Source organism: Musca autumnalis, unplaced genomic scaffold, assembly GCF_047663935.1.
Source record: "Musca autumnalis isolate F117 unplaced genomic scaffold, ASM4766393v1 scaffold_5, whole genome shotgun sequence".
Lineage (NCBI taxonomy): Eukaryota > Metazoa > Arthropoda > Insecta > Diptera > Muscidae > Musca > Musca autumnalis.
Window position 1 is genome coordinate 94,016,968 of NW_027412088.1, and position 68,793 is coordinate 94,085,760.

At 36.7% G+C, this 68,793-nt stretch overlaps 3 protein-coding genes and 1 long non-coding RNA gene across 5 annotated transcripts; 1 reads left to right on the top strand and 3 right to left on the bottom strand.

The window, feature by feature from the left end:
- Nucleotides 1-3,443: 3,443 nt before the first annotated feature.
- LOC141386539 (spermine oxidase) lies at nt 3,444-51,585 on the bottom strand. Of its 2 annotated transcripts, none has more exons than XM_073955194.1 (2): nt 51,286-51,585; nt 3,444-11,436 (listed from the first exon to the last, which is right to left on the bottom strand). In XM_073955194.1, exon 2 carries the CDS (start codon nt 11,292-11,294, stop codon nt 9,771-9,773), a length of 1,524 nt encoding a protein of 507 aa, XP_073811295.1. In that variant the 5' UTR covers nt 11,295-11,436; nt 51,286-51,585; the 3' UTR covers nt 3,444-9,770. The 2 variants fall into 2 exon arrangements, with proteins under 2 accessions (XP_073811295.1, XP_073811296.1); XM_073955195.1 differs by having other exon boundaries at nt 51,399-51,569.
- On the top strand, nt 48,908-49,295 carry LOC141386499 (uncharacterized). The gene is made up of 2 exons (XR_012408389.1): nt 48,908-49,041; nt 49,105-49,295. It is a non-coding gene; the product is annotated as an uncharacterized lncRNA (long non-coding RNA).
- A 10,476-nt stretch (nt 51,586-62,061) lies between the features above and the next one.
- On the bottom strand, nt 62,062-64,799 carry LOC141405709 (exocyst complex component 3-like). The gene is made up of 2 exons (XM_073990364.1): nt 63,507-64,799; nt 62,062-63,390 (listed from the first exon to the last, which is right to left on the bottom strand). Exons 1-2 carry the CDS (start codon nt 64,476-64,478, stop codon nt 62,161-62,163), a joined length of 2,202 nt encoding a protein of 733 aa, XP_073846465.1. The 5' UTR covers nt 64,479-64,799; the 3' UTR covers nt 62,062-62,160.
- A 315-nt stretch (nt 64,800-65,114) lies between these two features.
- On the bottom strand, nt 65,115-67,974 carry LOC141405708 (exocyst complex component 3-like). Its single transcript, XM_073990363.1, has 2 exons — nt 66,706-67,974; nt 65,115-66,644 (listed from the first exon to the last, which is right to left on the bottom strand). The coding sequence occupies exons 1-2, from the start codon at nt 67,675-67,677 to the stop codon at nt 65,403-65,405; spliced, it is 2,214 nt and encodes a 737-aa protein (XP_073846464.1). The 5' UTR covers nt 67,678-67,974; the 3' UTR covers nt 65,115-65,402.
- Nucleotides 67,975-68,793: the final 819 nt, after the last annotated feature.

Consider the following 68,793-nt stretch of genomic DNA (forward strand, 5'->3'; position numbering starts at 1 on the left):
AATCGAGATGTACAGGAGCCAGAATGAAGTCCGAAAATTCTACCAAAGAGTCAAACATCAAACTGATGGCTTTGGTACAGGCACATCCTCCTGTAGAGACCAGCAAGGTAATTTGGTTACTGATACAGATAGTGAACTCAGTATATGGAAAGAACATTTTTCAAATCTGTTGGTATCCAATAGCAGCGAAGACGACGAAGATACCACAGTCCCAATCCCAGAAGATGGTATTGAATGTATACCGCCCAGACAAGATGAGGTAAAGACAGCAATAAATCGGCTGAAGAATAATAAGGCAGCAGGGGCCGATGGCTTACCAGCCGAGCTGTTCAAAACCGGAGGCGACAAGCTGATAAGGTGTATTCATCAGCTAGTTAGCATCATCTGGCAGGAAGAACGAGAACCCGACGATTGGAACCTGAGTATCCTGTGCCCCGTCCACAAGAAGGGAGATAAGACTGTATGCTCTAACTATAGGGGCATAAGTCTATTCCCTATTGCCTGCAAGATCGTGTCAGGGATATTGTACGAACGACTAAAGCCTATGGTCAACGAGATAATTGGACCATACCAATGCGGCTTTAGACCTGGCAAGTCCACCATTGACCAGATATTTACCCTGCGGCAAATCCTGGAGAAGACCCAAGAGATGCAGATCGACACCTACCACTTTTTTGTCGATTATAAAGCAGCCTTCGACAGCCCGCTGTGTTCAAAAGTATTCCAAGCCATGTCTGAATTTGGTATCCCCGCAAAGCTCATCCGGCTTTGTAAAATGACTTCAAACTGAAACGAGGTCCTCAGTTAAAATAAGAAAGAACCTCTCCGAATAGTTTGGTACCAAAAGAGGTTTCAGACAAGGAGACAGCCTTTCGTGTGACCTCTTCAACATCCTGCTAGAAAAGGTTATACGAGAGGCAAACGTCAAAAGAAGTGGCACAATCTACACCAATAGTCACATGTTACTTGCTTATGCTGATGATATAGACATCATGGGCCGATCAGTAAAAGAAGTAACTGATACCTCTATAAAGGTCGAAGGAGAATCTACTAAAGTGGGTCTGGCGGTAAACGGTGAGAAGACCAAGTTGATGGTGTCGACGCGCAATGCATCCATAGAGCTCGGACCAACTGTGGAAGTTGGTACTTACAATTTTGAGGTAGTTAAAGACTTCGTCTACCTCGGCACTGCCATAAACACAACGAACAGCATCAGTTGTAAAATAAGAAGAAGAATGGTATTGGCCAACAGCTGCTACTATGGTTTAAGTAAGCAATTTACAAAACAAAGCCACATCTCGTCAAACAAAAATAACACTATACAAAACGCTGATACTACCCGTGCTAATGTATGGCTCCGAAGCATGGGTACTTGCGCAAGCAGATAAGGCAGTGCTTGGTGTGTTTGAGAGGAAAATTCTTCGAAAGATCTACGGGCCGATTTGCGTTGACGGTGAATATCGACGTCGTATGAACCACGAGCTCTATCAGCTATACAAAGACATGAATATAGTTAAACGTATCGAGATGCAACGATTGCGTTGGTTAGACCATATCATGAGAATGAGCGATGATGAACCGGCTAAAAAGACGTATGAATACATGCCACATGGCGGTGCAGAATCGGCAGGACTAAGCTTCGATGGAGCATACAAATGGATGAAGAAATGAAAACGCGTGGTATTCCAAAAAGTCAAAACAGAGAGGAATGGAGATCTTTTCTTAGTTCGGTCTATAGAACAAATGTTCTGTAATGGGCCAACTAAGTAAGTAAGTAGTTTTGTGACTGCTGTGAATCTCAAATGTCAAATTACGGATAGTTCAGTCAAAAAATTTAGCTAAAACCCTCAAAATACTGAAAATAGAGAGTTACCGTAATATGTGGAATATACCATAACATGGACCTATATTAAAAATGTTTGGTGGAGAAGTGTTGCGAATACTTAAAGGCCTGCGTACATAAGCTGCCTTGCTTTCCTGCTTCACTTCTGACATAATAAAAATAAAAGAATAAAGAAGGCCGAGGAAATTTCGAACTGGGTTGCCCTTTTAAGGCCTGCGTACATAAACTGCCTTGCCTGCTTACCTTGCTTTCTTCTGATAAAAGAATAAAAAAGAAAAGGGCAACCCAGTACGAAATTTGCTCGGCCTTCTTTATTCTTTTATTTTTAAGGCATGCGTTCATAAGCTGCTTCGCCTGTTTACCTTGCTTGCTTCTGATAAAAGAATAAAAAAGAAAAGGGCAACCCAGTCTGAAATTTGCATGGCCTTCTTTATTCTTTTATTTTTATTATGTCAGAAATGAAGTAGGAAAGCAAGGCAACCAGGCGAGGCAGCTTATGTACGCAGGCCTTTATTATGTCAGAAATGAAGCAGGAAAGCAAGGCGATCAGGCAAGGCAGCTTATGTACGCAGGCCTTTAGAACCTCAAATGTAAAATTACAGATGATTCGATAAAAAATTGGGACAATATTCCTCAAAATTCGGAAAATCGGGAGGTACAGTTATATGGGTGCTATACCAAAACGTGGGCCGATATAGCACATCTTCGAACTTGACTTGCCTATTGAAAAAATACACTCGGGTGGAAACTTAGAGCGTTCTAATACCCCGTTTATATATAACCGGATTTAACAAACCGACTGGGTTTTAAATGTCAATTCCATTGCTTATATTTCAAACAAATCCTTATAAAGAAGGTTAACCCCCCAAAAAGCTCTAATATAAACAGCATATAACTTAATTATTGCTGACGATAGAGAGAGACCACATGTATAACAAGCACCCCAAATACAATAGTATAGACTGAACTGCACATCAGGAAAAACCTTAATAATCTAGAGAGATCTCCAATGGTAGAAAATTAGTCCTAATCATGGTATAATAAGAAAGGTTATCTAAAGCTTTCTGTCAGTTTAATTTTTTTCTTTCGAGTGTACCTAAAACGTCAAAACAATACACACAATCTGTGTTTGTGTGTGTGCAGTTTGAATAATATGCCAAACAATTTTAAAAACAATCGAATTTAATGATTTTTAAAATTGTTTTTTGAACATTTGTAGGGAAGAAATTCCTAAGTTTTGCATTGAAACAATCATTTTATCATATCCACAATTCGATTATGTGGAGAAACTTTGACACTTCATTCATTTTTCGCGTTTTTTATAAAATGCTCAAAAATGCTATTGTAAAAAAACCACTTGTTGCTTTTGTGTTTACTAATTTTGAAGTTTTAGGAATTCAGGAAAAACAAGGGTTCTATAGATTGTTTTCATTTAAATGTACCTCTTTACTTATACCATGGTCCTAATTAGTTTTAGCTTATTAGGATCTTTCCTTGGTATCTATACTTACCATTATTCGAAACTTACAAAAATACACTTATAACTCTTATTTAAATCATTATGCATAGTCATTTATTTGAAAATATTTGTGCATTTTTTATTAATTTGTTATTTCAATTTTATATATTTACAAGAGTAATTTTATTAATAAATAGCAATTTTTTTATATTATATTCTTGAGTTTATTTAAACTTTTTATAAAACGTTTCAAAACCGCTAAGACAAAGAAACATGTGTAGGCGTGTGTGTTTTTTATTGCATTTATCATATTTGGAGATGATTGTTAAACCAATCTATATTTTGTTTCATTCATATGATTGGAAGTTAAGCGCATTTTTCATTTAACATCATTGATGTTGTCAATTCCATACAATATCTGTCAAATAAATGACGTAAACTCCCAAAACACTTGCAAGTGCAAGTGTAAAATTCATTTTACAACGACTGCACTTTGCTTTGAAATACTTCGTTGCGTCCTATACTATTGCCTTTTAATTTTAACCGATTTTTGTAGGTAAGAAAAAAATTGTAACAGAATCGAACTATTGATCGAACGAACGAAAATATATGATTTTATGTACCGGAATTCAACTTCCATACAATTCAGTTTTGAGCAAATATGTAAGCTCTGGCAATCAAGGACATCTATATATGTATGTATGTATTTCAAAAATGTTCCAATCATTCTTCAACGAACATTTTCTTCCGACTTTTCCAATAGTTATTGCTAACCTTTAAAGTATGTTAAGCATTATCTCCATTTGCTGCAAATTTGTTTTTTTATGATTATTATTATTATTGTTTTCTAAACTGTATAAGGTATACTATATCTTGAATGATATTTTGTGTATTATAACATTTTGCAAAAAGTAATTTCATTTTATGTATGTATATATGTAAATATATAGTATTTCACAATTGCATAGCAACGATTTGTATTTGGTTTTTATTTTTTTTTATAATTTGTATTTCAATACAATTGTCTTTATATTGATAGGCAGATGGTTCAAAAATTTAATTAGTTTTATTTAATTGTAAAGCAAAAAATAACTAAAAATTACAATAAATAGGGAAGAATATTACAAAGTCAAGAAACTATGATAAATAGTCTTAAAATGGTTATGGGAAAATTATTAGTTAATGTTCGTCAATAATATTTGATAGATTTTCATTAAATATTCAATATCTATAAAATTAAGTCAAGTATTTCATCCTTGAGTTTTCTATGATCATTTTCATTTACAAAATCTTTAACATAGTATTCAATGAGTTTAATGTTGACATACAAATAAAAAAGAATAACAAAAAATAAATAAAAACAAAACAAATTATTTAAAGCACCAGAAATAAAACGAAAAAAATAATAAATCAAAATGTGCGGATTCAAATGAAATGATAAACAAAAAATTTAACGGCTACAAAACAATTTGGGATAGGCGATTGATGTTAGGGGGACTGAACAGTGGTTTCAAGAATATGGGTACGTTTAGGAAGTCACTTCTTCAAGAATATGGGTACGTTAAGGAAATGACTTTTTGAGGTAAGCAACGTTATTTATCTTCTTTTGTGTTTCTCGTTCGCAAATAAGTGTGTCCTCGTACGAAATATTATTGCATGTTGTCTTTATTGATCGGCCTTTGCGGCAAACGATTATTTGTCTGATAAAGATGAATACTTGTACATACTTTTAGGCACCAAAACACTATAATATAACTGAATATTGTCTTTTTACTCAATTTTTGTCGTATTGAACGACCTTGGTGCAGACGGTTAATTGGCTTAAAAATGTGAATACATGCATGCTTTTAGGCGCACACAAAACTACAAAATGTAAGAAAAAATAAGAAAAAGTAAGTAATAAAGTATCAGTCGTCTTTGCCTGGACTTTGGCGGTTACATGAAGGAATTGCCCGACATAGTACATTTTGGGAGTCATTCCTTGTCTATAGTTATCGTACCGATTAGCCATTTTGATTGACAGTAATAGGATTTTTAAAGCTCTTGGGTCGTTATTTCAAGAAGTGTGTTCATACTGCCACGAAAAACAGTTTATCATTATAATCGGAAACATGAAAGATTAATACGCGTGCATACTTTTAGGCGCCAAAAACTATAAAATGTTTAAATGTAACACAAAACACGTGAAAGAAAGTAAAAATAATCAGTCGCCTTTGCCGACAGAGATATACCCTACGACTGGGTGAATTGAGACTTTCATCCACGGACAGATCGAATGTCGACTACAAAACCGAAATCGTTTTACCAATAAACAATTTTTGCAGCGTTCAAAATTTTTTGGCTTTTTTGAAGTATGAATTTCCCAACAAAAATAGCAATTTTTGTGGTATTTATCTTAACGAATATGACTTCCCGAATAAATGCAGACATTTTGCTAATAAACTTAATTTGGATTGAAACGCAAAGCAGTTGAACTTTGCTAGAGGAGGTACCTGAAGGAATTGACCGATATATGTATGTAGTCAATTTTGCAGTCATTCATTCCTATTCTATAGTTATCTCACCGACTAGCCGCTTTAGTTGTTGATAAGAGGATTTTTAGGACTATTGAGTCATTGTGTGAAGAAGCTTGGACTTGTACACGAAAAAATATACATACATCAGTGATGCCAACCATAGTTTTCTGTTGCATTATCTAGGAGGTGTCATTGTGTGAGTGCATGTTTTTTCAATTAGTTGAAATGTTTGTGTAGAGAGAGAAACGTTCACTGAGAGTCCAAGGGGCTTTCTTGGGCATCGCTGACATACATATGTATCAACCACATCTCCGAAGAGACAAGAAAGACTTCTCACACATCAAAGTGTGCACGCCGATTCATATTAGCTCAACGATATGGTATCTACTTTTTATCGCCGAGTCCAAACGACGTGTCTTACGACACAATTTTTAGAGAAGTTTTTCATGGCTGAAACACTCAGGAAATGTAAGCCAACATCAAACTGATGGGATTTGCCAATGCCGAAAGTTTTGATGTTCTAGTCAGGGATCAAGGCGGAGGAGTATACGAATGCACTACGGTGGCTCCCACGAAAAAAATATTTCGCTGTAATCAAAAATACATGGACTCACTTCGATGAACATTTCAAAACAACCTTCGAACAATCCTAAAATTGCACTTCTGAAATTTGTTTGAATTTTTCAGAGGGTGGTACAGGAAGGAGTTGTCGGATTCGATGTACAAAAGACGAACCAATATTAAAAAAAACCAAACCAATATTAAAAAGTGGCGAGTAGAGTCCATAGGACCACAAAGAGTACATTCGGTAAAAATTTCAAAACGATCGCCGAACTGGCCTTAAACTGGACATAAGTGACAAATTTGAACTTTTGTTGATTAGGTACCCGAAGGTGTTGTTATCCCAGGAAGTATGTATGGACTTGCCACCCCACAAATTCAAAATTGTAACGTCGGAATAGGGTCCGAAAGGACAATTTGTTGAAAAATAATCAAAACGAAGCGAGTGCTTCAAATTTTGTGTGGGAGGTAGCCAAAGGCGTGGCCGGTAGAATCCATAGAACGACAAGGAGAAGCTTCCGTAAAAATTTCAAAATGATCCACGAACAGGCCTTAAACTGCACTTAAGTGAAAATTTTGAACTTTTGATAGTTAGGTACCCGAAGGTGTTGTTATCTCAGGAAGTATGTATGGACTTGCCACCCTACAAATTCAAAATTGTAACGTCGGAATAAGGTCCGCAAGGACAATTTGTCAAAAATTTCAAAAGGATCCACGAACAGGCCTTAAACTACACTTAAATGAAAATGTTGAACTTTTGTTCATTAGGTACCCGACGGTGTTGTTATCTCAGGATGTATGTATGGACTTGCCATCCCACAAATAAAAAAATGGTACCGTGAGAATAGGGTCTGCAGGGACAATTTGTTAAAAAAAAAAAAAAAAACGAAGCCAGTGCTTGAAATTTTGTGTGGAATGTACCTAAAGAGTGACGGGTAGAGTTCATAGTACCACAAGGAGTACCTTCGGTATAAATTTCAAAACGATCCTCGAACAGCCTCAAACTGCACTTAAGTGATCATTTTGAAGTTTTTTTTATAGGGAGGTACGCGAAGATTGTGTTCGATATAGATCTTCTGGGAACTTGATGTATGTACGCTTGGAACAAATTTTAAGTTGTGCAAAAATTCAGCCAACATACCAAAACGAGGAGGAGAAGTTTTTTACTACTTTCGAACCCTAACTCTCAAATTATACTCTTCTCTCCTTTAAGTTGCAACAACAGAGACACACAACTAGGGGGGAGTTTACTTTCATGATAGGACTGAAATTTAAAAAAAAATCGATAAAATAGTGGGCACGATAACATTCGGAGACAGTAATCGATTTTTTCCCGAAATATTTCAGGTTCGAATATCGACTCTACCGGTGGAGGGTATAGAAATCACAAGGTTGGGATAAATTTTCTTAAAGTGGAATTTTGGGAAAATTTTTGAAATTCACTGTGGATGGTACCTGAAGACATGGCGGGTAGAGTCCATCCGTCTGTCTGGCTGGTTGGAGCGCACGATAGCTCCCGAACGGATCAACCGATTAGCCCAAAATTTGGCCTTCGTAATATTTCGTCCAAACTTAGTTTAAGTAAGAATATGGGTTGACTCTTTCGGGTACCTCCCACACAAAAAGTCCGGATTTTTACGCTAAAACTGTGGGCGCGATAGCTCTCTAAGGCAGTAACCGTGCTGGTTCATACTTTGCACATCGCAAAATTTCTATCAAGCATAGATGAGGTTCCAATATATAATTTATCGGCCCATACCTTCGGGTACTTCCCATAGAAAATTTCTAAATTTTTGACACAAGTGTAGTTTAGGAACACTTCTCGGATCGTCATGAAGTTCTTCTTCGGATCAACCGATTGAGTCTAAAATTTGGCCTTCATAATATTTTGTCCAAACTCAGTTTTAGTACGGCCGACTTATGGGCCGACTTCTTCAGGTACCTCCCTCACAGAAATTCAGCATTTTTCGCTAAAATTGTGGGCGCGATAGCTCCCGAAGGCAGTAACCGTGTTGGTCCATACTTTGCACAACGTAAAATTTCTACCAGGCTTAGGTGAGTTTCCATTATGAACTCTACAGGTAAACTCATTCTGGTACCTCCCAAAAAATTTTAAAATTTTTGACACAAGTACAGTTTAGGAACACTTCTCGAATCGTCATGAATTTTTTGCAGCATCTTGTGCTTGCGGTCAATTTTACAACGGTACAATTCTTTTCGAGGGCAAGTCCATACTTCCTGAGATAATGTTCCCAAAATGTCTGTGGGCATCAACTCAAATCAATGATGAGCACGAAAACTTGCGAATTTAATATCCGATTTGACCGAAACTTTGCACATTAAATTGGGAAAAATCTTCGGGTACCTGCCTGACAAAAGTTCAACATGTTTGCTTAAGTGACATTTAAGAGCTGTTCGAGGGTTGTTTCCAAATTTTTACGAAAGTACTTCATGTGGTCCGATATAATGTTATTCGTGGGTAATTCCATACTTCCTGATATAAAGGTCCAAAAGCTCTGGTCACGATAACTATCGAAAGGGGTGATTTACATTGGTCCAACCTTTGCTCGTCCTAATACTTCTTTCACACTTAAATCAAGTTCGAATACGGATTATATCCTTCCAGTCCTGTGCAGTTTAGTTTTGAAATTTTTACAGCAGGTAGTCCTCACGGCTCATATTACGACAGTATAATTTGTATCGGTGGTAAGTCAATATGACTGAGATAATTGCCCTATAGCTTTAAAACCATATGACCACCAAGTATAGCTCTTAAAATGAGTCCTCACTGCACAATTGTAATCGTTTTTCTAAACTTGCGACAAATTCGAAGATGGTCTAGATCGATCAACTTCTTCCGGTACCTACCCCACAAAACTTCAAACATTAAGGCATAAGAAAAGGTTCAGACGTGTTCGCGGATAAATTCTAAACTTCTTTCGGATAGTTCTCGCAGTTCCCATTATAACGGTAATGTTTTGGAAAAACAACCTAGACTGGGTTTGCAACTTTTCATTATGTCACAGGCTGAGAGTACATCTCTGTCGTCAAAGCCTACTGATAATTTTTTTTTACTTTTTTATATGGAAGACACACATTTCTCGAAACCACTGTTACTTTGTAGGGAACATAAAAAATAAGCTTTGTGCATTTGTGAAACCAAAGTGATGTGTTTCTCTTAAAAGTAACCGAAAATTTTTGTTCTCTTCTTCTTTTGTGACAAAAAAAATACCAATTGATTTATTGAATTTTTTTCATTTTATTTCAGGACTTTAAATGTCTCTAAGGATGTTAGTGAGTATTCAGCAAGAAATCCCAACCACAGGATTCCCCTCTCACTGATTACTCAAAACATCCATTCCGTTTAGTGACATTTAAAGTCCTAAAATTGTTATAACGATGATTTGGGGGCAAGTCTCCGCGGTGAGGCACTATTCCTCAGCATGCCATAGAAATCAGCCAAACGTATTGCCTCACGCCAACCCGCCTCAACGGCCCCATGGACCGTCGAGAAATAATGATCACTTGTTGCCTCACCGGCAAATTGCACTATGGGTTTATCACAACGTGATTGATTGTATAGAGGTTCCACGGTAGGTTCACCATTTAGAATGGGTTTAGTGGTTACCACACTCAAGGGTTGAGCCAATTCACGGGCACTGGTGCCCACCTCTTCGGTGTACATTGAACGAAACGAATAGGAACCACGGAAATTTTCATTGGTATACCATTTGGACACCTTGAAATTGCTGGGATCGGGTATCTGCCATTGAAGGAATTTCCTAAATAAATACATACAACCATCGAGTATCTCATCGTCGGGCAGTGTTTCCATGTGGCGTCCATTGGCACCAATAATCCAGCCACTTAACAGCCTAGGTTGATTGTGATCACAATAGAAGCCGAAGACATCCTCCAGCCAGGCACGTGGGGTACCACGTATTTCTTGTATATCTTCATCACGCCACAGCATTGTAAAGCCAGTCCATTTGTCGGGCCAAAATTGTTGCGGGAATTCTATGAAAATCTTATTGACGGTACCAAAAGCCAGGCCATCAATGGCCCTTTGTTTTTCCACCGGTAGTTTGGGTTCAAACAAACGCATCTGTTGCTCCTTCAACACACCCAAAGACACTGTCAATATCACATGATCGGCCACAAAGCTGTCACCATCATCACAGCGTATCTGGACACAACAATCATTGCGATTCCATTCAATTTTCACCACACGTTTGTTCAGCAGAATCCTCTTCTCCAAAATGCCCCAATCTTTTTTCAGCTCTCTGGCTCTCATCAGCAAACGCAGGAATTCCACATATCCTTTGTCCTTCCAATTTAACAAAATATCACCTTCACATTCCCAATATTCCAAATATCCCTTACCCGACACATCATCCAGGGTGTCGGAAGCCTCTACAGAATTTTCAAATTTTTTATAATTCTCAAAAAATTCCTTAGCTATCGCCATATCAATATCGGAATTTTCCGGTCGTCTTAAAGCCTCATAGAATTTATTGTTTAAATAACTGCCCAGAGATCCATTGCAGTTGCGCAGTTCCATTTGTCGCGTTACCAGACTATCGTTTACAATATCTTTCAGCCGTTGACTGACATCTTCAGGTACAACTTCACGATTTGAGCGGACACATTGATATGATTCATAGACATCACCGGTTGACTCGAGTAGGTCGTGCTGGTGTGCCAACTCATAGACCATGTTGTCCTTTTCGCCATGGCACCATTGGGCACCCAAGTCAATGACATTATCGGCAAAGGGTATGGTGTGTATGCGACCGCCGATGCGTGATTCAGCCTCTACAATAATGACATTTTCGAAACCATAGTCCAAAAGTTTTGTGGCACAAGCAATACCGGAAGCACCAGATCCAATTATGACTATTTTTGGTTGACTCATTTCCAGCAGCAGCAGCGGCAACCGTCGAAGCAGCAGCACCAGTCTCAAGGTAGAAGTGGGAAGTATAAGTGATGATGTTTCGCTCGTATAAATGAACAAAGGGAAGTGCTGCGGAAAGTCGAAACTAAAGGGAAGATTTAATCTGCAAAGAAAAAAAAAGAGGTAAAGAGAGGATTAGTACTCAATTATAGAGATAAAACGCTAATCACATAAAAATAGTTTATTTTCAATCTCCAGAAGTGCGATTATCTAGCTCTTGTATAGAAGAACCCAACGAATGTCTTCTCTTGTATAAAATACTCTTGCGGTGGTCTTCTGTTGTTTAGAAGACCCCATTGGTCTTCTAAAAAATCCTCACGATGGTCAATTCTTGTAAAGAAGACTCCTATGAATGTATTCTCTTGTAAAGAAACCCCCTTACGAATGGGAAGACCATGTATAGAAGACCCCTACGGGGGGTCTTCTCTTGTATATATGACCCCTGCGGAGGAATTCCGTTGTATAGAAGACCACTACAGAGATATTCTCTTCTATAAAGAGATATTCTTCTGTTGTATAAAACACCCCTACGAAGGTTTTCTCTTGTATGGAAGACCCTTACGAAAGTCTTATTTTGCACAGAGGACACCTACGGAGGTCTTGTCTTGTATTGGCGACCCCTACGAAGGTATTCTGTTGTATAAAATTCACCCCGCAGGTCTTCTCTTTTATAGAAGACACGTACGGAGGTCTTCTCTTGCACAAAAGACCCCTGCGGAGGTTTTCTTTTGTATAGAAAACCCCTTCGAAGCTTTTCTCTTGTATAGAAAATTCTGACGAAGGTCTATACAAGTATAGATGACCCTTACGGAGGTTATATCTTATATAGAAGATTCTCTGCAGGTCTTATCTTGCAGAGAAAATCTCGATGAAGTTCTTCCCTTGTTTAGAAAACCCCTACGGAGGTCTCCTCCTGTATAGAAGACCACTACGAATGTTTTCTGTTGTATGAAAGACCCTCCTGCAGATCTTCCCTTTTAAAGAAGACCCTTACAAAAGTCTTCTCTTGTATAAAAAACCCTTCTGCAGGTCTTCTCTTGTTTAGAAGGCCCTTACAGAGATCTTCTTTTGCATAAAAACCTCTTCTGTAGGTCTTCTCTTGTATAGAAGACCCCTCTACATGTCTCATCTTGTATAGAAAATCACGACGAAGGTCTTCCCTTGTATAGAAGACCCCTACGGAGGTCTCCTATTGTAAAGAAAACGTATATGAAAGTCTTCTCCTGTATAGAAGACTCCTACGAACGTCTTCTGTTGCATAGAAGACTCCTCTGCAGGACTTCCCTTGTATAGAAGACCCCCCTGCAGAGATCTCCTCTTGTAAAGAAAGCGCATAAGAAAGTCTTCTCCTGTGTAGAATACCACTACGAACGTCTTCTGTTGTATAGAAAACCCCTCTGCAGGTCTTCCCTTGTATAGAAGAACCTTACGGAGGTCTTCTCTTGTATAAAAACAAACCCTTCTGCAGGTCTTCTCTTGTATAAAAGACCCCTGCGGAGATCTTCTATTGTATAGGAGACCCCTACGAAGGTAATCTTCTGTATGGAAGACCCTACGGAGAATTTCTCTTGTATAGAAGACCCCTGCGGAGCTATTCTGTTGTATAGAAGACTACAATGCAAGTCTTCTTTGGAATAGAAAAAACCTTCGAAGGCTTTCTCTTGTATAGAAGACCCCTTCGAAGGTCTTTTCATGTGTAGAAAATTCGGACGAAGGTCTTCCTTGTATGGAAGACCCTCACGATGGACAACTCTTATATAGAAAATTCTCTGCAGGATAAAAAACCCATGTGCAGGTCTTCTCTTGTATAGAAGTCTCTTACGGAGGTCTTCTCTTGCATAGGAATACCCTTCTGCAGGTCTTCTCTTGTATAGAAGACCCCTCTGCAGATCTTATTTTGTATATAAGACCCCTACGGAGATCTCTTATAAAGAAAACGCATAAGAAAGTCCTCTCCTGTATAGAAGACCCCTACCATCGTCTTCCCTTGTATATAAGACCCCTCTGCAGGTCCTCCCTTGTATAGAAGGAGGTATTCTCCTGTATAAAAAACCCTTTTGCAGGCCTTCTCTTGTATAGAAGACCCTTACGGATGCCTTCTCTTGTATAAAAAACCCCTTCTGCAGGACTTCTCTTGTATATAAGACCCCTCTGCAGGTCTTCTCTGGTATAGAAAATCTCGACGAAGGCCTTCCCTTTTATAGAAAATTCCGACGAAGGTCTTCCCTTTAAAAGTCCCCTACGTAGGTCTTCTCTTGTATAGAGGACCCCTACTGAGGCATTTTCTTGTATAAAAAGCCACTGCGGTTCCCTCGTATAGAAGACCCCTACGAATGTATTCCCCTGTATGGAAGACCCCTACGGAGGTCTCCTCTTGCATAGAAGACCCCTACAAAGGTATTCTCTTGTCTCCCCTAGAATTTTTTTTTTGTATAAAATACCCTCCTGCAAGTCTCGTATTGAATGGAAGTGTGTCCCTGGGAATCTTCTATTGGGTAGAATACGCCTCTGGTGTAGGTCTCCTATTGATTAGAAAACCACTATGGACGTCTTCTGTTATATAGAATATACCACTGAAGGTCTTCTGTTGGATAGAATACCCTTTAAGAAGTCATCTGTTGTTTTATAGACCCCTCGGGAGTCTTCTCTTGTACATACAGGAGAAGCATAGAAGTTGTTGTTGTATTATATGAAAGACTAGTCTGAAAGTCTTCTGTTGGTCTGCAGGACTTATATTGAATACTTGAGTTGGGCAATTTCGTTCAGGTCTTCTGTTGTACATAAGCCCTTAAGGCGTAATTCTCTTGTAAAGAAAACCCCTCTGAAGGTCTTCAATTTCATAAGTTTTTATAGCCTGTAGCTTTGAACGTTTAGTCGTCTTGGTATCCACGGTAGAAGATTTCCCTAACACCAATCCGAATCCGAACGGTTTGTCTTCAGACACCACTTGTAGATAAGTTTCACATGGCTGAAATACTCAGGAAATGTAGCCTACATTATGCTCAATAATATTAAAGTGATATTATCTCGTCTGTCCCCTGATGAGAATCCTCAAGGATGACGACCTGACGGTGTTTCTAAGCGACGAACAATAACCCAAGAAGTAAGACAAAACGACCTTACATAGAAAGATGAAAAACAATGCCATCTAACCGTGTATAATGGTGATGGTTCTCGGAGGCCTATTCTCCGAATAAACATACCAATGCATCCCAAATATGCATACCTTATAAAAAAAAATTCGCAAATTGATAATCCTCATTCTATTCGCTTTCATAAATAGCTGCCTCAAGTCCTATTCAAACATTCAATGAGCTTAAATTAGTTTAGTTTTTCTTTACACAAAAATCGCATTGAAATAAAAAAGTTTCGGTTTCTAATTGTTTCGACTTTCTTTCAATTTCTTAACTCGCTTTTTGTGCCTGTATGGGTTTTTACAGAGATTCAACAACATTTTCAAGATTTTTATTAAAAAACTAAAAAAAAACGTAAATAAACAGCAGAACGCTGAAACGATTGCATTTCGTCGGATGCCTTAAAATTCATCCGTTGACAGATCCAAGTGCCTGCTCAAATGCCATTTAGTCACTGTTACCAGAAATTGGCGCCCAACCCCGTTTGGATGTTTTTTCTTTATTCAACTTTTGAGAAATGTTTGCCCAAGCCTTCGTGTTTGCCAGCTGTCTTGGTGGCGGGGACAGATGTGTGGTGGTGATGACGATGATGCTGCTGATGTTGTCGACGGGTTATTTTCTTTTCATTTTCATTTCTTGTTGCCATTTTGATGCATTTCCATTTCACTGAATGTGCATAATTTTCCATCATATTATGAACACTTAAAATATTTTGTCACACTTTCCCCCCATTTTGTTGACGTTGGTAGTATTGCTTCAGAGCAATAGCATCGTCGTCATCACCATTTTACGCTTTAAGCGCTCATCATTGTCATAATCCTGGCACAAGCAGTGCCACGACAGCCTACATATAGGCCTGTTCTTCAGCCTTCAACTTGTTAGGAATTCATCATTTTGACTTCTCAACAACAGTGGTGAGTTAAGCCAACAAAACGCTTTATAGTTTTTTCTTATCTACACACACATATGTATTTACAGACAAACCCCTTGCACAATCTTTGGTTATGCCTTCCCAAAATCATGTTGGGGCCACCTTTTGTCCTTTAGTTTATTTTAGTCATCATAAATAACTTGCTTCCAAAAACCAGGTTTTTATACCCATTCATTGGCATCGAAACATATGTTCCACTGTATAGAGAAAAGCCGGAAACTGTAACGTTTTTTTCCCCTTCCTTAAGAAAATTTCTCAAAACCAAAACGGATGTACTTGTAGATGTGTACTTGTTGTAGTATGTAAATGCATATTAAACTGAAAAGGCAAATGGATGGAAGCATATGTAATGAATGAAAATCTTAAAAGAGTAGGATGAAAACGGAAGGAAGATGTGACGTACAGCGATGCTCATAAATATTAACAAGAAGTGTGAAATAGAAAAAATTGAATAATATTTACATATCGTTCATTTACTCAAAGAGATATAGCCCCCATATATTTTCTTTCCCCATTGGGAACCCCAAATGCCAAATGAACATCTTTCCCCGATTTTGCTATGAATCGCTCAATTTCTGATGAATAGCCTTAAATCTGATATGTAATATTTTCTTAGGTCCCTGAATAGGTTCACCGATTTTCGTAAAAATCGGTTCAGATTTGGATATAGCCCCCATTTGAAGGCTATCCGATCAAAATTGACCGAGTTATAGCAAAATCGGGGAAAGATATATATGAGGGCTATACCCAAATCTGAACCGATTTTTGTGAAAATCGGTGTAGCTATTTAGGGGCTTAAGAAAATAACACATATTAAATTTCAAGGTTCTTCGGTCAAAATTGAACAAGCTGTAGCAAAATCGGGAAAAGATAAATATAGGGGCTATATAAAATCTGAACCGATATATCTCAGAAGGTTGCAGGGATGGGCAGAATGTTTTTACACATTTCGCTTCGGAAGAGATGACCAATTAACGGAAACCAAGAGCCAAGGTGGCAATAGCTGGCAATCAAAAGATATACTCTACGAAATATTAAGAATTTATACTTTTTTTTATCAAATATACATTTTTACTTCTTGATAACGGTACTTTGCCCATGTGCAGTTGATGTCAACTTGTGGTACTACTATTTTTTTTTGTTTATAGCCCACCTATCAAATCCCCATCCAAAACTTTTAATATTATCAACAAACTTTTCAGAAAATTTTATTTTAAATGTCGTCCAATTTTCATATGATTATCGCTTTAGATTATCTGGGAAATATTTTTCATAGTTAAAGAGCTATTATTTCATTATGGATGCACATATCGACAAAATTCTTTCAGATTCGTTGTATCGGATGTGTTTACTGTAAGAAAAAAACATAAACATATGTAAAAGTTAACATCACATTTTTTGATTTTTGTCCCCGCGGCAACACTGTGCGCCGTTCGGACTCGGCGACAAACAGTAGGTCCCATATCATTGAGCTAATATAAATCGGGGTGCAGTCATTGATATGAGAGAAATCTCCCCTGTCCCGCCTGCGATGTTTGTGGAACAATTATTATTATATCTGAGGAGCAAACAAGTAAAAAACATTATGTTCGGCCTGGCCGAACTTTTTATACCCTCCACCATAAAATATTCTGAACTAAAATGCAATAATTTTCTATTAAATGTCTAAATTAGATCAAACAATTTATATAAAAATTTGTTCAATTTGTTGGTACTTATATATTGGTGGAAAAGCTTTAGGAACTCTGAAAACCTCAAGTGTCAAATTACAGCTAGTTCGGTTAAAAATTGTAGCTTAGATCCTCAAAATACCGAAAATCGGGGGAGTACCGTTATATGGGGGCTATACCAAAACATGAACCTACATATGTGGACGATTTTTGGTGGAGAATTTTCGGGACCACTGAGAACCTCAAGTGTCAAATTACAGCCAATTCGGTTAAAAATTTTAGCTAAAATCCTCAAAATACCGTAAATCGGAGGGGCACTTTTATTTGGGTTTATTCGAAAACATTGACCTAAATATCTAAATGCTCAAAATATCTAAAATCGAGGGGCACCGTTATAGGGGGTGCGATACTAAAACATAGACGTGTATTGACGATTTTTTATGGAGAAAATTTGGAATCACTCAAGTGTCAAATTACAGCCAACCCGGTTAAAAATTGTAGCTAAAATCCTCAAAAAAACGAAAATCGAGAGGTTCCGTTATATGGAGGCTATACCAAAACATGGACCTACATATGTTAACGATTTGTGGTGGAGAACCTCAAGTGTCAAATTACAGCTAGTTCGGTTAAAAATTGTTGCTTAAATCCTCAAAATAACGAAAATCGAGAGGTTCTGCTATATCCCAGCCAGCAGTTTTTGAAATCTTTAATCAAATTCGAATCTTTTTTGATCCGAAAATGAGTCTTCCCTTCATTAGTTTCGAGTCATTTTTGCCCATTTTCTGGTGGAATATGTAGATCTTCTTTGAATTTCACCTGATCAAGAATATATATACAGTGGCGGACAGCTAATTAGGGACAATAAATTCAGTTTAATAGATTACTCGATTTCATTTAAAATGTGAAGATTTTGATGAAATAAGTTTTGCATATAAGGTATTAGTATAAACACTATCGAGTGATGTCAAAACGTAAGGAGATTCGCCATATGTGGGGAAATACAGACCTCTTTTCTAAAAATGGTCCATATTAGCCTGGCCAGCTAATTAGGGACATTAGTAGTAAAATCAACTTTAAGGTTAATTGATGCACATTTTTATATAATAATTGCTCTTATTAGTTAGTTTATAGTGTATTCAACTGATTTCATGCTTTACCTCCGCCGAAAGCCCTTTTAGGGGGCCGAAGTATTACTATAATCCCTAATAATTTGCTTTAGGCCATATTTTCCGTTAATGCACCAAAAATATGCATATTTTTGGCACACAAAAACAATATTTTTAGTAACCCCAGACATCATTTCGAACCATACACTACAAACTGGTGCCGCATAGCTTACCACAGACCGACCTATAGTGTTATATGTGATCAACAAGGTTTCTTTATCTGCACCCCAAGTGCTGCCGGCTAGGGACTTGAGGACCTTGTTTTCAGTTTGTCGCAGATAGCTGTGACATGCGAGGACGACGTGAATGTAGGGGTCGAATGTGACCCCTAGTGGTCGGAATTCTTTTGCCATCGACCACGACATTAAACTCTCTTCCACCTGTGCCGCACAGTGGTTCAGGAATCGATTTGCCAGGCCAAACCCCAATTTTTTTCGTCACCGATTGTTAATTTCTATACGAGATTCGATAGTAAACATATTGAAACTAAGGACATCAAAAAAATTAGCTCAAAATATTGGAAGGTGTGGGCGTGGCGTGCTCCTAAAGACGATCATTTTTTCGCAATTTTGGAAAATACGTAATTTTTCCAAATTTCTGGAGAAAGAAATATATATTTCTCTTCATAGTTTTTTGTTAGGTAATTAGGACTGTTGCCTTTAAGAACCGTTTCAATAAATTACCGTAGCGTTTACACGAAGTGTGATATTTTATTTTTCCTCAGGTACTAAATTTTAGTCAAATTCCAAATTTAGTGGACTAGAATTTTTAGGGAAGAGCTTAGAACCAAATTTCACAAAAGGATGCCCGAGAGTGTCCACAGCCCATATTTACTTTTGTACCCGTGCCGTTCCGTTCGTTTAACACTTTTTAATTTTTTTTTTAAATTACAGAGGTAAAGATGTCTGTTTTTCCATGCCGTTTCCCATATAAATTATAGTTTTTTATAGAAGTTGACATTTTTTCTATATTTGTTTTTATCAGAGTTATATGAGTTTTATGAAGCATTTTTTTATTTTGGAAAAAAAAATAAATTTTTTAATTTTTTTTTAATTATTGAAACATTTTTTACAATTTTTTTTTTAAGTTATTGAAAAAATGTTTACAATTATTTTTTTTGTATGTTTTTGTGGTTTGTTTATTGGTGTTTGACCTTTTTTAAATAGTTAGAAAATATGAAAAAAATATGAAATTCAAAAACACTTACAAAAAATATAAAAAAAACTCAAATTTTTGATTATAGATGCATTCCTCTGCCGAAATCGAATGTTTTTTATAATACATCGGAAAGCTGATTATGTTATCTGTCGAACAAAGAAAAAATTATGAAGATATCTCTATCCGTTCAAAAGTCAAAGAGTTTTGACCAGGAAAAAGCGATTCTGAACCACTGTGCGCCGTCCATGTGGTGAACGGAGTGGCCGTAGAATCAGTGGCGAATATCTGCATATTCCTCGCGGATACGTTACTACTTCAAAGCCGTCTGGAGAGTGTATAATACAGAAGAGGTAGAGCTTAAACAGTTCCGGAGATATCAAGCCATCTCGGGGAACTCCCTGTTTCAATCTACGGGTTTGGACTTCTTGTTCCTGAATTCGCGTCCACACATATAATTGATTATCCAACGTTTCAGACTTGGCGGGAGGGTTGTCATCAAAAAAGAGTGAAGTGCTGACAGTATTAAAGGCATTTGATAAGTCAAGCGCCACCATCCCTGTTCTATCACACAGCTTATCCTGGTTGTGTGTGGAGATGGCGTGCATCGCTGTTGTCGTCCTGGGCTGCTTACGGAATCCATGCTGATGATCGGCAACTAAATAGCTATTTCTGGGGCTGGAGAGGACTAAGGATTCAAGGGTCTTTGCTACAGGCGATAACAGTGAAATCGACTCGTACAATTCATTTTTGCTGTCATCCTTGCTTGGCTTTAGAAGCGGGACCACCCTGTCCATTTTCCAAAGTTCGGAAACAATGAGGGTGGGTGGCTAGCGACAGGTTGAACATTTTGGTGAGATACTCGACTCCCGGCTCATCCAGCTGTTTCAGCATTACCACGGAAATCCATCGGAGCCTCACACGTTTGATGATTGATGGCATTCGCAAAATCAGTAGGCGTAACGTCGCCAAACCTGACTGAGGTCCTATCTTCCTTCTTTCCAAGGTTCAAGCTTCAGGGTTCATTTACTCCGGCTACAATGTTCCAACTCTTTATATGATTTAGTCTATGCTCACCGACTAAACTGCCAGCTTACAGACTCTGGGGTTGGGACGACGAAACTCATTTGCTAATCCTGTCGCCTATTCCGGTCTTGGTCTCTTCAGGTATTCGACTAGCAGGTACCTATGTATATGGCATCACTGCAACAGTGATATTGTCTCAGAACGTCCTTTCTGCTACCTCAATATCAGAAAGATTGTACAAATCTCTGAAGCAGTGATTAGACAACTCTCGGAAAACAAATTTTTGTTTTCATAACCGACTTTTGGCATTTCCGAAAATGTCAAAACCAATATCTTAGGAAATATGGACACCCCCAGAAAATAATATATCGTTGTGATTAGGATATCAAGAACTACCTGTAGTGAATATTAAAAATTAAACAATCCGAGAAAACTATATAAAAATGTCAAACCGATCAAAGGCGTCCCCAGAAACCCCAATTGTAATAAAGTAAAACATTTCCGAAAAGGGCAAGACCCATATCTCGAGAAATATGAACTGATAAAAATTTCAAGCCGATTTCTGGGGTGCCCACTGAACAACATATTAAAGTGACATGTGACATACATAAATGTATAAGAGATTGCTGTTATTTTCAACACATATGTACATAATTCATGTTTTCCACCATAAACACGTATGAACATACATACATATGTATTTTCCTAATAGCCATAAAGAAAAGCTAACCTTTTTTTCAAGTAACCTCTAGCTTTTTGTAGTAAAAGATTAACATTAAAGTCAACTTAGACTGATTAAATGTTCAGACAAAGGTGTATAAAAGTTGCTGCTGCAAACACACCCACACAGTTAAGTAAAATGTTCTTTGCCATAAGTTGTATACATATAAGCAAGTAGACAGTATATAGCATGGGTATATTTTGAAAGCTATTCTTGCGCCAGGGTGCTTATTTGAACGCCTTTTGTGTCAAGCACAAGGGTACTGAAAGGTAATTGAAAATAGTATAATACGGTTTGGAATGTGTGAGAAAGGGAATGTGTGAGAAAGGGAAAGGGAGGGAGGGAGGAGTATAGAATGAACGTTTACTGTCATTCATGTCTAGTCAATGAATGAAAACATGCATATGAATAAATAATAGTACAAAATGCACATTGTACACATCCACCGCACATGTGAACATGTGAATGTCGCTCATACATGTGGACATTATTGCATGTGTGTACATTTGCAATTATCTTTTGTTATTGTTTTATTTTATAAATAATAGATATTGTTAACTTTACAGCTTTTGTTAAATTGAAATGACCAACAATTGTTGACCATAGGGGAGATACGTCAGACATTACCATTACATTGATAAATAATCGGAGATTAAATACTTTTGCATACAGACGACCAATGGACAAAAAGAATTAATGATTTGAATTTAATTAAGCAGAGTGTCCATTTAAAGGACAATGTCCTGTGATTCTGCAACTAGTTAATAACAAATTTAGTGACGATTAAAGTACGTTTCTATAAGCAATTGTTATGACGACCAACGCAAACGTTTTAAGGACCATGATCTGCACTTGGAATGTTCACACTCTTTATAGAGAAGGTTCTATTGGCAGATGTACTTGGAAAGTACAAGGCCGACATTACTGCCATACAAGAGATACGATGGATTGGGAAAGGCGTCACAACAACACCTTAATGTAGGTAGGTACCATGTCATAAAGCATGAGTTTGGTTAGTTGAATTTGTAGCTGTTCGGAGTTAAAAACATCCGGTCTACAACTACACCCCAGTGAAAGACTTGCTACAAATCGAATAAAAGCAAAAACCTGATGTTGCTTTATTTGCACTCAAGATCGCACTGAAGACAAGGACGAACAGACCAAACATTATATTTTACGAGCGCTTAGAAGAAGCATATGACCGTTGCCCTGCCCATGACGTTAAAATTATTCTAGTCGATTTTAATGCCAAAACTGGAAAGGAGAATATCTTTGGCTACACAGTCGGGAAATTCATTCTCCACCGTGAAATATCTGACAATGGTATGAGGCTGATAGACTTCGCAGCGGCAAAAAACAAGAGAGTAGTTAGCAGATTTAAGCATCTCAATATTCATTCAGGTCACCTCGCTGTCTCCAAATCAGAAAACAAGAAATCAAATTGATCACGTTGTGATAGATGGAAGACATTCATCCAGCGTGTTGGATGTACTTTCGGTCCGTTGAGCAAACATAGAATCGGACCACCACCATTTTGCAGCAAAGGTACGTACCCCGGTTAAACGTAGCAAATAAAGTACGAACAGACACAATACGAAAGTTAGACATCGGTAAGCTGCAATCACAATAGATAGCCTAAGCATTATCCACTCAAGTGGCCCAATTGCTTAATCAAAGCACTCTTCGTCCCAATAACATATCACCACAATAGCAACATATTACCCACACCATACTTAGATACCAGAGACCTCCACCAAGAAATCCATAGTATGGTCAGAAGTGTCGTGCTGCTACCAAAGAAAAACCAGTAGGAAAAGACCAAAGTCGGGCGGGGCCGACTATGTAATACCCTACACCAGTCGAAATATGTAAAAATGGAATAATTAGTATACATCCCAATACGCAAATGTAAAGTAATTTTTTTGAACTCATTAAACTCCAAATGGCAAATTGGAGCCATATTTGGGGAAAATCGTTAAAATACCTAAAATCGGGAGGTACCGTTATATGGGGGCTACAAAAAAACATGGACCTATCTTAACAATTTTAAGTGGCGAAATTTCGTGGCCACTGGGAACCACATATGTAAAATTTCAGCTAGTTCAAGCAAAAAATGTGGCTAAGATCCCTAAAATACATTAAATCGGGAGGTATCGTTGTATGGGGACTATACCAAACCGTGGACCTATCTTGACAATTTTTAGTGGAGCAATTTCGCGGCCATTGAGAACCTCAAATGTAAAATTTCAGCTAGTTTGGACAAAAAATGTGGCTAAGATCCATAAAATACCTTAAATCGGGAGGTATCGTTATATGGGGAATATACCGAACCGTGGACCTATCTTGACAATTTTTAGTGGAGCAATTTCGCGGCCATTGGAAACCTCAAATGTAAAATTTCAGCTGGTTTGGGCAACAAATGCGGCTAAGATCCTTAAAATACCTTAAATCGGGAGGTACCGTTATATGGGGGCTATACCAAAACTTGGACCGATATAGCCTATCTTCGAACTTGATCTTCCGGCGGCTAAAAAAATGGTATTCCCCAATTTTCAGCGAAATCGGTCAACAAATGCGACCTGTATGTTGCGAACGGACGGACGAACGAACGGACATGCATAAATCGACTCTATGTATATCCCTAGAAGGAACTATGGGTCTATCTCGCTTCCTTTTGTATGTTACATACAAATGCACTAACACATAATACCCCTTACCACATAGTGGTGTAGGGTATAAATACGGCATATAGGGCTACTCTGCAATCAGTAGCAACGTAGCGCACGGGAGAGGTATAGGGAGAAAAAGAGAAAAATTTAAAGCGGGAGTGTAAAAAAATCGAGATGTACAGGAACCACAATGAAGTCCGAAAGTTCTACCAAAGTGTGAAACGTCAAACTATTGGCGTTGGTACAGGGAATCCTCCTATATAGACCAGCCAAGTAATTTGCTAACTGATAGAGATAGTGTGCTCAGGATATGGAAAGAACATTTTACCACACTGTTGGTATCCAATACTAGCGAAGACGATGAAGATACCACAAATCTCAACCCAAAAGATGGTATTGAATGTAAAGCGCCCAGACCGAAATGAAGTAAAAACAGCAATAAATCGGCTGAGGAATAATAAGACAGCAGGAGCCGATGGGATACTACCCGAGCTGTTCAAGTCCGAAGGTGACACGCTGATAAGGTGTATGTATCAGCTAGTTAGCACCATGTGGCAGGTAGAACGCTTACCCGGCGATTGAAACCTGAGCATCCTATGTCCCGTCCACAAGACTGTGCACGCAGAAAAATATATGCTATAAATATGTTTGGATCCAAACAAATACATGTCTGGGACTTATTGCAAACAAATATATGTTTGGATCCAAACATATTATGTTTGTGTCCAAACAAATATATGTTTGCAACATTTGGTAACAAATTTCAATTTTATTTGTTTGGGTACCAACATATTTTTTATGTGCGGAGAGAGGATTTTTGTCAAAGAGCGTAACAACAAGGCTCTCGCTTATTTCATAATAAAGTGCTGTGTGTATGGTGCAATAGTTTGTTTTTTTTTTGGCGATATGCGGCCAAACACGTGTGTTCCGTTTTTGTTGTTGTTGCGATTTATTCATCCACATTTTTTCTGTAACAGTTAACCAACATAGCAAGCGAAGAGGAAAAGAAAAAATAGTATGAATTATGTTTGTTATTTTTGCGAGAAAGTGTTCTTTGTTTAAGAAATGGTGTTTTTTAGTAAATTAAATTCCCAATACATTTTATAATTGTATATTTTATAATTGAATCAAAAAGGTGAATGGAAATATTTTATTGGACAAGGAAGAAATCGGAGTCTGGTTTATAGGACAAATGTTCTGCAATAGGCCAACTAAGTAAGTAAGCACGCCAATTCATATTGGCTCAATGATATGGGAGCTACTTTTTGTCGCCGAGTCCGAACGGCATGTCTAACGAGAAGTTTTTCATGGCTAAAAAAAAAACCAGGAAATGTAAGCCAGCATTACACCGAGCGGATTTGCAACCGCCGAATATGTTGATTCGGACTATAAAATACATCAAGATATGTACCAGGGCATATATGAACGTATTTTTATCGATATCTCGATATTAATAAATATCGATTTGAAGCATTTCTTCGTAGAAGTCTAGATTCGCACCCTTTGGACAGTGGACAGATAGCTGAAACCCGAGCTGCTCAACATCTACGACACTTTCTGTGTATTTCCCAAATTACCACCTAAAGCTCCATGTTAAGCTTCGTCAGCATTGCAGGTAGTTCAGCAATTTAGTTCTTTTATTTCTAAAATCCTCTTAAAAAATGTCTACAGTCTTAGCATGCCAATTGAACCTGTTGAATAGCTTGTGTTTGCTGACGAGAGTATTAAACCTGTAAATTGCGACTAAAAGTTCGACCGTAACTTGTTTAAAAGAACAGATATAATCGCATTATGGTCTAAAGTGCACAGCTTGTAGTAAAGAAATGTCTGTGTGCTTGTTTTTTTTTTCGTTGCAAAGAACGAAATTCCAACAACAGCAACAATAACAAGTGATTGCAAAAAGGTAGATACAATGTTAACAAAATCATTTAAACTTTGTAGCGTATTGCAGCCGAATAATTTGCTAGGATTTGTAGTTGACAAAATGAGATAATCTTAGAAATCGCACATTATATTATATATTTACCACGAATTAAAAAAAAACACGAACATCCCAGGTGGAACACGAGGTGACATATCAACTTACTTGCTTTTCAACGATTTCAAATCTGCAACCCACAGTAATGCCGCTGTTTTACTTTGAATATATAAGAGATGGTAGAAGACACTTTGGACATAGTGGACAAAATACTGCTCTCCTTAAAAAATATATTTTTTATTAGAACACCTTTAGAAATCCTGGGCTTTTGGAGGAAAACCTTCTTGACTTTGATAAAAATACCTTCAGGCGTTCGTCGAAACATTATTTGGTCTTCTTTCGGAAGACGTTTTAGTCTTATATACGAAAAGTAGCCAATCTATAAAGAAACGCCATATTGTGTTCTATAGGAAAAACCTTTTTAGGTTTCTGTAAGAAACACCTGCGGCCTCTTGGTCTTCTATAACAAGAGCTCCTGGTCCTATAGCAATACTTTATGATCTTTTCTAAGACCTTCAATTATTCTATAAGAAGATCTTCTAGTCTTATATAAGAAAATCTTCTTGTCTTTTATAAGAAGACCTTCAGGTCCTCTATAAGAGAGAGGAACTTCAGGTGTTCTATAAGAATAAAGAACACGTATGAGAACACATACGCTCTTCTAAAATAAGACTATCTGGTCTTCTAAACGGCTTTCTGGTATTTAAAGAACACTATCTAATATTCTTCTAAATGAAACCGTTCTGATCTTCTTTTGGTATTTTCTAGGAAAACCTTCTGGTCTTCTATAGAAACAATTTCTTTGCTTCTATAGCAAGTCCTTCTATTCTTATATAATAATGCCTACTAATCTTCCATAAGACCTCCAATTATTCTACAAGAAAACCTTCTAGTCTTATGTAAGAAAACCTTCAAGTCTTCCATAAGAAAAACTTCAGATCCTCATAACAAAAAAGACCATGAAGTCTATGGAAGAAAGTAGACATTCAGGCCTTACATAGGAAAAATGAAAACCTTCAGGCCTTATACAGGAAGAAATAAGACCTTCAGATCTTCTACAAGAAGAAAGAATACCATCAGGTCGTCTGTAGGAAGAAAGAAGGCATTCGGGTCTTCTATACAAAGAAGACCCTCAGGTCTTTTACAGGAAGAAAGAAGGCCTTCAGGTCTTCTATAGGAGGAAAGAGGACCTTCAGGTATTCTATGGGAAGAAAGTAGACCTTCTGGCCTTCTCTGTGAATATCTTTTGGTCTTCTCTAAAAAGATCTTCTGGCTTTCTATAGAAAGATATTCTCGTCATCTACACAAATAGATTATATTCTTATTCTATTACTTTTCGTCTACTATAGAAATATCTTTTGATCTTCTATAGGAATATCTTTTGGTCTTCTAAAGCAATACCTTCAGGTCTTCTATAAGATGACTTTCTGGTCCTCTATAGGAGGACCCTCCGGTCTTCTATAGGAATATCTACCTTGGTTTTCTATAGGAATACCTTCAAGTCTTCTATAAGATGACCTTCTGGTATTCTATAGGAAGACATGTGAAAACCACCACCACTACCACCACCACATTTAGCCAATACACATTCTCTCACGTATAACAGATATATAACAGTTTTATAAAAGAGGGTAAAAACGATTTTGATTTTTTTTAATTTCTACAAGAAATCCTTTGGGTCTTAGCATTTTCTGATAGCCGACCCATTGGCCTAATTAGTGGTCCACGCCATCTATCCCTACGCGCAATAAATTCCGCATAGAAGGGCCCTCAATATGCCCATACTCATATATGAAGGCATTTCATCATCGGTCGATTTTTTTTAAGTTTCTACAAATAATTATTTGGGTTTCAACATTTTCTGATAGCCGACCCATTGTCCTAATTAGTGGTTCACGCCTTATATCCCTACTCGGAAAATTCCGCATAGAGGGGCCTTCAATAGGCCCATACTCATATATGAAGGCATTTCATCATCGGTCGATTTTTTTAAATTTCTACAATGAATCCTTTGGGTCTCAGCATTTTCTGATAGCCTAAATTCCTGAGCAATAGTCTAAAACATATATTCTTCAAAAAAGATTTTGTCAATAACGTTTTTACCAACTGTTATATATCTGTTATATGTGAGAGAATGTGTCTTGGCTAAATGTGGTGGTTTTTCAAAATCGTTTTTATCGTCACGCGCATCATTTCCTGTGTATTTCAGTCATGAAAAAGTAAGAAGGTATAAGTCAGTCGACATACCCTCAGCCTCTGACCTAAAGAAAATAAGTAAACACAATACTTCTGATGTCCATAGAGATGTTTTTGGTGCTTTTGATTCAATTTCTCTGGAAGTATGGACTTTCTACCGAATTGTAACGCCGTAACTAGGATCGCTACACAACGTATTGCCAAAAATTTAAAAACTATAGCAGACGAATCCTTAAACTTCACTCTTCACCCGAAAGAGTAGTCCGATGTAGTCAGTATTCGGACATAATCCGAGTCTGTAAGAAATAATACGATAAATTGATGTAGAACCTTTGGACCAAATCGGTTTCTACCTTCGAGACTTATCTTATGTACTATCCAATTTACTTGGTGCCGGCAGGCTTTTTTGGAGCTTTTGGGTCGTTATCTCAGGAAGTATGGACTTGTCCCCCGAAATAAATTGCGCTGTGTTAACAGGCCCATAAGCGGCTGTTAAAGTTAAACGGTACATTTACACGAAGCAATATACCGGTTTAGTCCATATTCAAACCTTATCTATACCTAGAAGTAATATTACCATATGGTCATAACATTGGCCAATTCGGCTATCATGCGCACCATTTTACCGAACATTTTTGAACTTTTGTGGGTGAGGTACTGAAAGGAGTGGACCGATACTGCCTTTCTTCGAACTTAAACTGAGTTTGTACAAAATATTACGATACCCAAAATTTGAGAGTTATCGTACGCACCAGCCATACGGACGGACGGCCATGGCTAAATCAACTCCAAATTGTCCGAAACGGATTTCGACCAAACTTGGTGTCTAAAACCATTATTTCGATGAGGCACAATTTTTTTGTATCAAAGTGTATATTTGTACCCTCTTTAGCCTAAAGGCTGAGCGTTTAAAAAGTTCTCTACAAGTGGTGTTGTAATACACGCCGTTTGGACTCGGCAATAAAAAGTAGGTCCCATATCATTGAGCCAATATGAAATGCCGTGCACTCATTGATATGAGATAAGTCCCCTTGTCCCTTCGGGGATGTTGCGGGAACATACGTAGGTTATGACTTTTTCTTCAGATAAGGTTGGGTTTTTGGAAATTCGAACTAGAAAAGTACTAAAAGTTACTAAATATGGTACCATTTGTATTTGGCGAACCGGTAGATCTAGAATTCTGAAATTTGGAATGAGAGTCACTGATAGAATAGATAGATGTACCAAACGGTTTTTAGAAACTCGAACTATAAGTGTCCGAAAAGTACTCAAATGTACTAAATTTTGTTCCATTTGGTATTATGTGAACGGAGCTAAAAGCTGGAAATTTGGAATGAAAATCAAGGTTGGGTTGATATAAGGAGGTCATTTTGGAAATGTGTACTCATGTGTACAAAAACTACTAAATGGTACTAAATTTGGTACAGTACAAAGCTGGAAACCTGAAATTTGGAATTAGGTTACTGTTGAAATGTAGGATTGACATATGGGGGTGGTTATCGAAATTCGTACTTATGGGTACGGAAAGTAGTAAGTGGTACTAAATTGGGTACAATTTAGATTTGGGTGAACGAATAGAGCTGGAATCCTGAAATGTGGAATTAAGATTACCGTTGAAATGTAGGATAGAGTAAGTACTTATGGGTACGGAATGTAGTAAATGGTACTAAATTTAGTACAATTTAGATTTGGGTGAACGGATAGCGCTGCAAGCCTGAAATACGAAATTGTGATTACTAAATGGTACTTAATTTGGTACAATTTGGATTTGAGCGAACGGATAGAGCTGGAATCCTGATGTTTTGATATCAGAAGTTATCCACTGTAATAGCTTCACCAGATCAGTATCCACCATTCTGGCTATGGCATAATTAATGCTTTCATCTGTAATGCTTTCATAGTGGGAATCTTTATATAAAATTTAATAGAATCCTAAAGGATTTTTTCAAGAAAATTTCCATAGTTAAGAAAACTTTTTCACAAATACTCATTTTCATCCTCTTCCCATATTACAGGCCTTTCCTCCCCCGGTAAGACATGTAAACCTTATATAATTTATTTAATTTTCTTCTATTGATCTCATTTTTCAACTTTCTATAAATGTTACAATTGATTTGAAAGAAATTAACAACAACAATTTAAATTTAAACAATTTAAATTAAGTGTGCCATTTATATGTATGTCCATATAAAATCATCCCTGCTTTTACAAAATATTATAACGGTAAATAATAAGTGAAATATAACGGAACTTTTTAACGGGATTGGAACAAGTACCCTTGCAGCAATAACCAAAAATTATAAAACATTCAATTTTTTTAGATTTTAGTTCGAAAACAATTAATTGTATTTTTGAATTTTTTTTTTTTTTTTTGAAATGGTATTGGAAATACCCTCCATAAGGCTACGACTACTAAATGGTACTAAAATTGGTCTTGGGTTTATTTTTTACAAGAATGTTTTACCTTCTGAGTACAGAAAGCCCTTAATTAAAATGTCTCAAAATGTGGCTCGCTGTTGATGTGTAAGGGTGAGATACGGATGTTTCTTGAAAATCGAACTAATGTGGTACGAACATTGCTTAAATAAAAATTAGTATTGATTAAAATTTTCAGATTAAATAATGTTGATTTGTTTTTTACATCCATTCCGCATACGAAGTAGCGGGCACTTTGCTAGTATCATATGTAACGTTATTCCGTATATTATATCAAGTAAAAGTGGTTTGTGCGTGACCTTTTTCAATATTTAAATGGAATAAAAGTTATTTTAAAGTTCACTCATTCTCGGTACAGGAAATCATTTTTACGAAAAAAGTCAAAAAGTCATAACCCTAATGTACATATGTCGGACCCTTCTAGATTTCTATAGGAAGACCTTCTAGACCTACATACATGGGTCAGGTATTGTATATGTATGCTATAGGAAGACCTCCTAGTCATCTATGAGACCCTTTGGTCTTTTATATGTATGAAGACCTCTTGGTCTTCTGTAAGAAAAACTTTTCATTTTCTAAAGGAAGAACTTCTAGTCTTATAAAAGAAAACCTTCTAGACCAGAAGGTCTTCCAATAGAAATACAGAAGGCTTTTGTAGTCCTGGCAATAACTAAAAGTCGGTGGTGTTATTTATACAACATTTTCCATAGTTTTTCAGATAAACGAGGAAACGTGTTCATGATTAGTTTGAACTCTGTATAGTCCCAAAAAATAACTGCAATCCAGTAAAACTTGCGACAACAATACCGATGAGTAAATGTTTGATATCTGTTCATCGGCATTATTATGCCATTGATTTTATGTAATACTTAGGTAAACAAATCCTTCCTATGAAAAATCCTTCCCTATGAACACTCGCCACAAAACACATAAAAATATACAACAGTAATTATCGCAAAAATGCTCAGATGACAAAATTTCATTACAAAAAAAAAACACTAACGAAGCTTGAAAAAGAAAACAACAAAACCCAGGAAACGGAAACCATGAACTTCCGAGTATAACAATATACCTGCAGCTTGTACCTACACATGTGCATGGGTATATGTATCTCTACATACACTCACACATGTAATACTGAAAGGAATACGTAATCAGTGTTTGTGTATTGTATGTGTGTGTGTTAATAAACAATGACGTTGTCAGCATTTGACTTGACAATAGCTGATTTGGCGCCAATATTTGCTGCACTCTAAAAAATCAGATAGAAAAGAGTTGTGCAAACATGCCAAGGATGAGGCAGTGTAAATCCCGCTTAACAAAGTGCATACCTCACCTCGATGAAAAGGTAAAGCAAGCTGACTATTGTTTTGTTTTCGTTAAACTGAGTTTTGTTTTTGTGATATGGAAAAAGGATGTACACATCACCACTGTTCACACGCAGGACATTACACAAAATTAACACTAACAACAAAAAATGAAACTATTAATTATATATGTGTATTATGTATTATATATAATGCATTTTATGGATTATGTAAACTTGTTATTAATTTATGAACACACACTATACATATTTGTACATATGCATGCATGCAGCTAGCTTTGTATGTAAGCACATGTGTACTAGCTTTTGTTTTATGTAAAAAGTGATGGCAGCCCATTGTTCGGCAATAATAACAAACAGCCAAACAAACCCGGGGCTAACAACCGCAAACATTATACGCAAATTCTATTATACACATACAGTAGGGTGGGGCGATTTGAACACCTTATTGGGCTCTTCCCGTTTCTGATTCCTGGAATTGCACTGAGAAAAAAGTCCACTAGACCATATCGCTTATTTACTCAAAGAGTGACACGTCTCAAAAAATCCACTTTCGAGAAAAACTATTTTTAAGTTGTCGATTGAAATTTGACTTCCCAACTTAAAAAGATTATTACACAAAAAATAAAATAACTACTTGGACGATATTTTGCAAACAGCTAGCCAGATATCAGTGCTAAATTTCTGTGCAAGACAAAGCATGAAGTTGTCACTGCTTCATAAAGTCAAAAAACGGTTTTTGGCATTATGCCAAAGCCGCAGTAAATGAGATGTAATTCGATGAGTTTTAGAGATATGAGCATGAACATTTGACACAAGATAAATTAGAAGTCGTGAAAAAATAGAAATTACTAACTCAGAAAACGCGTTTTTTGAGTTATGCCAATTTGACTTGAAATGTTTTATCTACACGGCCAAAACTGTCTGAAGGAGCATTCCAATGCTTTTGCGATGTATTATAGAATCCTTAATTATTGTCTTGGCTACAATTTTTGTCTTCATGTTGGATCGAAAATCTCAATGGTTTGGTTGTTATATGCCAAAATATCAAAATAAAAAAAACACAGATAAAAACTTCAAAGTAGGTAGGCTCGATTTTCACCGTAGACATATGGTCCATAGTGGACTTTTTTACTCAATACAATCCAAGGAATCAGAAACGCCCAATGGCGTTTCCTTCCATACAAATCGCCCCGGCCTAGCATACATATGTAAATATGTATAGTTATGAAACAAGTGTAGCAGCAACAAACACAGCGTCAACAAATGATAACAACGAACATCGGCATATTTTCTTTTAATAGCCCAAAAAAATATATTGCGAATGTTTGTGAGGATAACAAAAGCCAAACTAAAAGCAACATTGGCACGTGTGGGCTATACATAGTGGCGAGTGGCACGACATGCAATACTGTTTTTTAGGGTGACCAGTCTTAAAAGGTTTAACAAATATTTCTTATGATTCTATTCTATACGAAGACTGTTTGGCCTTCTATCGGCTGATATTCTAGTCGTCTGAAAGAAAACCTGCAGGTCTTCTATACGAAGATCTTTCGTCTCATAAGATTACCTTCTGGTTGTCTGTAGGAGGACCCATTTATCTTCGCGTTCCCTGGAAGACCCTTCGGTCTTATGTATAGGATGACCGTCTAGTCTTCTGTGGGCAGTCCGTATTGAATTCTGGTCTTCCAAAGGTTGTTATTCTAGACCTTCTCGTCCTCTAGAGGAAGGCCATCTTATCTTATGAAGGAAGAAAGTCTGGTTTTTAGAGGAAGTCCGTTCTTCTATGGGAAGACCGTCTAGTTTTCTATAGGAAGATTGTCTGGTCTTCTATATAATGACATTCTGGTATTTTATAGGACTGATCTTCTATAGGAAGACCTTCTTTTGTCCTGTAGTCTCCTTTAAGAAAACCTACATTGTGGTCGAAAGAACTTCTTTTTTCCTGTAGAAAAAACTTCTAGTTTTCTAAAGGAAGACGTTCTTGTCTTCTTAAGGAATATTTTTTTGTTTTCCAAAGGAAGACCTTTGGGTATTCTTAAGAAAGACCCTCTGGTATTCTAAAGGCTGATATTCTAGTCTTCTATAGGAAGACCATCTCTTAAGGAGAATCGTACTTTCAGGTTTTCTGTAGCATAACTTTCCAGTCTTTTATAGGATAACTTTCTGGTCTTCTAAAGGAAACCCATCTTGTCTTCCGTAGAAAAACGTTTGGTCTTCTATAGGAAGACAGTCTGGTTATTTTATAGACTCCGTCTGTAGGAATACCACCTGATCATCTATAAGAATACCGTCTGGTCTTCTTCCTATGGAAATAACGCCTGGTATTTTATAGGAAGTTCATATTTTGGAAGAGCTTCTGGTCTTCTAATGGAAGACCTTCTGGTCTTCTGTAGAATGTCGCTCTGACCTTCTATAGGAATACCTGCAGGTTTTCTATAGAATGGCTTTTTAGTCTTTTATAGGATGACACTCAGGTCTTCTGTAAGAAGGCCTTTTTTTGTCCTGTAGAAACCCCATATTTTCTCTTGTGGGAAAAACTTGTTGTCTTCTATAGAAAGACGTTGTGGTCTTTTTTCTAGTCTTATGTAAGAACATTTTCTAGTCTTCTAAAGGAATGCCATCTTGTCTCCTGTAGGAAAAACGTTTGTTCTTCTATAGAAATACCGTCCTCTATGGAATGACTGTCAGGTTTCCTATAGGAAGAACTATGGTTTTCTATGCGAAGAAACCCTCTTCTCTTGTAGGAAGTACGTCTTTGCGAAGACCTTCTGGTATTCTGCAGGAAAACGGTCTACTCATCTACAGAAGACGATGTCATCTTCTGGTATTCTATAGAATGACCTTTTGGCTTCTATAGGAAGACCTTCTTTTGTCCTGTAGGGAAAACTTTTAATCTTCTACATGAAGATACACCAGTCTTATATAAGGTGACTTTGTGGTCTTCTGTAGGAACCCGTTCTTTTCTCCTTCTCTTCTATAGGAAGACATTCTGGTCTTCAAAAGAAAGACCTTCTGGTCTTCTAAAGGAAGACCTTCTGGTCTTCTAAAGGAAAACCTTTTGGTCTTCTGAAGGAAAACCTTCTAGTCCTATAAATTATGATATTCTGGTCTTCTGTAGACCTTTGGTAAAACTTTCCAGTCTTCGGTAGGATGACCTCAGGTTTTATATTTGAAGATCGCATAGTCTTCTGTGAGAAGACCGCCTGGTCTTTTGTGGCAAGGCCGTTGGGTCTTCTTTAGGAAGAGTTCTAGTCTTCTACAAGAAGAACGCCTGGTCTTCTATAGGAACACTTTCTGGTTTTTTCTGGTTTCTGGATGCACTACTGGTATTCTATACAAAGACCTTCTTTGACGTGTGTGAAAACTTTTAATCTTCTATAAGAAAATCTACTACTTTGTGGCCTTCTATAAGAACCACTTCTTTTCTCCTGTAAGAAAAACTTCTTGTCTTCCATCGGACGACATTCTGGTCTGAGATTGAGATTTCTATAGTAAACTATCCGGTCTTCTATAGGATGGCCGTCAAGGTTTATATTGGAAGACCGTTGGGTTTTCTATATGAAGAGTTTCTGGTATTCTGCAAGAAAACGGTCTACTCATCTACAGAAGACGATATCATCTTAAGAAGAAGAAGGAGGATCTTGTGGTATTCTATTAGAAGAAATTTTGTTCTTCAATAAGAGAATTTTCTGGCTTTCTGTATGAAGATCTACTGGACTTCTGTATGGAGCGCTTCTGAATATCTATAGGTAGACTTTCTGGTCTTCTTTGGAGAACCTTCTACTCTTTTATAGGTAGACGGTCTAGGCTGCTACAGTAGGTAGGGCTTCTGGTTTTCTACTGAAAGATATTTCGGTGTTATTGTATTTTACAGAAAGACTTTCTGGCCTTTTATATGAAGACTTCCTCGATATTTAAGGAAGATATTCGGATCTTCCGTAGGGAGAGATTTCAGTCTTCTCTAGGAAGACCTTCTAGTATCTACAGGAAGACTTTCTGATCTTTTATAGCAGAACCTTTTCGTCTTCTATTGATGTACCTTCAATTTAAAGACCAGAATCTTCTATAGAAAGACCTTATATTCATAAAAGAAGACTTTCTGACATTCAGTAGAAAGACTTTCTGGACATCTAAAGGATATTCTTTGGTATTCCATAGGGCGATTTTTTGGAGTTCTATAGGAAATTCTTTGCTTTTATATAGTTATTTAGGACGACCTTCTGCTATTCTACTGGAAGGTCTTCTAATTTTCTATAATAGAAGCTTAGAAAGACCTCCTGTTCTTCTTAAGAGGACTTTATGGTCTTCTATAGAAACACTTTCTGGACTTCTATAGGAACTCTTTAGATCTTCCATAGAAGGACTTTCTTCTATAGGAAGACTTTCTGGTATTTTATAGGTCGGTTTTCTCGAGTTCTATAGGAACTTCGTCGGTCTTCTATAGGAGAACCTCCAAGTCATTTATGGGAAGACCGTCTAAGAAGTTCTTCTGGTATTCTACTGAAAGACCTTCTTATCTTCTACAGCAGAACCTTCTTCTATTAAAGACCAGAATCTTCTATAAGAAGACTCTCTGGTATTCTATGGAAAGACTTTATGGTATTCTATTGGCTGACTTTCAAGACTTCTATAGGAAATTCGCTGGTTTCCCGTAGAACGACATACCCCCATTATTACAAGTCTTCTTTTGTTATATTTTGGATTTACCGAACAGATTTAGAGCGTTCCGCTCAACTTAAAGTTAAAAGTGATGATTGAATTTTAGCTTCTTGGCATTAACTTTCAATGAAAAAATTATATTTTTAATACCTCCAAATTGGTTTATTTTGCGTTTTCAAATCCATCAGATAGTAAAAGAACACATATAATAATGGCCCATAGACTTTCTTTTTTTTTCTTTTATAGATAGGACCTTCTTGTCATCTAAGGAGGGCCATCTTTTCTGTAGGAAGACTTAGTGGTCTCCTATAGGCAGATATTCTGTTCTTCAAAATTACTTCTAGTCTTCAAAAGAATGTACGATTTTCCTATCTTCTACCCGAAAAAAGTTTACTTCTCTTTAGGAAGGCCTTCTAATTTGCTAGAGGAGGTCATCGAATGTAGTACGAAATCACCTGCAGATTAATTTTTCATAGCTGAAATACTGAGAAAATGTGGCTATCATTTTGCTGTGGGTTTTGGCCATCCCCGAAAGATGTGATATTCGAGTCCGGGATCGATATACTAAAAACTGAATTACGGTGGCTCTATTTCTACAGAAAGACATTTTGGTTTTCTACTGGAACAACTTTTAATCAAATTGGGCATTATTCGTACTAGTTTGCTTGTGCCTTTTCTTTGGTTTAATCGAACATTGAATATTGTTAAATGTCTATTCAAATATAGCCATAGCTTTCAGTATTACAAAGAAGATTGTCCTAAAAATGTAAATTATTAGTTAAAGTAATTGTGGCGTATACATTCTGACAACAATCATACGTCCCGAGATAGGAGACTCTCATTAGCCCACGTACAATTTTTTGACGTTTGTTTAAGGTTTCGATCTAAAGAACTGAATATTGCAGTATATTAAAATAGGGTCACCCCAAAAATGTTTTAACATATTGTTTTGCACTTGTATATATACATATGTATGTTTAAGTATGTTTGTATCTCTTGTATGCCCTTGTACTTGTAAGGAATGGTTTTAAATACATGTTGCTTAATTTTTCCCAAGGGGATTTCCTCACCAATGAAAAAGAGTAAGGAAATTAAGCGACATATAGAATGTTCATCGTTTGATAGAAAGGAAAGGAATGGATTGTTATCTGATACAAAATTAATGACATTTAAATGAAGGCGTGCTACATATTTGCATGTGTGCGTTCTCCAACATTTTTATTGAGGTATATGGTGATGCCAGTGTCTTCTACATTAACTGTATTTTAAAAATATAACGTTCCTGATTAAACACAGTCAAAACTTATTACCCGAACACACGGGTACCACGATTACTGCCGCTGGAGCCGAAAGATGGAACGCCCTCTACTCCTCCCCTGCACAAGCTAGACTTAAAGCTTAAATTTCTTCGCAACCTCGGCTTGACAGGCTAGATGTAGTCTCACACGAACCATGCACTATATGTCAAACGGGCCATTTTATTGGCCAAAGTCTTAAAGTTAAAACAAGTATTTGGTTTTAGTTAATATAGCGTTTTTAGATTCAGGGAGAAAAATGGAACAACGTGGGCCAAAAAATTAACCCTTTATGGACCAAATACACAACTGGTACCTTAACCCTTTGGGGACCAAAAACTGGAAGGTCTGTTATTTGTCTATAGAATTGAAGGCATCGACGTCCGATAAGTTCAGAAGCCTTTTTGTTGTGTTTCGTTTTAGTTTTAATGTGAATATGCCTTAAAATTATTACCTTGAAAATCTCACAATATGATGTGACATATTTTGACTATAACTGTATATATTTATAAAAGATTTGTAAATAATTTGACTTTAGAACACAGCAGAATGCTGTAGACTCCAATTTGGCTAACATTATTTGGTAAGAGGTTTAACCCTGACTTAAAAAAAATCAGTATTATGGAAAATATGGTAACCTAAAAAAAGTTGTATAATTCTTGTTGAGCAAATTTACGCAAAATCACATAAAATTTTCTGCATTCGGCACGAGTTAATGAACCAATTTAAATTTTCACTTTCATTGCCGAACGTTGCCGAGACTTTAAAAGCGTACATAACCTCAAAATGTTCTACTTTCTTCGAAAATTCAAAGTTAACACCCATTTAATAACTATTTATACACATAAATGATGATAGGAGGGCATTTTTGATAAATATATATCGAATACTTTCTAATCAAATCGTTACTTATGCTCGTATTGTGATTTTGTTTCACCCTGAACGTATACAAGTAAACATATTTCGTTAACATGTTTTTAAAGATGTTTGGATAATACATATTTGGCAGCCTACCATGTAACGGTATAATTTCTCACACAAAAACAAAATTTATTTTTATTATATTTGAAGTGTTTCTTACAAGAAAGTAATGCTTGGTTTACATTTACGAAATCCACTCGATTTCAACTGTCAAATCCATTGGTTAAACGTCAATTGAAATCCAGACGAGATTTCATTTGACGTATGATCTATGGAATTGACAGTTGAAATCGAGTGGATTTCGTAAATGTAAACTTAGCAAACACAAAATAAGTGAAAATACAAAGTGCGAAATCTGACTTTTGGCCAGTGAAATGGGCTGTTTGACCTATAGTGCCATGGTGTGATTTTCAAAGCGGTATTTTCGCATACTAGTTGAGGCTAAAATTATTAAACAACTAACCAGAAACTGCTTGACTACAAAAGTTTATTTTTGTTGAAAAATTCTCAAGTTCCACAACAACTTTGTGATAAAAAACACAATAAAAAACCTTCTTTTTACAACATTTTCCCCTGAGCCAAGGACCAAAAGAATATTGTTCTGTCCTTGGCATATAAAATGGTCAAGCATTAAATTTACAATTGAAATCAGGAAAATAAACTAAAGTAGTTTTTTTTCATTGCCACCAAAGGAGCACATAAATAGAGAAACAAGAAACAAAATGCTGTATTCACAAACATTTCTCCTTTCACAGAAAAAAAGAAATTCTGCCAACTGTCATCCAGTCATGTTTTATTTAAAAGTTAAATGTTGTACTCTTTGTCGGTAACTTTGTTTTCACAAACTAAAATCATGTTTATGTTGTTGTGCAACTTTTTTTTTTAGTTTACGAAATTCCTAACATCCACATCAGTCATCTGCCAGGATAAAATGCTGTTTATTAGCGTAAATAACATCATATCTCACCTACACACATCGGTATGCCGCACACATTTCATTATCGAATCAGACATGAATCGCTTTTTGGCCAAAATCATGTGTAGCCATAAAACATGTTTGTGGTGGTGGTGGTAGTTTGTTGCAGTGTTGCCATAGAAGACCGCTAATACTATGAAATATTTTTGATTCTACCCAGCAAACCAATCGTACCGACATCGTAACGAAATCGGAACAAAATTCGGACGATACGTCCGATATCTGTAGTGCGATTCTCTAACACATTTTTTCAGTTACCGACAAAAATCGGTAAAATTAAAACGCTAAATTATGAATGAAAAGCTTAAATAAAAGTTGACAACACTCTTGCTATCGGTAGAACTTTACGACTGCTTTTTATTCGTAGCTAACTTACCGAAAAACATCGGTAATTATCGAAATTATAAGCATTTTAATTTTACCGACAATTGTCGGTAACTCAAAAAATGAGTTAGAGAATCGCACTACAGATCCGAAATCGTAACGATATCTTAACGAAAGTTGTATGAAGTGGTTGACATAATTTCGGAACGAAATGTCTTAGCGACATCGGATCGATTTCGGAATTTCGTAATTTCGTAACGAAATCTGAAGAAAATCCTTGGGAAATTCGGAAAGAAACCCAGCAAACCAAATGTCTGATATCCGACACGTCTGAACAATTTCGGAAGCAAGGTCGTTCAGATTTCGTTCCGATTTCTAAACGATTTTTCGGATAGGAAATAGTTCAGATTTTGTACCGATTTCGTTCCGATTTCGGAACGAATGTCGGAAAGAAATTTCCTTTCCGAAATTCCCAAGGATTTTCTTCAGATTTCGTTACGAAATCGGACCGAAATCGATCCGATGTCGCTAAGACATTTCGTTCCGAAATTATGTCAACCACTTCATACAACTTTCGTTAAGATATCGTTACGATTTCGGATCAGTAGTGGGATTCTGTAACGCATTTTTGCAGTTATCGATAATTGTCGGTAAAATTAAAATGCTTATAATTTCGATAATTAACGAAAATTTTGAGTTACAGAATCCCACTACAGATATCGGACGTATCGTCCGAATTTTGTTCCGATTTCGTTACGATGTCGGTACGATTGGTTTGCTGGGAAATTTCTTTCCGACATTCGTTCCGAAATCGGAACGAAATTGGTACAAAATCTGAACTATTTCCTATCCGAAAAATCGTTTAGAAATCGGAACGAAATCTGAACGACTTTGCTTCCGAAATTGTTCAGACGTGTCGGACATCAGACATTTGGTTTGCTGGGTAGGTTCAGAGAAAGAAGACCTCTAGAGGACTTCCCCAGGACGAAGTTATCTAGAAGTATTCTATAAAGGAAAAACGCCCTTAGGTCTTCAGTAGAAAGAAGACATCTTGAGGACAACTACAGTTAGAAGCTGTAGTTAGATAGAGGTGCCCTGTAGATCTTGATGTCTTCTATAGACAGAAGATCTTGAGATTTTTTTCAATAGAAAGAAGGTCTTCTAAAGAGAATAAACATATTTAGGTCTTCAATAGAAAGAAGACGGCATAAGGAAAACTACATTTAGATAGAGGTTCTCTATAGACAGAAGATCTCTTGAGGTCTGCTAAATATAGAAGACCTTCTTAGACATACTATAGACAGAAGAGCTCTTGAGGTATTCTATATGCAGAAGGCCTCTCGAGGTTTTCTATGGAGTGACCACCTCTAGAGATATTCTTTATTTCAACGTAATGATAGCTCACGATCAAAGTTGTACTACAAAGGAACCACAACACCGGCACCACTTTCGCAGTTTTTTATTTATCCAGGTACAGGTTTTTCTCCATCATCACATCTTGATCTATATTGCATATTTTTTCCAGTTTTCTTTTGACCCTAGCATTTTAGTTATTGTCTCTTTTATATTACCGTCCGAATTAAAGTTGGGCAATCTAGTTCCTGGAGCGGATCGATCTTCCTAGTTCCTTTTGCCAAACGGAACTAGTTCTTTAATATAGTTCCATAGTTTCAAATAGTTCCGATAGCGATATAGTTCAGTGAATCTTTCTCTTTTATCATTCCTTTTATTTCCATCGTTCCAAATAGTTCCGAGAGTGAAGTACTTTAACGAATCTTTCGCTTTCTTTTTGTTTTCATCTTTTGATGGATGAATTGACATAAAAATAAATAAATTGCAGCGATGTAACGAGGATGTGATTTACGTTTATTGAACGAAAGATCGAAGTGCGTGTCTAATTAAATAAAGAAAATGAATTATACAAATGAATGGAATTATATACACGGCTGGAACTATATGAACTAAAGGAACTATACAAATGAAAGAGCCGGATATAGTTCCAATAGTTCCTTGTCCGGAATAGTTCCTTGGAACTAGTTCGTTCCGGAACTACACAACTGTAGTTTGAATCGACATATATTTCGTATTCGTTGCAAATTTCATATACAAGGGCTGCCATAGGCAACACCGCGTGTTGCCAGGCGCCATTTGCAACATTTTTTTTTTGACAGTTTGACTGTTTTAGCCTATACGTACTCAGGACAGTTTGTCGTATGACCTTGTGTTGCATTGTTCACAGAGACTTCAAAAAATCAATTTGCAAAAAAATGGAATTTACTTGTGAGCATTTTCGTCCGATAATTTTTCACAACTTTCGATGTGGATAATCACGGCTATAGTGCATCTATCAAATTAGATATCTGTATGTTGATAAAGGACCATCCTATAGCACTATGAAAAACTGGTTTAATGAATTCCATCGTAGCCGACACTAGCCAAAAATCAAAGGTCGTGAGGGGAGCCAAAAATCGGCCGTTCTGCCAGAAAAATATTAAGCCGTGCGTGAACGGATAATGCAAGATCGCCGTGTTATGTACTGTGACATAGAGGAATCCTTGGACATTTCTTCCACCAACTAACATTTGATAATGCATGAACACCTGGCCGCAAAAATGCATTTTTCTAATTAGATCCAGCAAAATTGGACAATCGCCCAAAAAGAGGCTCTTGTAGATTGGTGCAAAGAAATCGCGAATAAAAACGATCGTTGTGCTTCAAACGACGTTTATAAGATCATTATAGACGGCGAATCTTGGATCTATGCTTAGGAGCCCTAAACAAAACAGGAATCGACCGTTTAGGTCTTCGAAAGCGATCCAAATCCAACGAAGTCTCGAAGTTCGAAAAAACGAACAAGACAAGACGCATCATTCTGCATCATGACAATACGAGCTCTCACACATCGACTCAAACCAGCGCCTGTTTCACCGGACAAAACGTGGAATTGATAGGTCATCCTACGTACAGCCCTGACAGTGGATCCAATGACTATATTTGATTCCAGCATATCAAGAAAAAAAGGCATAGTCAACGATTTTCGTAGCCAGAAGATGCTATAAAAGCTTTCAAAAACCATATTTTGGAGGTGTATAATAGGGTTATGACTTTTTGACATTTTTCCTCAAAAATGATTTCCTGTAGCAGGGATGAATGAACTTTTGCCTATTAATCACTATGCTATCGTTTATTCCATTGAAATATAAAAAAAGTTCACGCACAAATCGATTTTAAAAAAATAATTTTTTGAAAAAATATATGAAATGAAAAACAATTTTTTTTCAAAAAATTATTTTTTGTTGCACGAATGAATAAATATAAGCCTACTAATAACTATAATAACGTTTATTTCATTCAAATATTAAAAAAGTCGCGAAAAAAGTCACACTGTTTTTTGTTAAAAAATTATATTTTTGAATAAAAGCGTTTACGACATTTTTACGATTCTCAGAATTGAAGAAAAATAGTGGGAAATAAATTTTATGTCATTTTAATTATCTCATGTGGCTCTAAAGTTTATTTTCAATTATATATCTGTTTTTAGTGACTTCAAAAAATTGTCCATAATTTTGATAAATTCAAATTTTAAAATCATTTTGTGCGTGAGGTTTTTTCACCGAATCACCTTATAATTAAGATTTTATGTAATCTTATGGCAAAACTCATCACGCTATGATGCAGGGATATGAGGTTGTAAAAAAGTCATAACCCTAGTGTATAAATGGGAGTGGAAAAAGGGATTCAACAATTGGTTTGAGAGCATAAAAATACGTATAAATCAAGCTGGAGCCTACTTATGAAAGCAATACAACTATTATTGATGGTAAATATTCTTGTTTTCATTTTTAGGCCAGATAGTTCGTATTGCTCTTTCTTTAATATGAAACCTGTACTTTTCCGAGCTCTCTGTTCATTCAATTGTCTACCTTTGCGGCCGTTTACCCAATTCTTTTGCCAACTTTCAAGCAGTTTATGTCTAGCTTCATCCTTAATATTCTGTATTTCTCTGTTGGTATGAGCGGTAGGGGTGTAGATTTTACACAAGCATTGAAAACTCGCAACTTGGTAGCTCTTGTTATCTGTGTGTTTTCCCACGCTTTTCTTAGCCGTCCAAATGCGCTTCTTGCCTTATTAAGTCTGTTTTAAACATCTTCATCGATACCGCCAGCTATGGTCACAATGCTTCCTAAATAGCAGAATGATTCAACGTCAGGATTCTGTTGATTGTCAATTTTGATCGCGTCGTCGTAACGGTTGTTGGGTCGCATTGCATATGTTTTTTTATACCCTCAGCCTTTAGGCTAAAGAGGGTATTTACACTTTGATACGACCAAAAATGTGCCTCATCGAAATACTGGTTTTAGACCCCAAGTATGTTTGTACGAAATCCGTTTCAGACAATTTGGAGTTGATTTAGCAATGTCCGTCCGTTTGTCTGTCTGTCCGTCTGTCTGTCTGGCTGGCTGGTGCGCACGATAACTCTCGAACGGATCAATCGATTCGGTTCAAATTTTGTCCAGTAGTGCGATTCTCTAACACATTTTTTGAGTTACCGACAAAAATCGATTAAATGAAAACGCAAAATTATGAACGAAAAGTTCAAACAAAAGTTGACAACACTCTTGCTATCGGTAGAACTTTATGACTGCTTTTAATTCGTAGCTAACTTACCGAAAAACATCGGTAATTACCGAAATTATAAGCATTTTTAATTTACCGACAATTGTCGGTAACTCAAAAAATTAGTTAGAGAATCGCACTACAGATTCGATTTAAGTTCGAAGATGGGCCATATAGGTCCACTCCTTCAGGTACCTCCCCCACAAATGTTTAAAAATTGTCGCAAAACTTGTGCGCACGATAACTCTTGTAGGGAATAACCGATTTGGTCCATACTTTGCACATCGTGTAATTTCTACCAAACTTAGATGAGGATCCAATATGGACTCAATCGGTCCACTCCTTCGGGTACCTCTCACGCAAAATTTCGGAAAAGTTCAGTTTAGGACCTGGTCTCTAATCGCTTTGATTTTTGTTTACGCAAGTTGTATTCGCTGTCCTCTATACGACGGTATAAGTTTCATCAGGGGCAAGTCCATACTTCCTGAGAAAATAGCCTGAAAGTTACAAAAAACCCTATGACACCGTGTGTAGTGGTTGGAGCGCAAGATAACTCTAGAACGGATCTGCCGATTCGGTCCAAAATTTGGCTTTCGTAATATTTTGTCCAAACTTAGTTCAAGTTTAAAGATGGATTATATCGGTCCACTCCTTCAGGTACCTGCCCCACAAAAGTTCAGAAATATTCGGAAAAATTGTGCTCACGATAACTCTTGATGGGAGTGACCGATTTGGCCCATACCTTACACATTCTCATAATATCTACCAGATATAGATCAGGTTCGAATATGGACTCCCACACAAAATTTTGGATAAGTTCACTTTAAGACCTGCTATTGAATCACTTTGATTTTTGTTGAAGCAACTTACATTCGCTGCCTCAATTACGATGGTAAAAGTTGTTTCAGGGGCAAGTCCATACTTCTTGAGAAAACAGCCCGAAGGGTGTAAAAACCCCCTATGGCACCGCCATGGTCTATGTCGGTCCATTCCTTTAAGTACCTTTTCCGCAAAATTTTTGAACTTTAATTTATTTTGATTTATTTTGTCCTGCATGTCGCAGGCCTTGTGTGACGGAAGACAGATATCATTTGGATATGATAGGTCCTCGAGCTGCTTATTCAGCACCCATGTTATACCTCGCCTCTTCCGGCACACCTTTAACATTAAGTCATCTAACACTGTTGCAAAGAGAAGTGGTGATAATGGACAGCCAACGTTTGTTTTGAATGGGGTACTTAGTGTCCCATTATGTAGTACTTGCATGTCGGCGTTGGAGTATATAGCCTTTATTATTACGATTAATTTATTCGGTACATCCCGTTTTTCTAGCGATATCCATATTGCTGCTCTTTTAATAGTGTCGAAGGCCTTTTAAAAGTCGACAAAGAGCAAGTATATGGGGCTCCGTAATTACACTGACTGTTTGATAATTAGAGTGTTTGATTGGTCCAAGCAGCTGCGGTGTGGATGAAAGCCAGCCTGTTCATCTCTAAGCTTGTCTTCGATGTTAGCTAGTCTCGCCAGGATTACTGTTTCCAGTACTTTATACACGCTGTTTACCAGTGTGATTCCTCTTCAGTTTTCGGGATTTTGACATAAACTACTGCTTTTATTAGCCTTCGAATTATTCATCCAGGTTTGTTTGCTATAGCCAGCTAGTGCCTTATCTTATTGTTTTCACGTGATGTTCGAAGGACTTTTTAGAGTTCAGAAACATCCCTAGGTATTTGAGATATTTGCTAATGGACACCTTATGTGAATCAACCATTAGCCTTGGGTTGTCGAAAGTACATCTTCTGCTTTGATTATAGCCACCTCCAAATTCTCGATAAGCAATTGTTTGCAACTATTTCTGTTAGGGGTGATTTCGGTTGGTCAACCAACACAGACACGTCGTAATCGTATACAACTAATTTTGTTCCTTTTAGTAAGATCGGTTTAGGAAAGCCATAGGAATGGGCCTAATATGGAACTTCGTGGAACTCCCGATGTTATTTGATAATTTTGGACACCGGTATCAAACAATAGTACGAGTATTCTATCGTTGAGATAGCTGTCAATCATTTTGACAAGATAAGACGGAATTTATCGAGCTTTTATTGCTTGTCGTATTACATATTTCAGTCGGCCGAATTAAACGTATTTTTTATGTCTAGTGTTATTGCCGCACAGAAACGTTACATGACATTCTTTGACATTTCTACCACTTTTATGGCATCTACTTACTTAATGAAGACAACCTGCATATGTGAGAATCCTTTACTTTTGCTTATTTCGTCTTTATAGTAATTTCTTCAATTGTTTACCACAGGAATGTAACATGTAGAGAGGTCTGTATGATAACGGTTTTTTTGTGGGAGACGAGCTCCTGCCACACATTTTGAACTGGCGAGATAAGTTTATTGGGTATTTCATCTGGGCCTGGTTCTTTTCGTGGTTTTACATTACGGCAAGGGATATGTCAATAACTGTTGTTTTTGACGTCAATAAGTCGGTTAGATCTTTCACTGTACTATTTATATCTTTTCAATCATTTCGTCCCATTTTTTCTTTAGATATTTCTGGGTTAATATTCTTTTATTCCACCTTGCTTTATGGCCATCGTAATATATTGATATTAAACTGATATTAAACTAAAAGTAATGCCTATCTCTGTTAAGAATAATTAGTCTTAACGAATACATCATCTCGCTAATTGCCACTCCCCTTTTATCAGTTTGATGACCACTCCGAGGATTTCCTATTAAAATCGCCTCAAATAACTAATGCTGTTCGAATTTATCTACTTTCTGTAGGAAATCGGATAGCTCTACATATGTTTGGTGAGAAATAACAGCTGTAAATTCTTAGGCCGTTTGTATGTATTGCGACGAAGCATTCTTCGCACTCCTACACTTTGAATAGTTTTAGTAGCAGCTCTCTTATATACTCTGCTGATTTATCCTCTGAATTCTGGGGCCTAATTCTCTCATCCGTTATTGAGCTAGTTTTTGTTCGAAAATTGTATAAAATAATAGAAAATTGTTAAAAATTAAAAGTAATAGTGACCCGAAATAAATTCCACTATATAAAAATCGATTTATTTTTCATCTGCATTCTGCATCATTAAATCTTGGCCTTGACGCCCCTGCCAAGATTTATTTGAAGTACTAAAATTACCATTTCTACAAGTAGCTCTAGTGCCCATATTTAGTAGTTTATGTCTTAATGACCCGTTTGTAAACATATTACACATCGCGACTGGCTAGTACAGGTGTTCGATTTGTGGTCGTTTATGCCACAACTCCTACACATTTAGCTTCGGTATGTCCCTTCACAAGGTCGGACAAAGTGACCTTGCTGTGGACAACTGCAACATCGTTTAGGATAAACTTTTTTCCGGACTCGACATATAAATAGTCCCACCGGAATTCTAACATATTTTAAAACGTTTTCCGCTATATTACCAGGAACCTCAACGAGAGTTTGTTTTGTTCTGCCATAAGAATTATGTATATATCGGACTTTAATATGCTCAGATTTAGTTTCATTTGAGGTCTCTAAGATTCTGGCAATGCCTCCATTGTCATCTTGAGGTCTTCTATAGAGAAAATACCTCTTGAGGCCGTCAAAAGACAGAAAACCACCTGAGGTATTCTACAGACAGAAGTCTAGAGGTCTTCTGCAACTGTAGTGCGATTCTCCAACACATTTTTTGAGTTACCGACAAAAATCGGTAAAATTAAAATCCCAGCAAAATTAAATGGAAGTGATTCCATGTGAAATCATGATTTCACTGGTTCTTTTGCATGAGTGCGAAAGGAGTCGTGAAAGATCCCATCTTTTTCATCGAATTTTCATGAGTGCAATTGAAGTCGTGAAAGGTCCGATCTTTTCCATCGAATTTTCATGAGTGCAATCGAAGTCATGAAAGATCCGATCTTTTTCATCGAATTTTCATGAGTGCAATTGAAGTCGTGAAAGATCCGATCTTTGTCACAATATTATCATGAGTTCAAATAAATTGATAAGTAATCGCACAATAAATTATCAAATACTCATTTACTTGAATAATTGTGTACTTGCAAAAGTAATTGTTAAAATGAAAATAAAAGTCAGATGAAAGTGGTCGATAGTGGCAAAATTTATATATTTTAATTAAAAATACAATGTAAATTGATATAAAACAAAAGAAAAATATATTTTGTGTTTGGAAACCTGTTTCGTTTTGTGGATATTAAAAAGAAGTATGCAAAAGACCCGGTCTATAAACCACGAGCTTCCCCAGCCGACCAACACCGATATAGTAAAACATATCGAGCTGCAATTATTGGGTTGGTTGGGCCATGTTAACAGGTTGTATAAAGATCCCACCGGCATATGAATACGAGCCATTTGACGTTATGCGACCCGAGGGAACAAAACTCCAATGGAAAGATCACGATATCACAAGCATGGCATGCAAAGTGAGAGAAGCAAAGTAGGAGATCGGTAAAATAAGTATAAAAGAGACCATAACGTGGTAACTATTACAGGATAAGCTTTTTCTTTTGAAATAAAATAACAGAATTCAAATTTATACTAGATTTCCCAAACGATGAGCTTGGTTCAGAGATTGACACATAATTTATCGAATATTGGAAAAACGGAACCCCCAAGTTGAAAGAAGTATCTTGCAGCCATCGGAAGAGATAAATATGATATTGCAGATTAATATAATATATAATTTTGAAAATTACATACAAAATAAAGAAAAATAACATCTGGCGATACAAATCATCTGCGCATTGTATTCTTATTAATTCAACAAATTACATAATTGTATTGCGAATTTTATTTCTGATTGGCAAAAATCCGGATCCAAAGCATTGGTGCAAGAAGCCATGACGATGAACTGGTGCAAGAAGCCATGACAATGAACTGGTGCAAGAAGCCATGACAATGAACCGGTGCAAAATGCCATGACAATGAACTGGTGCAAAATGTCATGACAATGAACTGGTGCAAAATGCCGTGACAATGAACTGGTGCAAAATGCCGTGACAATGAACTGGTGCAAAATGTCATGACAACGAACTGGTGCAAAATGCCATGACAATGAACAGGTGAAATCAGGTGTCACTCCCTTGTAAATTTCATCGGTGATTCACCTAAATTTGCACCTATGACAAGTCACTTGCACCTATGATTCAACTCATGATCTGTCATCGAACATTTTGCTGGGATGCTTATAATTTCAGTAATTAACGATATGTTTCGGTAAGTTATCGACGAATAAAAAATAGTCGTAAAGTTCTACTATAGCAAGAGTGTTGTCAACTTTTATTTGAACTTTTTATTCATAACTTTGCGTTTTGATGTTAACGATTTTTGTCGGTAACTCAAAAAAATGAGTTAGAAAATCGCACAACTGAGGTCTTCTATAGACAAACATCCTCTTCGGGGTAGGATACAACGCTGGGATGCAATGGCTATTAACATGTCATGGCACATTCGACATCTGGACACATCCGGTAGTATTTCAAATGACTTTCTTTTGCAACGCCATACATTCTTTGATCTTACTTTTGTTTTTGTCGCACACATTTGGCTTTGGCATCCAAGCTCGGAAAATTTGACCTTGTTGTAGGCTTCTGTAAGATCAACTTTTTTCGCGCTCGACATTTTAATAGTCACGCGGGGGAAAGAGCTTGTTTTGTTCTAAGATAAGACTTATTTATGTATACATATGTCGGGCTTTAATATGCCCAGAACTAAGGTAGAAACACAATGAAATACGCCGCTAAAGACTAAAGGTCAAGTACTACCTAATTCAAATGAATTAGGCAGCATTTGAAGTCAAGCAGAGCAAGAACGCTAACCGATTATGGCCTTAACTCGGCAAAAAGTTCTTGGTCCCCTAACTAAACCAAATATAAGCTCTGTTCCTTTACGTGCAAGAATCTTCAAGTTTTACAACTTTTTACTCGAAAAGCGTTCCTTTACTTCAGACACCATACAATTCATATGGAAGCAGATTACAACTTTTGCTACTTTTGCCGGTTTTACCACTTTCAAAAGTAAAGGAACAGACCAATAAGCTCCCTTTTATATAACAATCTGGCAACACTTATTTACGAAATTGGGAAAATTGTTGCATTTTTAGTTTCCTTTAACAGCATACAAATTTTCTGGGTTGTTGTTGTTTTGGGTAGTATGATTCAATTTGGGGTTTGCTGCTGGACATGTTGCGGTTGTAGGTTTGGTTATGTGCTCTTTTTATTACTATCTCAAGCTTGAAATATAGGCGGTGGTAAGATGGATGGCAGGAAAAACAAAGAAGTCATTATTTTTTTCTATAGATTTTTAAATTGATTTTTATTTTGCTTCGACTATTGGACTGCTGCGTTACTCAGCACAAACATATCATTTTCCATACACACTTCACCTTACTCAGGAAGTGTGAATGCGGTGCGTGTGTTTATTGAGGCAGATAAAATGCGGTAGTTTATTGTGCTGGTTTATTGATTGCGTGAATTCTAGACAAACAACCAGTCTGAATTTTGAGACCAGACAATGAAAGAATGACCAATGCTCATACCACCAGACGCATAATAAATTATGATGTAAACAATTTAGTTTAGCCAATTTTAATTCAATATTATTGTTTAATATGCTATTTTACACTTAGCTAGTCTGGCGGTATGTAGGCAACAATTCGACTTCAATTTTACAAGTGTTGTGATTTTTTCATTATTTTTTCAATTCTGTACCAGAAGACACTCACTTGATTTTATTTTCTATTTTCAATTTTTTCACTTTAATTTCAGGCTATATTCAATTTTGCTTAAACATTTAGGCCTCAAAAATTGAACATTGAATTTAGTATATATTATGGACCTTGCTTTTTCTTTTTTTTTTCTTTCTTCACTTTTTTTAAAGTACTCCAACAAAATAAATAAAAAGAAACTATTTTTTATCTGCCTTTTTGCTATTTGGCGAAACGAACGACAGCACGTAGCACGCGCGTTCTTAAAATTCTTTTTTCGTATACAGAAGCACTCCGCAATACCTCTCTTAACGGACTGATTTCTTAGCTTTAATAAATTTCCCACTTGGTCTACCGTCTCATTTTGAACATAACAGTAGCAACAGCAACGACAACAACAGTTCGATGAATTCTTCACCATTGTGGTTGTTGTTGTGGTGAACATCGTGACCGTTGTGCCACTAAAGTGGCAATTTTGACACTTTTTTCCATGGTGATACTTCTATAGCTCTGTTCCAGAACTAAAAAGTTTTTACAATTTTTACCACTTTTACACATTTTGCGTTCCCGTACACAAAATTTATATGAAAATCGTTTACGACTTTTACAAATTTTACGACTTTTACCACTTTATAAAGTACGGGAACAGGCCATATGTCACTTTTTGAAATGTTGTGTTTACCTTAGGTCTGTACAATAATCCAAAAATTTGTACAAACTTTTACAAAATATTAGCTCTGTTCCAGAACTAAAAAGTTTTTACAATTTTTACCACTTTTACACATTTTGCGTTCCCGAACACAAAATTTATATGAAAATCGTTTACGACTTTTACCACTTTATAAAGTACGGGATACCAAACTTGTAAAAAAGGCGAATTGAGAGAGAATTATTGAGAGTTCTGCGACAGCGAACTTACAATTTTTTTCTTGTAAGAATTTGCATGTTAGGTCGGCTGATTTAAATTCAAATGTTTTGTGACGGACTTTGTATTTCTTGACAAAAACATAAACAAACATTTGCTAATTAAAATAAATACAAATTCAAAATGGAGAAGAAATTACTGAATAAATTATGGAAAACGAGAATGTAAGTAAAATAACTTAAGCTCTGTTCCTTTACGTACAAGAATCTTCAAGTTTTACCACTTTTTACTCGAAAAGCGTTCTTTTACTTCTGACACCATACAATTCATATGGGAGCAGTTTACAACTTTTGCTACTTTTGCCGGTTTTACCACTTTCATCAGTAAAGGAACAGACCATTATTTCTAGTTTGTGCTGAATAATTATACCCTACACCACAATGTGGAAAGAGTATTAAGTTTGTTTTTCCGAATAATCATGTAACACCGCGAAATATTCGTCGTAGACCCGCCATGTTACTTACTTTACTTAGCTGGCCTTTTACAGAACATTTGTAGCTTACTGATATCTCGTTTCACTTGTTCGCTCCAACGAAGCTTTGGCCTTCCAGATCTGCGAGAACCTCCATGCGGCCCGTATTTATACGCCTTTTTAGCGGGTTCATCATCACTCATTCTTATAACATGGCCTAGCCATCGCAATCGTTGTATCTCGATTTGTTCAACTACATTGATGTCATTGTATAGTTGGTACAGCTCGTTGTTCATACGACGCCGATATTCGCCTTCAACACAGATTGGCCCGTAGATCTTTCGAAGAATTTTTCTCTCGAACACACCAAGCACTGCCTTATCTGCTTGAGCAAGTACCCATGCTTCGGAACCATACATTAGCACGGGTAGTATCAGTGTTTTGTAAAGTGTTACTTTTGTTTGACGAGAGGTGGCTTTATTCCTAAACTGCTTACTCAGCCCAAACTAGCATCTGTTAGCCAACACTATTCTTCTTCGTATTTCACAACTGATGTTATTTGTTGTGTTTATGGCGGTGCTGAGGTAGACGAAGTCCTTTACTACCTCAAAATTGTAGGTACCAACATTCACAAATGGTGCGGGGTTTGTGGTAATATTACGCGTCGATACCATCAACTTGGTTTTTTCGCCGTTTACTGCCAGACCAACTTTAGCAGATTCTCTTTCGACTTTTGTAAAGGTGTCAGTTACTTCCTTTACCGATCGACCCATGATGTCAATGTCGTCGGCATAAGCCAGTAACATATGGCTGTTCGTGTATATCGTTCCATTTCTTTTGACCTTCGCGTCTCGTATGACCTTTTCCAGCAGGATGTTGAATAGATCACACGACAGGCCGTCTCCTTGTCTGAAACCTCTTTTGGTAATAAACTCTTCGGAGAGGTTCTTTCCTATTTTAACTGAGGATCTCGTCTCAGTTAATGTCATTCTACAAAGCCGAATGAGCTTTGCAGGAATACCAAAATCAGACATGGCTTGGAACACCTTTGAACGTATGGGGCTGTCGAATTCTGCTTTATAATCGACGAAAAGATGGAAGGTGTCGATCTGCATTTCTTGGGTCTTTTCCAGGATTTGTCTCAAGGTAAATATCTGGTCAATGGTGGATTTGCCAGGTATAAAGCCGCACTGATAGGGTCCAATAATTTCATTGACCATAGGCATTAGTCTCTCACACAATATGCCAGATACTATCTTATATGCAATAGGGAGCAGGCTTATGCCCCTGTAATTGGAGCACACAGTCTTATCACCCTTCTTGTGGACTGGACATAGGATGCTCACGTTCCAATCGTCGGGTACGCGTTCTTCCTGCCAGATGGTGCTAACTAGCTGATGCATACACCTTATCAGCGTGTCGCCTCCGGTTTTGAACAGCTCGGCTGGTAGGCCATCCGCTCCTGCCGCCTTATTATTCTTTAGCCGGTTTATTGCTGTCCTTACCTCATCTTGGCTGGGCGGTATACATTCAATACCATCTTCTGGGATTGGGACTGTGGTATCTTCGCCGTCTTCACTGCTATCGGATACCAACAGTTTGGAAAAATGTTCTTTCCATATCCTGAGCACACTATCTGTATCAGTTACCAAATTACCTTGTTGGTCTCTACAGGAGGATATGCCTGTACAAAAGCCATCAGTTTGATGCTTCACTCTTTGGTAGAATTTTCGGACTTCGTTCTGTCTCCAGTACATCTCTATTTGTTCACACTCCCTCTTTTCCATCTCTCTCTTTTTCCTGCGGAAAAGACGTTTCTCCTCTCTCCTTTTCTCTCGATACCTCTCTCGTGCGCTACGCGATGCTACTGATTGTAAAGTAGCCATATATGCCGCATTTTTTTCTTCGGTAGCAGCACGGCACTCCTGGTCATACCATGGATTCTTTGGTGGAGGTCTTTGGTATCCAAGTACTGATTTTGCGGCAGTTTGCATGTAGTGGGCAATATTTTGCCATTGTGCTGATATGTTATCGGGACGAGAAGCGCTTTCATTAAGCAATTGGGTCATTTGAGTGGAATATGCTGTGGCTATCTGTTGTGTTTGCAGCTTAGCGATGTCCAACTTTCGTGTTGTGTCTGTCCGTGTTTTATTTGCAACGTTAAGACGGGTACGTACCTTTGCTGCAACGAGGTAATGGTCCGAATCTATGTTTGCTCCTCGGAACGATCGTACATCCAACACGCTCGATGAATGTCTTCCATCTATCACAACGTGATCAACTTGATTTATTGTCCTTTGGTCTGGAGACAGCCAAGTGCCCTTATGAATATCGAGATGCTTAAATCTGGTACTGCTCACTACCATGTTTTTTGCCGCTGCGAAGTCTATCAGCCTCATTCCATTGTCTGATGTTTCACTATGTAGACTGAATTTCCCGACTGTCTGTCCAAAGATATTCTTCTTTCCAATTTTGGCATTAAAATCGCATAGAACAATTTTAATATCATGGGCAGGGCAACGGTCATATGTTTCTTCTAAGCGCTCGTAAAATAGATCTTTGGTCTGTTCGTTCTTTTCTTCAGTGGGAGCATGAGCGCGAATAAAGCTGATGTTGAAGAATTTAGCTTTTATTCGAATTGCAGCAAGTCTTTCATTCACTGGGGTGAAGCTGGATACCAGATGTTTTAGTCTCCGACTAACTACGAATCCACAACCAAACTCATGCTTTACGTCATGGAAGCTATAATACAGTGCGTCACCGTTAGGTGTTGTTGTGAAGCCTTTCCCAATCCATCGTATTTCCTGTATGGCAGTAATATCGGTCTTGTACTTTTCAAGTACGTCTGCCAATGCGAGGACTGCACCTTCTCTATAAAGTGTGCGAACATTCCAGGTGCAGATTCGCAGATCATGGTCCTTAAAACGTTTGCAGGGTTCGTCAACTTTAGAGGGGTTTATTTTTCTTTTCTTTCGTTTTTTCATAGTAGGCTGTTTTTTTTAGGGGAGGGTTACTAACCCGACGCCCAAACCCAAGTTTTTAACGTTCTTATGGGTGAACGCGCGGCACATGTTAGCTCACTACCTTTAACGGGTGTTAAAGGCAGTTCCCCAGGTGACACCACGGGGAGGACAGTGTCCACTTGGGATGAAAGAGGGACCAAGATAAATCCTGGGCTTTGCCATGTTAAAACCGGTCAGGACCGTTGCTTGGTACCTTCCATCCCCTAAATTAATCATTTATAATAAAATGTGTGCTATATCCTGTTTATAATTATTGAATCAATGGAAATAAAGGGAAGAAGGAATGATATTTAGCTATTTAACTTTTTAAGAAAATAAATAGATTATTAAATTATAAAATGAAGAAATATAATTATTATATTCGTAATGATAATACTATCATTACTCGCGTCACTTTGTATGGGGGCTGTACGAAAATGTGGACCTACACAGCCCGCTTTCAATACCAAAAGTCCTACGTACATATAATAGATTTTACCAAAATTGCATCCACCTACTTCAATCCGTTCGGACGCAAGAGTGATTTCCACAGACGGACAGACAGACGGACATGGCTATATCGATGTAGAATTGGACGCTGATCAAGAATATATATAGTTTGTGGGGTCTACAATGATAATTTCGAGTAGTTACAAACGGAATGACAAACTTTATTATGGTGGAGGGTATAATAAATACAAATTAAAAATGGAGAAGAAATTACTGAATAAATGATGGAAAAACGAGAATGTAAGTAAAATAACTTATTGTCTAGTTTGTGGTGAATAATTATACCCTACACCACACTGTGGAAAGGGTATTAAGTTTGTTTTTTTCGAATATTCATGTAACACCGCGAAATATTCGTCGTAGACCCACCATGTGGTATACCAAAATTCATATCTCGGCGAGATAAACCAATTTTGATGTTTGTCCGTCCGTCCATTAAAATTGTAATCAAACTGCAGGCCGCAATTATGGACCAATCGTCACGAAATTTTGTATGGAGGTCGGGTTCCCACCAGAGTAGAAACGATTAGTTTTTGGTGGTGGATCGTGAAATATTTAGGGTGTGAAATGGATCAAAAACTAAATTTTTATCCGATTTTTTGCGGCTCAGGTTTACCATCCACCAAGCACGGTTTATAATATGAAGAGCCTACCAGAAGGTTAATTAATTTTCTAAATCCGTCAATAGTGTTTTTTGCAATAGCCAGGCTTTTGTTCTGAGAAATAATTTAACAAATGGGCTGAAACTTGTCAGTTAATTTTATCATCAATTCATTATGAATTGGAATCCCAGTAATGATCTTTTATTCAACGAAATGGGAAAGAAGTTAAAAATAATTAATTTAAACATGGTATAAGTAAAGAGGTAGATTTAAATGAAAAAAATCTATTGAACCCTTGTTTTTCTTGAATTCCTAAAACTTCAAAATAAAAGCAAAAAGTGGGTTTGTTTACAATCCATTTTCTGAGCATTTTATAAAAAACGCGAAAAATGAATGAAGAGTTAAGTTTTTTCAACATAATCGAGTTTGGAATATGATAAACTGATTGTTTCAATGCAAATCTCACAAATTTCTTCTATACAAATGTTCTAAAAACGATTTTAAAAATCATTGAATTCGATTGTTTTTAAAATTGTTTGCATATTATTCAAACAACACATACACAGTTTGTTTATATTGTTTTGAAGTTTTAGGCATACTCGAATGAAAAAATTTAAATTGACATAAAGCTTTGGCTAACCTTTCTTATTAAACCATGATTTAAAATAAATATGATCCAATATTTTTTTAGGTTATTAGAAGTTCAAAGGAAATGCGATTAAATATTGGTCTGTTCCAGAACTGCAAGAACCTACTAATTTTTATTATTTTTCCGATAACATAAAGGAAACAATGATATCGTAGTAAAAAATATTAGCTTTTTGCAGGTTCTGGAACAGACCATATATTGTATATTAAGCATAGTACACACGGTCCAACAAAACTGACAGTCAACGTACTTTTACGGCAATTTTCTGGCAAATAAAAACTTTTTGTTAGCTAAAAATGATTGAAATTCAACATTTAAGGTATAATTTATTGATTAGGAGCATGGATTAGGAGAGTAATTATTCAGCTAGACTTTGATATTAACGAAATAGACCTCGATGACTGTCAGTTTTGTTGGACCGTGTGTACTATGCTTTACTACTTATATATGAATTGTTTTTATTAAGCTTTTATATTGTTTTCTTTTTCAAAAAGAAGAAACAGTTGTGGCACAAGATGTGTGCCACTTTTTTACCGAAATGGTACTTTTTGTAATTATTTTTGAAATTTTCCATCGGTCACGCTGGTGGTGCGTCCGTTCCGTGTGTATATTGTGCCGGGTTATGTTTACCCATGGCACAATTACTAGGTAGATGCATCAGCAAACAACTACAACAAAAACGAGTTCAGTACTGTGAAATGTCAAAAATGTTTTCCAAAAATAAAGCGATTCACACATTTTTTTCAACAAAATTTTGTTAAGCAGTTATTAATAAACACATTATAACAAAAATCCTTCAAAAATTCACAGTTTTTCTTTAAAAATTTTGTTTTTTAATTTTGTGTTTTCAATTACAACAACTTTTTTGACAGCTCACAGTACATCAGCTGGGCTGACGCGGGTACCTGTATGATTGTGCCATGTGTTTACCCCATCCTTGTTGTTGTTCTTCACCATTTACTCTTTAACAGACGTGAGAGTGAGATGAGAGCAAGAGAAAGCACGTTTTTAAATTTGACAATTGGGGAAAATCTACAAGGTATCCACTACAGCTGAACACAATGGATGACGCTGGCGTTTTGGATATGTATAGCGATGGCATGGCACAACTACCAAAGTAGTGGTATCACACCAGCTGTTCGAATATGAAGTGATAAATCCCTTCTTTATAAAAAATATTTTTGTTGTAATTTCCCCAACAACATAAAGAAAATTTTGACATAACATATTCAAAATTTTACGATACCACTACCTTGGTAATTGTGCTATGAGCGATGGTTAATACAAATACAGTTTGTCAACTAAATGTTTGCAAAACCATATTTATCAATTTTAGATGAAACTTTTTATAGTACGGTTAGACTAGAGTTTTTTGCCGGGTTAACTCACTTCGACATTTGAAATCCGGTTAAGTGTAACTGGGGTATTACTGTTATAAATAAATGAAACTATTAATCTCGATAATCCACATACCATAATTGGCCATTTAGATATGACTTCATTAGCCGGATTTAGCGCATTATCAGGTTTTATTTGCTAAATCCGGCCAAAATCTACCAGATTTCCCATACAAAAATAAATCCTCGTATTGAGTGGATTTATTTTAAATCCGGCATAAATCCTCGTATACAACTCTGTTTTTTTTTTCAACATGTTGCTAGAAAATACAAAAAGTTGCAAGCTGGTACAAGAAACAAGGTAGATGCATCGGTGAATCGCTATAACAAAAATACTTTAAAATGTCAAAATTTGTAAACAAGATGAAAAAATAAAATTTGCTTTGATAACAAAGTTGATTTTAATCAACCAAGACCAATATTTACGATGTCTAAACGATAAAATAATTTTGAATTTGCTCATTAATAACATATGGTCTGTTCCTTTACTTCTGAAAATGGTAAAACCGGCAAAAGTTGAAAACTGCTCCCATATGAATTGTATTGTGTCTGAAGTAAAGGAACGCTTTTCGTGTAAAAAGTTGTAAAACTTGAAGATTCTTGAACGTAAAGGAACAGGGCTATAATCCTCCAAAGGTATATCTAAATGCAATGAGATTTGTACTGGATATATTAAATCCAGTTGAGGATTTATGGCTAGTCTAAAAGTCCATTTAGACTACGCTGGATTTAGCAATTATCTGGTTTTATTTGACATATGTTGTATGAAAATGACAACTTAAATCCACTGGATTTGCTAAATCCAGCATAGTCTAAATCAGGCATAAATGAGCTATAAGTTTCGGCAGTTAACAATGGCAGATGTTGCCAATGTCATCAGGAACGGCATATCATCCAAAGCGTTGGGCCCTGATGAAATCTCCATGGTAATGTGAAACGGCTGTATGAGCCGGAAGTGAATTATCTCACTAAAATTCTCAACCTGTCGCTAGCCAACCTATGCATGAAAAGTAATAAAAGGTACTAAAAATGGTCTGCAATTTGAAATGAGGGCCGCCGATGGAGAGTTAGAAAGATGTACCAAAAGGTTTTTGGAAATTCGAACTACAAGTGTACGATAAGTTACTAAATTTAGTACCAATTGTATATTTTAAACAGATATAGCTAGAATCTTGGAATTCGGTATAGAAATCAAGGTTGCAAAGTGTTGTTTATAAAAGGAAATGGTTTTGGAAATTCGTATTTATGTGTACGAAAAGAACTAACTGGTACTAAATTTGGTACAATTTGGATTTGGGTTAACGGATAGAGCTAAAAACCTGAAATTTGGAGTAAGGATTACTCTTGGAGTTTGGGAAATTCGAGTATTGGAAATCCTTACTTAAGTGCACGAAGAGTACTAAATGGTACTAAATTTTGTACAATTTGGATTTTTGGAGAACGGATGGAACTTGAATCCTGACTTTTGGAATTAAGATTAATATTGGAGTGTAGGATTGATTTATGGAGGTAGTTTTGGAAATTTGTACTTATGTGTACGAAAAGTACTAAATAGTAATAAATTTGGTACAATTTGGGTGAAATATAGAGCTGGATAGGATTGAATTATGGGGGAAGTTTTGGAAATTCGGAAATTGGAAATTCGTATACTAAACAGTAGTGTTGGGCAATCTCGTTCATTGAGCGGATCGATCTTTTTCATTCCGTTCACCAAAAAGATCCGGGTCGTTTACTTCGTTCGTTGGCTCTTTTTCGTTCAACAATACATTTGACTGTATTATTTTCTTTTGAAGTCGTTCGTTCTCTGTTGCATATGACTCCGTCGCTCTTTTCACCGAATCGTTCTTTTGAAAATGTTCGTTCACGAATGACACAACTGTTGTGTTACTTGCTTGTTTGTGTGCTAATGGGGGTGGTTTTGTTTCTGAACGTAGTGGTGGTGGTTTTGATATGAAAGAACCAGATGAACGAATGATGCAAAAGAAAGATATGACCGAGATGTGCTACTGAATGAGGTGAGTTACTGAGCGAAAGTAGCTCTCTGAATCATTGCTTGTTTTGTGTGAAAATTTGTGCTGCTTGCGCTAAAGCAGCGTTTGTTTAGAGTTTGACTGCAAAACCAATGCTGCTAATTTTGTAAGCAGCAATGACTCGTCCATCGGGGATCTAAATGAACGATATAAAAGAATGAGCTGGATACGGATCCGTTCGTTCTTTTCACGGAATCGTTCCTTTGAGCCGGTTCGTTCATGAACGACGCAACTCTACTAAACAGTACTAAATTTGGTACAATTTTGATTTGCGTGGACGGATAGAGCAGGCAATTCCAGATCAAGAAGAACAATATTATCACAGTCTCGCTGCAGTGATATTATTCAAAATGATAAATCAACTGTTACAGGTTACCGAAACCATAAACAGTGATGCAACCTTTAAGGTTAAGTGTAACCGGGGTATTATGGATGTAGTTTTCGAAATTTATACCTTTGTGCACGAAAAGTAATAAATGGTACCAATTTTTTTTACAATTTAAATTTGTTTGAAAGGGTAGAACTGGAATCCTGATATTTGGTATCTATGGCAGTGTAGGATTGAGATATGGAGGTAGTTTTGGAAATTCGTACTTATGTGTACTAAATGGTACTAAATTTGGTACAATTTCGAATTGGTATGAACGCATAGGATTGAGGTAGTTTTGGAAACTCGTACTTATGTGCACGAAAGGTGATAAGTGGAACTATATTTGGAGCTGTTTGGTATTTGCTAAAATATGCAATTGGAATTTTGGATTTTAATATTAAGATCACTGTTGGTATGTAGAATGCAGATAAGAAAGAGATTTCGGAAATTAGTGCTTATGTGTACACGAAAAGTACTTACTAAACGGTACTAAGTTTAATATTGGGTTAAGGAATAGAGTTTGAATTCGAAAATTTGGTTTAAAGTCGCTGTTGGTGTGTAGGGTTGAGATATGGATGTGGTTGAGGAAAAACGTACCATAAGTATAGGGATAGAGCTGGAGTGTAGCGTTGGTATATGGAGCTGAGGTGGAGGTAAACGAACACACATTTTGAAACATTGATATTGAATAAACTGGTAAATCCAGAGCTTTGAAATTTGTTATGAGAATCATAGTTGGAATTAGATCAAAATGGGTATGAAACAACAACTTACAACAAAATGTCCATACTTCACCATTTCCATATCAAATATTTTTTATTTTTGTTGTACATACGAAGTAGCGGGCAGTTTGCTAGTCCTTTATATAACTCATTCAGATACAATAATTTCAGGAAATTTCTATAAATCAACTTTTATTGTTTATCGTTTTATGTAAAATTTAATATTAATTGTTACAACTTTTTTTTTAATAAATACTAATACATACTAGTATCTCTACCACAATTTATCATTGAACACAATTTCATTGAATATACAATCCTGCTTATCGATGGTGACCATAGCTTTTTTCGTTTGATTTGCATCCCGTACCTTTTGGCGGACCTCTGACGCCTTAACATCGTTGCGAATATAAAATAAACGTACAATTTGTTCCTCTGTCAAAGAGGGATAATTACCCAGCAAGGTGTATAAATCTAAGAGTAAAACTTCTAGATCACATACCAAAATTCCTGAAAGCATTGAAATTAATTTCAAAGGAGAATCATTTTGGGAAAGATTGGGAGCAATCTTTTCAAATAATTTCTCGAACCGTTTGGCTTCTTGATTAATTTTTGTTTTAATGGCTTCACTATCCGTCGACGGGCGGGACAGACGTTTGGAGAGCATAGCACATATATAATGTATAGTCAATTGTTTTTGAGATTCATTGATAACCATTTCAAAATTGCACGGTGTTAAATGTTTGTAATCCTGGAAATAGTCATCCAATGTTATGCATATAGTATCCACAGATATGGTAGATCTTAACCATTTTTTGGTAAATAATTCGTTGAAATGATCACACAAATCCAAAAAGGACTCCTCCAGCAAATAACCTGCAGCTTGTGTACGAATACGTTGGAATGTTTCAAGTAATTTTTCAAAATCTCCATAATGTTCGCTACAAGCATTTGGCCAATATTTCTGTTTCAATTGTTGGGCCAAATCCAAGATCTGTTGGCTGTTATTAACCGTGGCTATAATGTGGTGGGTAAAGAACTTAATTTGATCCCGATTTCGGAAATGATGTTCTTTCAAATCTACCACATGTTTCAGATAGGTTTGACCGAAAATATCCAATTGGCGTATGCTCATGACCAACGCCTTAAAGGTTACATCACTGTGTATGGTTTCGGTAACCTGTAACAGTTGATTTATCATTTCGAATAATATCACTGCAGGTGGATTGTGGTCTTGATTGGGAGTTTGTTCAGAAAACCATTTGGAACGTTGTTCTTTGGCAACTTTTCCCATCCATTCTTTGAAATTCTTCTCCATGTTACCCAAATATTCATCTTCTAAAGCTCGTAGACGGTTCGGTGGTAGCAAAGGACCCACTAACTGGTGTATGTTGATATTTAAGTCAGGATGTCTCATCAGTTCATAGCCAGGATAAGTGTTTACAACCCATGATAGAAGAGAAACATATTCATTATCCTGCAAACTGCTTGCAATGTTTTCAATCTGAAATAATAAACAATGTTTCTGTTAACAAATTATTTAAAATATAAATACTCCATTTGATATTCTCTTATACGAGAAGACCTATTGCTTTTCTATTTTATCACCACATAACTTACACAATTTGATAGTTCCTCGTGGTACATTCGCACGTATGTCTCAAAGATATTATAGTGTGGCGGAAAACAAGGAACGCACAGTGATTTCACAACCCTCAAATCCTCCAAAATATTCTGTCGCAATACCTCTAAACCTGTTACTAGCCACATTTTATTATCTTCTCTTTCCGCCATTCGTGAACCTTCAATGCGTGTTATTACAGCTTCCTTAAGGACATTCATAGCCATAGCTTTCCATTGACGTGGTCGTCCCGGTGGCCGGAATGATATTTCCTCTTCTTGTTGCAGTACGAATTGATCATAATTTTCCTCTCGTTGGATTATACGTAAAGCGGTAACAATGGATTCCGGTTCATTGCGTACAGCATTCAAAGTGTGACTTAAAGTCAAACGTAATTTCTTCTCCAAAGCCTGGACCACTGTATCGATTTTCTCAAAATGTCTATTAAGAGTAATTTTATCCGAGGCATGCTTTTTAGGTTGTTTGTGCAGTTCATACAGCAAGTCATCACGAGCATTTTCCAAATCAGACAAACATTGATGGGCATTCAAGAGTTTATCTTCATCAATATGTGCCATGGCTTTTTGTACACTTGTTTCAACATTTAAGATTTGATTAATATTTTCCAAAGCTGTGGCCAGTTGGAAATGTTTTGTATTTTCTTCCTGCACATCTTCTAAGGCGTCATAAAGTTCGGGTACATCTTTCATTAGATTTTCAATTTCATTAAAACTGCGCTTTTCCTCCCGTACATCTTCCAAACATATCTGTAGCTGTTTTAAGCCCACCCTTATACCTTCTAACTGGTTTTGTAATGCAGTCTTCAGCAATGCTTCCACAGAAGCTTTTTTACGTGCAACTCGATGACGATATCGTTCAACTTTTTCCAATTGGTCCGGACGTTGTAGTATATTTTTAATATATTTTAATGCGGCTTGATGTGCCTCTTCCTCCGATTGTTGCAAATCCATTTCTGTAGGTGTTTTTGTGCTTCTTCAGATTGGTTGGAAAAGTTTTTACTTGTGGATGGACGTACAATCAAACCCAAATTGAATTGTTGATTTCAAAATGACGCATTATGAAAAAGGAGTTGATTCATAATCATGAGACTCAGACTAATTAAATATAGACGCCGGCTTGTTCTCTTCTGTTTTGGTCGATCATAATAAGAACAATCCGAGGTCTATATTTAGTTTATGCTGTGGTCGAGATTTCTCTGTTTAGAATAAACAAAACAATTGTGCCACGGAATAAGAGAACTTAAGAAATTGCTTTCAGTACAGAATATGACCAAAGCAAATAGAGAATAGTTCTGTACGATATTTATTTCTAGCAACAATTACTCTTTAAGTTCTCAGTAACTTACCTCCCTCAATGAATTTTACTCTCTCAAGCAAAACAATTACAGAAAATTGTGATACTGCTGTTCCCTAAAATGCTGATCGGTATAAAATGTTGAGCGTGGCCGAAGGTGTCGGTACATAAGTAGTATGGTATAAAATGCAGTCCACGAATTTGTATGTCATTATATCTGCAATCCGTTTATATGTCATCTACAACTAAAATATCCTTTATAAAACTCTTTCAGTTACAAAAATTACAAAATATTTATTTCGATTGATTTGCATTTGTTTATCGCTTTATTAAAGTTATAAAATATTTATTGTTAAAACCATTTAAATACAGTTGAACTCCTCTATAACGTAGCTGCTGGGGAGGAAGAATTACTGCTTTATAGAGAAATTTCGTTATTAAAGGACTATTTTGTGTAAAAATGTTTAGTTTTGTTTAGTAAAACTATTCTTTTGAGAGAGAGACAGAATTTTTCGTTATAAAGAAGTTGGACTGTAACTATGGGTATGTGCTTCACAACAAATAAAATACTCAAAAAATATTTACCACAATTTATCACTGAACACAATTTCTTTGAATATACAATCTTGTTTATCGATGGTGACCATCGCTTTTTTCGATTGATTTGCATCCTGCACCTTTTGGCGCACCTCTGCCGCCTTAACATCATTGCGGATATAAAATAGACGTACAATTTGTTCCTCTGTCAAAGAGGGATAATTACCCAACAGGGTGTGTAAATCTAAGAGTAAAACTTCTAGATCACATACCAAAAGTCCTGAAAGCATTGAAATTAATTTCAAAGGAGAATCGTTTAGTGAAAGATTAGGAGCAATCTTTTCAAAGAATCTCTCGAAACGTTTGGCTTCTTGATTGATTTTTGTTTTAATGGCTTCACAATCCGTTGACGGACGGGTCAGACGTTTGGAGAGCATAGCACGTATATAACGTCTAGCCAATTGTTTTTGAGCTTCATTGATAACCATTTCAAAATTACACGGTGTCAAATGATTGTAATCCTGAAAATAGTCATCCAATGTTATGCATATAGTATCCACGGATATCGTGGATGTTAACCATTTCTGGGTAAAAAGTTCATTAAAATGGCCATCCAAATCCAAAAAGGCCTCCTCTAGCAAATAACCTGCAGCTTGTGTACGAATGCGTTGGAATGTTTCGAGCAATTTTTCAAAATCTTCATAATGTTCCGTACGTGCATTTGGCCAATATTTCTGTTTCAATTGTTGGGCCAAATCCAAGATCTGTTGGCTGTTATTAACCGTGGCTATAATGTGGTGGGTAAAGAACTTAATTTGATCCCGATTTCGGAAATGATGTTCTTTCAAATCTACCACATGTTTCAGATAGGTTTGACCGAAAATATCCAATTGGCGTATGCTCATGACCAATGCCTTAAAGGTTACATCACTGTGTATGGTTTCGGTAACCTGTAACAGTTGATTTATCATTTCGAATAATATCACTGCAGCGGGACTGTGATAATATTGTTCATCTTGATCTGGAGTTGCATCAGAGAACCATTGGGAGCGATCTTTTTCCGCGGTATTTCCCATCCATTCATTGAAATTCTTTTCCATATTACCCAAATATCCATCTTCTAGAGCTCGCAGACGGCTCGGTGGTAGCAAAGGACCCACCAATTGTTGTATGTTAACATTTAAGTCGGGATGTCGCATTAATTCATAGCCCGGGTAAGTGTTTATGACCCAGGATAGAAGGGAAACATATTCATTGCCCTGCAAACCGCTTGCAATGTTTTCAATCTAAAATAAAAACGGTTTCGTTAACAAATTATTTCAATTTTGATTTTCTCTTCTAACTTACATAATTGGAAAGTCCTTCGTGGTACATCCGCACATATTCCTCAAAGATATTATAATGTTGCGGAAAACACAGAACGCACAATGATTTCACTACCCTCAAGTCCTCCAAAATATTCTGTCGCAATACCTCCAAATCTCTAACTAGCCACATTTTATTATCTTCCCTCTCCTCCATTCGTGAACCTTCGATGCGTGTAATAACAGCTTCCTTAAGAACATTCATAGCCATAGCTCGCCATTGACGTGGTCGTCCCGGTGGTCGGAATGATGTTACCTTCTCTTGTTGCAGGGCAAATTGATCATTCTTTTCCTCTCTTTCAATTATACGCAAAGCAGTCACAATGAATTTCGGTTCTTTGCGCACAGTATTCAAGGTCCGACTTAAAATCAAACGTAATTTCTTCTCCAAAGCCTGGGCCACTGTATCGATTTTCTCAAAATGCCTCTTAAGAGTAATTTTATCCGATGCATGCTGTTTAGGTTGTTTGTGCAGTTCATACAGCAAGTCATCACGAGCATTTTCCAAATCAGCCAAACATTGATGAGCGTTCAAGAGTTTATCTTCCTCGATAAGGGCCATGGTTTTTTGAACACTTGTCTCCACATTAAAGATATGTTTAATATTTTCCACAGCTGTGGCCAATTGGGAATGTTTTGTATTTTCTTCGCGAACATCTTCTAAGGCGTCATAAAGTTCGGGCACACCTTGCATTAGATTTTCAACTTCATTAATGCTGCGTTTTAACTCCCGTACATCTGCCAAGCATGTCTTTAGCTGTTTTAAGCCCACCCGTACGCCTTCCAACTGATTTTGCATTCCAGTCTTCAGTAATGCCTCTACAGAAGCTTTTTTACGTGCAACTCGATGTCGATATTGTTCAACTTTTTCTAATTGGCCCGGACGTTGTAGCATATTTTTAATATCTTTTAATGCAGCTTGACGTGCCTCTTCCTCCAGTTGTTGCAAATCCATTGCTGTTGGTGTTTTCGGACTTCTTCAGATGGTTGGAAAAGTTTTTACTTGTGGAAAATACTCTTTTAATGGGCGTACATCCAAATCGTTGATGTCAAAATGACGTATGGGGGAATTAGGAATTGAATAATAAAAATAAGATTATAGTAAAATGGCCAATAAAATTCTCTGTTTAGAATAAGAAAACAAAAGTAACAAGAAAATGCTCTCTGTATAGAATACGGAAAAAGCAAAACGAAGAATAAGAACAGCAAAACAGCTGTTTATATTATTTTGGGCGAAAAGATAACAGGTATCTCTAGATTGAAAAATGTATATTATTTTAGTTATTTTAAGCGGGCCCATGGTACAATAAGAAAGGTAGATGCATCGGCGAATTGCTACAATAAAGCAACTTTTTTTGTAATGTAAACTGTCAAAATTTTCGCCAAATGGTCTCTTGTTGTCTCTTTTTATCGCTTGTGTTTGTCTCATGGTACAATAAGAAAGGTAGATGCATCGACGAATTGCTACAACAAAGCAACTTTTTTGTAACGTAAACTGTCAAAATTTTCGCCAAATGGTCTCTTGTTGTCTCTTTTTATCGCTTGTGTTTGTCTATAAAGTGTAGACATGCTATCTCTTACTTACCGAATCATATGGTTTTTTGTTTTGATTTTTCATGGCGAGTTCATAGTTTTTTGACGTTTTAGATTCGATCAGCTGGGCTGAGGCATCTACCTTTCTAATTGCGTTTCGCCAGGTTAGCCTTCATGTTGAGGATTTATTTTGATGTATACGCAATGAAATTGACATTTGAAACCACGTGGGTTTATTACATCCGGTTATACCCCCTTTGCACTTAATCGGATTTAATAAACCCATTGGGTTTCAAACGGCAAAAAGCAATCGCATTATAACCCGGTAAAAAAACTCTTATGTAAACATGGAATAAAACGCTTTTTCCGGGTTAAACTTCTTTATGAGGAGTTACTTGATGGTCCATTGGTACATTACATCCATTTGCCTGCATAATTCGGCCTTAAAATCTAAAGACTCGGTGTATAGAAGGCTGGCTCTCCTGCTTAAGTCATTTCTGATAAAAGAATAAGGAACGGACAAGCCAAATTCGCAACA

What these genes read in the sequence shown, in the direction of transcription:
- LOC141405709 (XM_073990364.1), bottom strand. Translation starts at nt 64,478, where the DNA reads ATGGATTTGCAACAATCGGAGGAAGAGGCACATCAAGCCGCATTAAAA. An exon ending in ACGAGGAACTATCAAATTGT is followed by an intron (nt 63,391 to 63,506) that starts GTAAGTTATGTG and finishes TTATTATTTCAG; the next exon opens with ATTGAAAACATTGCAAGCAG.
- LOC141386539 (XM_073955194.1), bottom strand. Translation starts at nt 11,294, where the DNA reads ATGAGTCAACCAAAAATAGTCATAATTGGATCTGGTGCTTCCGGTATT.
- LOC141405708 (XM_073990363.1), bottom strand. Translation starts at nt 67,677, where the DNA reads ATGGATTTGCAACAACTGGAGGAAGAGGCACGTCAAGCTGCATTAAAA. An exon ending in ACGAAGGACTTTCCAATTAT is followed by an intron (nt 66,645 to 66,705) that starts GTAAGTTAGAAG and finishes TTTTTATTTTAG; the next exon opens with ATTGAAAACATTGCAAGCGG.